We start from the raw sequence: 72089 nt of genomic DNA, 5'->3' as shown, positions 1-72089 counted from the left end.
GATAGTCATGGCAAATACACAGAGATCTTGAGAAACTAAAAAAAGAAAAAGAAATAAAAGAGCTAAAGTCATACACTGAGCCCTTACTCCCAGGACATTGTAGCCTTGGGGTTTTGACAGAACAAAAAGCCATTCTTGGGTCTCTTTAGCCACTCCACCCTGTGGGGTCCATGAAGTGCTGCTACAAGACCTGGGAGAAAAAGAGAGAGAACCTGTTTCTCGGGCATCATTGGGATCACACTATAAGACATTTACCTATGGGTCCTGGTAAGGAGAGAAAGTTGTTCCCTATAGATAAATTGGCCCTGATACAGGTTATACTCAAAAGTGAAAAACAACACTTCATAGGCTCCATGATGCTGAAACCCAGCTGTCAAACTGATGAGGTCTGTGTCCTCTGGGCATGCCCTTGGGGTTTATCTTGATTAGATTAAGTTAGATGAGAAGAGCTGTTCCCTATGGGTACGAGCATTCCCTTCGATGGGATTCTGGGCAGTATAAAAGTAAGAAAAGTCAGGAGAGTACATTCATTCATTTTTCTTTGCTTCTGGGCTCTGGTTGCAAGGTCAGTCTCCCTCAAGTTTCTGCCTCTACTGCTTCCCAATTATGGACTCCAAACTCAAACTATATGGCAAACTAAACCTTTCTTTGCCCACTGCCTCTGGGAAAGTAATCCTAACAAAATTTCCAAGGAGAGGTATAACAACATTCCAACGCTTGTGCATTGGGAGTGGCAGAGGAAGAACAGTCTATGTGTTCTTGGAAATACAGTCTTTAAATAACAGAACCAGGAGCAAAGCACCCTTAACCCTACCAGTGTTAACTATTATGCATTGGAAAGAGGAAAAGCACACAGGTTTCTGTGTCCTTGCTGATCTTTCCCACTCCCTTGGCCTCCCAAGTACAAGGTCTAAGATGACCATGCCTAGGGCTCTCTCCCAATGGACCTGACTAGAAATGCCTTTATCTAATTCAAATTTCATCCTCATTCTTGAGATTCTGGACATTAAACAGATCACTCTTGAGACTTTCCACATCTGCATCATCCATGTCTGGGACAAAGTGACTGAGAGGGTGGCTCAGTCATTCATGCCTACCCCAGGTGAAGCCATACTCATTCATAGGAAAGTCTCAGGTTTCCTATGGTTTACCACTACTTAATGAAAGGCAAAGGTTACCTTTAACCTTTAAACCTATTTATCCTATTTAAATTCTGTGGTTGTATTTCTACAGATAAGCTAGATAAATTAACAGTATCTACACACTAAAAACTACAGCAAAACGTCTCTATAGATTTATAAATAGTGCATAGTATAAAGGGCATCTATTATACATAACTGAACATAATTCCCTCAGTACCTTCTGTTTTAATGTATGTTTCTTTGGAGGTACCGGAGATGATTTGTGGTCCATCTGTATCAAGTGGGATCACGGTTGTTTTGATGGTCCTTTTCTTTAGTACTGCAGAAACAGGGAATGCAGTCACAACAGGGAAAGTTATGTCAGCTTCACAGCAGACAAACAGAGGAAACTTAGAATAGTTGAGTGTTTGTCACTTGATCTCCTTATTTATTTTCAGGTAAGTCACTGTAATTAGAATGGTGCTTCAGGAAGATCACTGTGTCAGTGTCCAATTAATTATGCATCACATGATGATGTAGATAAAGACTATTATGGTCACATGATGTAGGTAAAGTCTAAATTAGTACAGATGTGACAATAGAGAAGGAAGAGCAATGTGACTATGTTACGTTGGTGTGGTGACTGATACGCAGCGTTCAAATCCCAGTTAGAGCATCATGACACAGTGAAATCTATGCAATCCCGCTGTGATCACATCTTTGCACCAGTGAACTAAAAATTCATAAGGACCCCCAGGAGTCTTATCGGTGTAAAAGATATGTTAAACCCTAAGGAAAAGCACATGGATTGTACAAGTGTTCTATGATGTTTGTGAAATGTAAAAACAATTCAATTAGACAAGAATGACTGAATCCTGAGCAAGTGTTTAGTGTGCTACACAACAGTGACCAGTGGTTGTTTAATTTCATTCTTTTCTTATCCGGGATATTTCACAGCTCATGCAGGACATATGGTATCACTTTAAGTAGGTTCAGAAGGTAAGCAGCTGTGTATTCCTCTAACTTTTTAACCTTGGGTACCATGTTAGGCATATCCATGATGCTCTGATCAAAGTCCCTGCCAGATATAAGCAAAGAGATAGATGCTGTGCCTTTGATCCCTGACTCCAATTATGTATTTCTTCCAAAATAAGTTGTAGAAGGTCTCTGAATTAGTAAACACAGCCTTTCTCCAACATCTTCATCCTACCAGGTACCTCTCAGCAAGTGACTCTGATCATCAAGGACCCACACTGAGAGGTGACTTATGCTTGTGCCTTCTGTGATGACTCAGAGTCTAAGTTATTCTAAATGAAATTGTCACATGAACGTTAGACCAAAAAAAAAAAAAAAACAGTTCCTTTAAATTGGCCAACCCTGTATAAACCCTCAACATGAACCGACAAGAAAAGGGGTCTAGTGCTTCATGGTGTAACTACTCTCGAGGTGCCAAGAGATAAGAGGAAGGCAGTGGCTGCACAAGGCATGGCAGTGCGTCTTATCTGCTCACTGTTCCCTCATCGTTTTTAATAAAATATGTGATTCTTTGAGAATTCCATAAAATGTATTTTGATCATATTCATCTCCACTCATCACCCTAACTCTCTTGATTCCATTCATATCTCTCCACTCCTTACCAGCTCTGTGCTCTTTTAGTCTCCCTAAGTAATTCACCAAGTTCAATTTGTGCTAATCACATACATATATATGGGCATGTGGCCAACCTCTGCAATTCAGTCAACCTGTTACTGGCAGAGTCAGCTTCTATACACTCTCCTTCCATCAACAGATCTTCTATTTCAGTTTATTATTTTTGTTTTTTCATTGATTATTTGTTATGTTTTGTTGATGAAAAAGGCCTCTAACCCAGGCTGGCCTAAAATTCACTATTTAGAAAAGGCTGGTCTTGAACTTATGACTTTCTTGAATCTACCACTCTAAATCAAAGATTACAGACTGTGTAATCCTGGGTACATTACATTGAGTACTTGGGATGAAACTCGGGTTTTTAGACACGATAGGCATGTACTAAGCCAATCACCATAAGAGCGCCACTTAACACATCAGCTCACTGGTGAGAGCCCGAGCATGTAGACACCACCAATGTGGATAGAATGATGCCCAGTGGCACTCTTCCCTGCTGCCTGTGTAAATGCACCAAGAGCAAAAATGGAATAGGCAACATGGAGTCTAACTACCCATGACAGGAAGTAGCCTTACTGCTCACTGTCCAGCTCTCCTTTACAAGTATATTGTTGGTTGCTCGCATAGGACCCATATAAGATCAAAGAGGTCAACACTGTGGTTTGTAGGGAAGAGAGGTTCAAAAACCTTTCTCACCCCTAACTAAGAAGCTATTGGTAATTTATGGCTTCTGTGTGAGGGAGGGAGAGATTAATTAAAGGTGTTGTCCCTGTAGCATTATCCCAGGTTCAGTGGATGCCCCTACATGTTTGCATATATGTTTAACATAAAATGGACTAGCAAGTTATTTTTTAAGGATAAAATTTGGAAAAATGTAAAAAGGGAGAGGATCTATGAACAGTAAGAGTTATAAGGGATGAATAAGATGAAATACGGTGCATAAATATATCAAAATTAATAAAATTATAATAATTAAAAAAATAAAATTTAAATGAATTGCTGGATTGATGATGCAGCACAGATCATTAAATGAATGATGACTGGAAATCTTAGTGCACACTGTCCTTAAATTTTGTGGCTCTTTGTGCCCATGCCAATATTGTCTAATCTGTTAATGCTTTTCTCCAAAACTTACAGGAATACATCAGATCTAAGATAAATCGACTTTGAACTATTCATCCCACTCTCCCCTGTACTTTAATTGTGGGCTTTGTCATCTTAAAAGGAGCACTGTGCTCCTCTACCATTCAAAGCAGTGACTGTCTGCTGCATGCCGAGTGACAGTTCTCTGTAGGCAGAGGAGGTGAAGCTCTGTGATTTCTAGGCCAGTATGGTACATAAGTAGGTAGTTCCAGTATAGATAAGGACAAACTGTGAGTCCCTGAAACCCGCCCCCAAAAGCAATATATTCTCAGAGAATGAGGTAGAACACATCAACCTCCAGGTGGTGACTGCAGTTCTCAGTGCACATGTACTTAAATTGTGTTCCTCTTTGGGCCTATGCTTCTGTTGTCTACTCTGTTCATGCTATTCTCCAGATCCCAGAGAAACCCATTTTAGAAATATCCATCCTACTCCTCTGTATATTTTATTTAATTGTGAGACTCTGTCATCTTAAAAGGAGCACTGTGCTCCTCTACCATTCAAAGCAGTGACTGTCTGTTGCATGCTGAGTGACATTTCCTAGGACTTCCAACCACCACAGCCGTCACTGCAGTGTTTGGGATCCCGATCGATCTGCCTTACTGCAGACAGATGTAAGAGTACAGAGCTCTCCACGGGGATTACTGTGCCCTTGATGAGGTAAGAAGTGGCTCTTAAGATGCACAGCTAAGGAGCCTCATCACTACCTCTTGAGTTCTAGTTAACTCATTTATGAAGGAACACAAGCATGTAACTGACCCTGCATATCTGAGATGAGGTTTGAATACATTTTTGTAGTTACCTTGTATTCTGATTTTCAATGTACACATCTGTAACTGGAAATTGGGTTGTGAAAAAGGCATCCTACTTTTGGGGGGAAAACAGATTTAAACAAGAATCGAAGTACAATACCCTCAAATAACAAAGGATTACTATTGAACACAAGAACCATAGAAATATCCATGATTACTTACTTGTTGTGGCCCTTGCCTTCAAAAGAAACTAAGAAAAAAAATTTAACACAACAATTCTCACATCATTAATATGTTACATCACAGTGGTGTATCACACAAAATACAACCAGTGTTTTCACAATTCCTACCTCAGGTGTGTCTTAGGAAAATGATCCCACAATACATACCACATTTATGTCTTATAGTCATCACCTGCAATCAATAGGAAAGAAAATATTTAATGTCATGATCATGCTGAGCAATGTCTACAAAGCTGTTTTGCCCACTAACATCATGTGACTGAAATCAGGACAGAGAAGAGTAGTAACAAAGAGACTATATTAATGGGTACATTATTCGATGATGTCACAGAGATCTGGGACTCTGTCCTTTGTGATACAAACTAGTACTGGGCATATTCAGTGGCAGATCAGGTAAACCTATCTGGCCTATAGAGGGTTGCAAAACTTACATCACATACCATCTATAAAAACTTTTATGTTTCACTAAGGTATTTTTTGTTTCTAGACTATGGTTTACAAATAACTTGAGTATATGGTTGGAAGCTTAGTGTGTCCAGCTTGAGGATGTTCAGAGGATCTTTCAACCATGAGGACTGGTGTAAACTAGAGGCCCACACCTTGGTGGGATCACTCATACAGCAGGACACAAAGTTGTGCCACATTGTGATGTATGCTGTCTTGATCAGGACCAAGTTGGTACAGTTCCATTCCCTCCTCTTCCTAAATAAGCTCTCTAATATCCGTGATGACTCAGATCAGTTTAATGAATGAAATGTGATACCCACTGAAGCACAAGGGGACCACCGAGGTAACCTTTCTACCTCAGAGAAATGAAAGTCCCTCTTACCCTCACAGTCGTCACTGGTCGGTGTTGCTTGTAGTGGGGTGAGGCCGCACTGGTGGTAGGTTCAGGGGACACTAGGGGAAAGGAAGCGACTCTCAGCTCACGGGACTTAGTATTATTACAGGGCATCTTTGCTTGATGTGAGTAAAAGCAACTGGACCTGGAACATCTTATTAAACCTAATGAACAATATGGTTGGGTTGTTGCAGGACTGTCTTCCAGGAAGAGAAATAAAGGCAGAGAGTAGCTCTGGAGAGAAATGAGGAGCAGATTTTTTTTGTTTGTAGGGAATGGTAATCTCAATCAGTGAAAAAGCATCTATTATGTGGTGTAATGATGAAATGAATCATTCAAAAATTTCTTTTTATGCGTATTCTGTTTGAGAGGCTCAACAGCTGGCAGTGCATCCAGCAGAAGTGACCCTTCTGTACCTGGTTCTCTCAGTCAACCATGTAGGTTCCAGGCTCAAAGTATTGATCTCAGTCTTTACAGCAAGTGCCTTTACTGCTAAGATCTCACTGGTCCCCTATAACAAATCTTATGATAAAAACCACAGAGTACAATCAGTCCCTGAGATGACTTTCAGGGTAGGGCAATGGCTACTCTCTTCAGCTTCAGGTGAAGTTTTTACCTATGTACCTGTAGTACAGGTCTGATCCACACTTTTATTAGAGACTCAACTGCCTTTCCAGGCATGTTTTTCTGAAAAGGGTCTTTTCTGCTCTCTACCAGTGATCTTTTCAGTCTCATGAGCTTTGTGAGAAACTGACATTTAGTGATTACAGAAAGACCTAGAACACCCGGGACTGAGAATAAGGACATGTCTGGGACTTAGGACCCATTGCATGGACAATGTGTTGCAGTACGGAGAACCCACAATAAGGTAACACAAAGAAGGAACCACATAAGCTTCTGTGGCGATTAAAAAAGAGAAGTGGCTGGGGAAGGAGAGGGGCAGGAAATCATAAGAAGAGCGACAGAAAGGGAGTGACTAGAAGAGGAATCCTGTTTCTCTGTCACACACAGCTCAGAAGCAGGCACTACACACTGAATCCACAGTTATAGTCTATGATAGAGAGCAAAAAAAAAATCTGTAGAATGAGAGAATCCTAGAGGAGCAGACATAGTTCTGATTAGCCTGGGCTGTGAGTCTACTGAAGAAGTGACAGGGAAGCCACTTAGAGAAGAGAGACTCCTTAGAGCATAATCTCATGTCCCCAGGAAAGAAGAGACAGGTCAGACCACGCCAAAGTGGGAGACTCAAGTACTGACAGCGTAAGAAACAGACACACATTATGGTGCATAGAGAACTGATCCTCTCCTGTCCATACAATTTATTCTGAGAAACATGGGCAGTATTTTAGGGAAGCTCACAAACTCAGTCTCTGCATATTGGAGGCTGAGGCAAGGATGCCTCTAAGAGCACCAAAGATCATCCAGAGGGCAGATCCTTTCTCCCTATGTCATCCATTAATTTAAAGGATCAAAGAAGGATATCACCCTATAACCCTCCTTGACTCAAATTACACAGAATGCCAGTTAAAGTTAAGGAACATAGACTGCTTAGAGCTAATGACACACATGAGGCTTCTATTTATCAGGACATCGCTAAGGTAAGAATGAGGCTAGTGTTGCTAGAGAAGCCTGCTAACTACTTAGCAGTCTGCGATGTCCTACAAGGAGGGACTAAATGGTCCACAGAGGACCTAGTAGGCTCAGCTCGCGCGTCTGCACAGGCGCACTTGTGCTCCTGGTGCCTGTCTGGCTTCCCAGGGCAGGGGGCGGAGCCTGTGGATAGCCCCGGAGCTTCTAAGGGAGGTTGGACCCGGGCACGTTTGGAGTTATTTTGTTATTGTGAGGAAAGGCCTTGCTGCGAGCTTAAGAAGATGCGGAGAGTGTCGATCCACGCCCTCACCTCCCGGTTTAAATTTAATTTAATTCATTCCCATGTGTTTATCACCTAGTAGCAAACCGTTTTGCTGTGTATTGGGTTACAGAGATGAAAAAGATGATAACGTAAGAATTAGCATGCAGGTAGAAGTAATTTCCAATGAAAATGTAATATAATTATAGATTTCAAGTTGTTAAAATATTGTTACAGTGCGCTACAGTTTGTTGGGATTTTGGCGTGTGCGTGCATGCGTGCGTGCGTGCGTGCGTGTTCTGGGGCTTGAATCTAGGAATTCAATGTCCTAGACAGGCATTTCTATCAGTCTGGATTTTCCTAAAAAAAAAAAAAGTCCAGGTTCAAAAATAATTATAGTGGAAATAATCAGTATTTTCTTAGACTACATTTACTATTATTTTCTCCAGTTCCCTCTACCAGTCTGAAGTGCAAAGCTGGACTCATAAATGCCTGGCAGAAGATTTAATGTGATTTTTTCAGCTATCGTGAGCATTTGGGAGGAAAAGATAGTTCCTAAAGCCACTAGAGCACATTTTAGTAGCTAGTGTCTGTAGTCTCAGCTACATAGAAGCAAAGGATAGAGGAACATTGCGCATCTCTGTATCCTTAATGCTTAGTATAGGGCCTACTGCACACAAGGTACCTGACACACAGCTACAGATCTCAGGAACCGACACTGACATCTGAGGCCTGAACTCCAAATTTCCCTGCTTATTAGAGGCATGACTTAGGTTAAGTTACCTAGGAGGCACTCCAAGATTCATGTTTCCCATGTAATATGTATAACAACACAATATAGCATAATGTAATAATAATTATATTATGTCATGTAATAATATAGCATAAACAATAAAAATGAAGACAACAATACCTATATGCAAAGAACCAGAAAGCTTTCTGATAAAAGTACTTTGTGAGTATGTAAATAGAATTATTCAAGTATGGGGATTACATGGGAAATTCCAAGAAATTTATAGTTTTAAAAACTACTCTAAATACAAAAAGAAACTCCCTTTAGAAGTGGGGATACACTGAATTGGTCGCTTCCAAGTAACTAGAATAGGAAGAGTTAAGCTAAGAGGTCCTCTCCTCTTCTCCTCCCCTGCCTCCCCTCCCGCCTTCTTTCCTCTTACTCTAATGGCGTGGGTTAATTTGGTGATGAAGCAAATCAGCAGAGTGGATACACAGATATGTAAAGATGACTGATTGACCATTCATCTCAGTAAAGGCATTTCCAAAGGTATAAATAGCCAAGACCTGTAAATGCTAAGCACATGCTCCACCATCGAGCTATAGCCCAACTACCAAAACAGCTCTCCCATGAATCTCTAGAGGAGTGACCTTGGTATCCACTTATATCTTTAAAAAAAATCAGAGCTTTTAATTCTCTTTGGGTTATTGGCACAGTATGTGTCAGCCTGCTTTGTAATGCTATAATGGAATATTGCACAGAAAATGATAATAGAAAAGAAGTTGCTAAGGGACTCTGAGAGGGCCAGCATCTAAGGGCACCAGCACTGAAGGGCACCAGTATTGAAGGACTGCATCTGGTAAGAGCCTTTTTGCTGCAGGAAGTGAGGTAGGAAGACAGGGATGGAGGGAGGGAAGTGAGGAGGGAGGGAAGATGACTAGAGGACTGAGTACATCTTTTAATAACAAATCCACCCCTTAGGTAATAGTCTCGATCTAGTAGTCATGGAGGGGATGCTCCCATGTGGAATCATCAGCAAAACAGGCAGCCACCAGTCAGGGGAAAGTGTCTGCATGTGGTATACAGAGTCAGCTGTGAGGCACGTGAGGTCATGTCCCAATAGAAAAAAAGACATTGCTCATTTCCCTTTATCCTCTTCTTAAAGATTCCAACTCTTAATAATATCAAAATACAATTAAGACTCAACATGAGTTTTAGAAAATATAAACACAACATGCCACCTTGGTATATTATTTATGCTTTAGCCATTCTCAAAACCAGAGTAGCCCAATTTAGCAAATTTTCACTGCTCCCAGAAGTAATCAGACGTTGGCATTTCCTGTTTATTACCACATTACTGATGTGATAATGAATCCTTATTTGTATATTTATTTTATATATTAGCCTTAAGATTCAAATTGCACCACTAAAGGAAGTAGTTTTGAAAGAATCTGCTTGAAAAAGTATTTTTATAGGTACAAAAAACTATGATTGTATTATAATATAAAGCTCTTTAATTGATGGTAATGTAAAGTGTTTTCCTATATATTATTAGCGATTTATGTCTCAGCGAATTTCTCTTTTTAGCTATTAAGGCCTGATTATTTTTTCTTACATTGGAATGAACTCTTTCCTGATAAATATATTTTCCTGGTTTGTGGTTCTTTAAATTTTAGGTTCTTTTTTTTATAGATTTATGACTATTTCATACCTTCATTTAGCTTTTTCTTTTACTTTCTTTGCCTTAGAAGTTGAAAATATTAGAAGTTAGCATGCTGCCCAGAAATGACTAGTTGTTCTATTAATAAAGGATCATTTTAGAGGCTATCACTGTACCTATCCGCCTCACAGCTGACTCTGCATACCACATGCAGACATTTTCCCCTGACTGATGGCTGCCTGGTTTGCTGATGATTCCACAACTATTAATTTCAAGATCTGCAGAGATTTCCAAAGTCTTCTGACTCTCGAGAAGCTAAACCTGATTCCCATTTTCTGGATTAGTCCTATTATGGCATACCCATTTGGAGACATTGTAATGCTGGAACCTACAAGATGTTGAGCAAATGTTTACTAGATGGATATAAAAAATATCAGGGGTGGTGGTACAGAGAGGATGCAAGCACAGTCTGGGGACATAGCTCAGTCGGTAGGGTGCTTGCTTGGCATGCACAAGGTCCTAGTGTCTGTCCTCAGCACTTCCTGAACCAGGCATGATGGGGTATGGCTCTAATCCCAGGGCCAGGAGATACAAACAGAAGATTCAAAAGTTCAAGGGCATTTCTGGCTACTTGGTAAGTTCTAGAAAATAAAATGAGTATAAATAAATAAATAACAATAAATGAAATAAATGTTTTGAACAATTTTATAGTCTTTTTTTGTACTTGTTTTGGAATACATGGAGTGAAAAGGAGTGTAAAGCTTGCATCCCAACCCAGGTCCAGGCAAAAAATTATATTATCTTTTATTTATTTATTTTTGGCACAGCATCTTGCTGTGTAGCCCAGGCTGGCTTGGAACTCACTGTGTAGTCAAGGCTTGCTTACAGAAATCCCCATCTCCATCTTCTAAGTATTGAGAACATGGTGTGTGCCAATACACACTGTGAGTTGTATTATCTTAGGTAACTTTCCCCCCTCATTCTCAGTATCCTCAATAGATAACGTAAGAATTAGCATGCAGGTAGAAGTAATTTCCAATGAAAATGTAATATAATTATAGATTTCAAGTTGTTAAAATATTGTTACAGTGCGCTACAGTTTGTTGGGATTTTGGCGTGTGCGTGCATGCGTGCGTGCGTGCGTGCGTGTTCTGGGGCTTGAATCTAGGAATTCAATGTCCTAGACAGGCATTTCTATCAGTCTGGATTTTCCTAATTAAAAAAAAAAAGTCCAGGTTCAAAAATAATTATAGTGGAAATAATCAGTATTTTCTTAGGCTCAAGGACATTAGTTGAATTTGGATTTACTATGAGTTCTTATAATTCTCAGTGTAGCCGGGCAGTGGTACTTTAACTCCAGCACTTGGGAGGCAGGGGCAGGTGGATCTCTGTGAATTTAAGGCCAGCCTGGTCTAGAAAGCAAGTTCTAGGGCAGCCACAGCTGTTAGAAACCCTGTCTCGAAAAACAAACAAATAATAACAATAATTCTCAGTATAATACAATTCATAAATATAAATTTAATTTTCAGTGCTAGGCAACTGAAAGAAAAAGACAGGAAAACAAAACAACACAAAAAACTGGAGAATTCCTTTCCCTGGAGCTTATGGGGAGTGAGCAACAGAAGCAGGGCTAGTTTGAATGAAGATGAAAGTACTAGTCTTTGGATTTCAGAATATAACATCTCAATAATGACTCCATACTGTCTACACTACGAAAGAATACTCATATACTAAATCCACATTGAGTTAGATAAGTTTTCAAATTCTTTTTACTTTCTTACTTCTTGTAGTGGTTTGAATAGGAATGACTCCATAGGCTTAGTCATCAGGGAGTGGCACTCTCTGAAAGGATTAAAAGGATTAGGAGGCGTGGCCTTGTTGGAGGAAGTATGTCATGCCAACCCCAGAGTCTGTCTCTCTCTCTCTCTCTCTGCTTATGGATCAGATCAGAATGTAGCTCTTAGCAGCTACTGCATGCCATCTTAGTTCTTACCTGCCTGCGTGCCCCATGCTTCCTGCCATGATGATAATGGACTAAGCCTCTGAAACTATAAGCTAGCCCCCAGTTAAATTAAGAACTACCTTGGTCATGGTGTCTCTTCACAGCAGTAGAAGACTGACAAAGACACTTCTTAATATATGGCTGCAAAATCCCTTGAAGCTAACATATGTAGCTCAGCTGTGTTTCTACTGGGTGGCTATATTCTAAAGGGATTTGGCTTTGGAGTAGAGAACAATGGGGAGAATGAAATGACTACTGGGGGTGAGAGAATAGAGAGGATTATCTCACTGAGTCTTCAGTCTGCACTTTCTTCTCACAGGAAGATGGCTTCATGAAGAAGTTTGAACCCAAACCTAGCTGGCTGACTTTCCTGGAAATGACAGGGCAGATCTGGAAAATGCTCTTTTTCTCCTCAAGCAGCACTACTGACAAGGGCTCCTGTGACAATGGTGACCAGCACTTAGTACGTCCATTTGCAAACAACTGAGATGGCAGGACTTGACTTCCCGGAGTTGCGGATGTTTTGTTCCCTCTTGAAGGAATAAATGACTGATATCTGTTCCTGGATGTGTTTCATGTTTTAAGTTTTCGAGTCCGCCTGGAACTCCAACAATACTCCACACAGGGATAGGTACTGAAGTAAAGGCTGATGATGACCTGGAGGTAGAGACTCTTCCATAAGGGTGTGCCTATTATCCAACGGCATTCTGTGTCACTAGGCTAAACCATATGGGGCTAAAATCTGCCCCCTGACTCTTTCCTGAGTCCACACTTTCTACATCTCAGAGTCCCCGGCTGTTCACAGTTTCTCACTGATGCTCTCCCCTCAACCTGTACTCTCTGGCCTTTCATTTGGGCTTCATGGGTAGGACATTCAGATGTACAGTGCTGGGGTCAGAAATGATACCCTAAAAGGAAGGACTCAAACCACTTTTCTCTCCGACCTTCTCTTGCCTTCTTCCCCTGCCACCATTTTCTCCCTAGGCAAGATACAAAAGGTAGAATTCACTTCCCCCACGTCAAGTCATAATCAATAGTCAGACTATATGTGATCAGTCTGCCCTTCTAGCAGTCAGGAAGGGATCACTTCTCTTTGTGCTCCTACAGCAGGAAACTGGAGTGGTTTGAAGAAAAACAGTTAAGTGAATGAATATCAAGTCATTTTTAAACTTGATTTTTGGGTGTGTGACAAAACTGTCAGTCTTTTGTTAGACCATCTTCCAATGTTTAGGTCAAGTGTGATGGCCATATAGAAATCCTCTATTTTGATCTAGATCACTTGCATTACATTTCCATTCAGACTATTAATAGAGTCAATAAAGACAGAGCCCCTTTTTCCAAGGCCAGGCACATCTTGACAAGGGATCTCTGTAGACGAAATTCTAAACAGTCTTAGTAAATAAGAAACACAGAACCAAATACAGAGGTAAATAGCTAAAGAGATCAGAGAGTCATGACGACTTTATCTTACCTCTCACCTTGTTGCTTCCCAGAGGAGAGAGTTTCTTCCGATCTGACTTGTCTTTTTATTACCTTTCTGTTCTGCCTTCTCATTGGCTCTAAACCCAACCACATGACTTCCTTGTCACTGCCTGTCTACACAGACCTCTAGGTATCTATGGTTGGTACTGGGATTAAAGGTGTGTGTCACCATGCTTGGCTGTGTCCTTGACCAACCACACAGAGACTCTGCCTGCCATGTGATCAGATTAAGGATGTGTGCTACCACCACTGGACTTATGCTTAATGGCTTTCTTTTACCTCTGATCTCCAGGCAACTTTATTTATTAACATACAAATAAAATCACATTTCAGCACAAATAAAATATCACCACAGATCTCAGTTATCAACACTACCTCTGCGGTGTGATTCCTAACTGAGGGAATGGAGATATTGGGCCAAGTCAGTATGGACCTTAACACCTGATCCTTCTGTTTCCACAGCTGAGGGTTAGGATTACAGCTACATTATCACCACCAGCCTCTGTGCATACAAGGCAAGCACTCTAACAATGGTGCTTCCTAAACAGCATGGACTTTCATTTTTTTTTTTTTTACCACCTTTAAACCGGAGAAGGGAAAAGGAATAAGCAAGAAGACCAGGTGGGAAGTTACTTAAAATCCTATTGAGGCAAATCAGAACAAGATAGCACCTGTGACCTTTGCTGCCCACAGTGATCCACTTATTAGAAATGTTCCAAAGCACCCCAAAATAGTGCCACCAGATAGGGACTAAGTGTTCAGACACACGAGGCTGTGGGTGGGGGAATTTCACATTCAAACCATGAAACTGTGTTTGATTTAAGACACAGTCTCTGTTGTGTAGCTTAGGATGATCCTCCTGCCTCAGTCTTCTGAATGCTGAGATTAGAGGTGTGTGCCACCAATTCAAGATATCCTGTGTGAGATTTCTTTGGTTTGGCTTGGTTTTGAGTCAGGGTCTTCCTATGGACCTATGTAGCTCAGAATGGCCTAGAACCTTCAAGGTTCAGACATTAGCCTGTAAGATCTTTAACAACCTGTTTTCTATATGAACACTTGATCTCTTCTTTTGTTTCAGCTACTCTACAGTGTCAGCTACTGCTGTGGGACGGTCTGTATGTCCAATTGCTCTGATTGGTCAATAAATAAAACACTGATTGGCCAGGCAGGAAGTAGGTGGGACAAGGAGAGAGGAGAATTCTGGGAAGCGGAAGGCTGAGGAGAGAGACGGCAGCCACCGCCAGGACAAGCAGCATGTGAAGACGCTGGTAAGCCACCAGCTACGTGGCAAGGTATAGATTTATAAAAATAGGTTAATTTAAGATATAAGAACAGTTAGCAAGAAGCCTGCCATGGCCATACAGTTTATAAGTGATATAAGCGTCTGAGTGATTATTTTATATGTGGATTGTGGGACTGCGGGGCTTGGGGAACCTGGAGAGAAGCCCTCCAGCAACAAACTACAACATCTTTCCTTAGTGTCTGACAGCATTTTGTTATTGAGTCTTCCTATGATTTTGATTTCTGCTGAAAATAATAGCTCCAGATGGTTGAAAACATTGGGGAAATGGAGATATCAGTGATTCTGTCATGAAGCCTTACCTGTGAGAGGACATACAGAACCCTCTGAAAATTCATAACCCCAAAGAGCTTTACACCTAAGGTTGCATGTATTTACTGGTGCAACTGTATCCTTGATGAAAATGTACATGTGGAACTAAAGTATTTTTGTCAAAGATTGGGATTAAGTTAAAAAATTGTTTTCTCCCATGCCAAACTGGACAAAGTTATCATTATTTTTGCTGCACTGGCAATCAAACCAATTGCCTTGTGTATGCTAGGCTTACCCCTCGGTTATACTGACAAACTACGTGTTTATTGCTGAAGGGATGTGCCCATGATATGAAGCCACATAAAATAGCCATGGATATCTAGAAAAAGCCTGCCTCCAAAATTCAACAGCAGCAATTCATGTACAACTTATTTGTGTGTGTGTGTGTGTGTGTGTGTGTGTGTGTGTGTGTGTGGTGTTGGTGATAAAACCTAGGACCACATGCACGATAAGTTTTAAATTTCTTCTGCAGATTAATACTTGCAGCATACATTGATTTATGGTAGTGATTCTCAAACATTAATACGGCCAGAGACCACCTGAGGACCATTTGGACTGCCTAGGTCTGGGACTGGCTCAGGATTCTCCATACTTGGCATGCTTTTGGGGACGCTGATCCATAGACCACACTCATGTTCAAGTATTGGTAAGTGGATATTACGTGGCCACACTGACCTGAATTGTTAGGTCTCTAAGCGTAAAGATGAGACCACAGATGTTGGTGAATTCACTGCTTGTTTTACGGTCCATGGTAAGAATTCTCTTCTTCTCTGTTCTCCCTCTTCCGCCTTGCTTTGTCTTCAGGCAGAAATGAACTATATACCTTTTTACATGGGTGCTGGAGATCTGAACTCGGCTCCTCATGCCTGTGTGGCAAGTATTTTACCAACTAAACCATCTTCCCAGCTCTGAAAAATTAACTCTTTAAAAGCCAGTCCTCAGCTATTGAATGGTAACATGGGGGTGATGGTGGTATAAATCCGAGTCAGCCCTCCTCCTCACATCCACTTACTATAATCTCCTCTCTCCACTCAAACATCTGCTAGAGAAAGGCATTATCTGTCTCTGAACAGCAGGTTCCGACAGCAGCAAGACTCTTCGATAATAATGAACAGCGTGTCTGAGTCCTGAGTTTCCCAGAGACGGGACATCCATCTCCAGAAAGGGCCTGCCACTTGCTGTAACAGCGGCCCCCAAGTCCATCAGTAACGAGCCAACTGGCTGAAACAGGCACTTGGTGGTAAAGCAGAATGTTCTGTCCTTTGGCCAGGAGAAGCCAAGTGTCCACCGGCGATGATGTAAGCGCATCTGGCTTGCTCTGCCTGTGATACCTCAGTAAAACCCCCCACTCTATCCCCTACAGACAAAGAGAAGCTTAAACCAGGATTCCTAAGTGTAGATAAGAACTTAGACCCCTTTTCCCCAGGTGGCTGTATCTGCTACAGGGACTTTGGAAAAGTCAGGATATTCGACCAAAAGACTAAAAAGGGATGTGGGTTAAAATAAATTATATGGTCTGTGCCTTTAAGATCTAGCCTCATAAAGAAAGGGGAGGCTCCTTCTCCCCACCTCCCTGCTGTGAGTGAGAGGTTTGGAAGAGCCTCCCTGGAGACTTAGAAAACACCTTACTTTTGCATTCTGTACCTAAAGTATTCAGTGGCAGCTTTGGGGACTGTGATTTAGGCCAGGCCAGTTTCAAGTCCCCAGAAATGATGGCGCCAGCCCCAGGAACAAAAGAACAGAGTCAGGATGTCTGATGGTAACCAATTAGCCACGAGATGCCCCTCTCCAGAGATAACAAGACCAGACCCCGGAGATGAGTTGTAAAACTCCTGACAGGGCAAACAGATAAGATAAAATAAGATCGAGTCCAGGCCCGAGAAAAACTTGACCAATCAAGGATGGACCCGTACTAACCCCATCCCCTCTAAGAAATTTTATGGGTTTTGCCTATAAAAACTAACTTCCCCAAGAAAGAGCACTCCTCCCTGCCTCACTGTATTGGGTGTAGGAATGAGTCCCTGTCTAGACTTGTATCTGCAGAATAAACCTTGCTGTTGCATTCTGGACATCCAAAGGTCTACGGTGGATTCTTTGGGGGGTCACAATCTGGGCATAACACTGCCCTTCTTCTGATGCCTCTTCAGCCCCGCACTGCACACCGTTAAGGTAACTAGACGAGTACCGAGTCCGCAAGTATAGTCCTTTGCTGGACCTTCTGCAGAAGCATGGCTACCTCCGCAGGCTGTGAGGGAGGGTAAATGTCCTGGGCTTGGTGCACAGTCCCCCCAGCTACCGTGCAGGAAAGGCCAAGGACGCCCCAGCACGCTGCCCTTCGCTGCCACCAGACACGGGGCCGGCTCCGACGCCTAAGAGGCCGGTGCACCGTCGGTCCACAGAGGCCACGCCCCCTCGGCAGAAGGTGGTGGGTGTGGCCTGGGCGGTGCTTGCCACGTGACGGCAGCGGCCGCTGTAAGCAGCGCCCAGAGCCCGGAGCCTGCGGGCGGAGCTGAAGCAGCGTTTGCGGGCGGAAGTGCGGAGGAGCGGCTGCGCCAGTCCCACTCCTCACGCCGAAGGTGCAAGAACCGACTTAAACGCCTGGAAGCTTGGGCTCGGCTCGCGCGTCTGCGCAGGCGCACTTATGCTCCTGGCGCCTGTCTGGCTTCCCAGGGCAGGGGGCGGAGCCTGTGGATAGCCCCGGAGCTTCTAAGGGAGGTTGGACCCGGGCACGTTTGGAGTTATTTTGTTATTGTGAGGAAAGGCCTTGCTGCGAGCTTAAGAAGATGCGGAGAGTGTCGATCCACACCCTCACCTCCCGGTTTAAATTTAATTCATTCCCATGTGTTTATCACCTAGTAGCAAACCGTTTTGCTGTGTATTGGGTTACAGAGATGAAAAAGATGATCGTTGCCCCCGAAGGATCAGAAGATCTAGCAGAGGAAGCAGGTGAATGAAAAATTGGAGGGCTGCAGATAAGGCTCAGTGGTACAGCTGTTCAAAAATGTGCTACATTTTATTTCTCCATACTTAGAACACTGAATTTGGGTCTGTTTTTCTAGTTTTAAATTGTGTCGTTGTAATAATCTGTGTTCATCTAGGGGTAGATTAATTTTCACGTTGTGAGGCAACTGCATCCGCACAGTCCGGTTTCTGCTTCTGAGTTAGGGTTGTATCTGGAACTCGTTGCCTTCTTTCTTATGTATTTTTTCTTCTCAACTTTTTTAGATTATATCCTTAAATTATTTTTAAAGAAAATACCAATGTGATTGGCAACCTTTATTTATTTTTAGTTCATATGTATGAATGTTTTTCCTGCATGTGTGTAAGTGCATTGTGTGTGTGTGCACGCGTACAAGTGCACCTGATGCCTTTGGAGGTCAGAAGTGGGTGCTAGATCCCCTGGAAATAGTTAAGGGTGGTTGTAAGCCCCCATGTAGGTGCTGTAATCTGTTTTTGGTTTGTTTTGGGTTTTTTGGTGCTTTTTGTTTTCTTTTGTTGTTTGGTTTGGGTTTGGGTTTTTCAAGACAGGGTTTCTCTGTGTAGTCCTGGCTGTCCTGAACTCCCTTTGTAGACCAGGTTGGCCTCAAACTCACAGAGATCAGCCACCCTCTGCCTCCAGAGTACTATGATTAAAGGCATGCGCCGCCACCACCCAGTGTAGCTGCTATAATTTGAATCCAGGTTGTCTGCAAGAGCATTAAGTGCTCTTAAACTGCTGAACCGTCTCTCTAGACCCAACAACTCCCATTTGACTGCTCAATTGATTTCAAGTTTTTGATTATTTTTTTCCTCATTCTGTTCGAGATCTATGACTTCCAATCTAGAGACTGATGTTTTTGATTTATGTATTATATCTTGTGGCTTAGTTACTGTTCTGTTGCTGTGAAGAGGCACCATAACCAAGGCGACTTATAAAAAGAAGCATTTAATTTGGGGCTTGCTTATAGTTTCAGAGGACTAGCCTGTAATCATGGTGGGAAGCATGGAGGCAGGCAGGCAGGCAGGCATGGTGCTGGAGAAGTAGCTGAGAGCTTACATCTTATCCACAAAATGAAGTAGGGGAAGGAGGGAGGGAGGGAGGGAGGGAGGGAGGGAGGGAGAGGGAGAAGGAGGGAGGGAGGGAGGAAGAGAGGGAGAGAGAGGGAGAGAGGGGAGAGAGAGAGAGAGAGAGAGAGAGAGAGAGAGAGAGAGAGAGAGAGAGAGACTGACTGACTGACTGACTGGATGTCATGGGCTGTGGGATTTTGAAACCTCAAAACCCACTCCAGTGATCTCTGTAATCACAGAGGCCAGAAGGGTATCATCAGTGTGAAGCAAGAAGTAAGCCTTCCTCAACACAACTCAGTGGCTGTTGTTGGTTCAAACTTCTAGAGGCTAACAAAGGACAGTTTATGTTAGGCATATTTAAGCACAGCACATTTTGAGAAAAAGTTTTCTGGTGATAATTAATTCAATCCTGTGTGTACAACAAAGCTTAAGACATGGTTACATTGAAACTCTTTCCAAGGTACATGTGTCCTCTCTCATTAAGATGGATTGTATAGATTGACTACATGTGGCATGTTAAAGGTCTGGGGGAAGAGCTGGTGTGGTGTTGGTCATACAGATAGTGCAAAGGTTATTAACCACCTCTGCTCTCATTTGTAAAGTACGTGTGACATCTCCCATAAAGATGGGCTCTACTGGCTGAGAAACAATGCTCAAGATAAGGGTCTGGGGAGGATGACTGAGACAAACACCATGTGTGGTCTGGCAATAGAAATAGTTCAGAGGTCACCAGGCTATTAACCAAATCATTCCCAGCGTTATGGGCAGAGAAGAGATGATACATCTCTTCCTTTGAAGAGACAAGCCTTAGTGTTTAACGTTCCTGGTTTCCCTAGTGCTTATCTGTGAGCACAAGGACTTTGTGCCCTCTACAGCCCACCCTGAGTGACACACCTTCCACAAGAAGTACACGTCTCCTAATCCTTCTAAATAGTTCATCAACTGAGAACACATTCAAATGGATGAGCCTATGGTGTCCATTCTCATTCAAACCACCACATCTTGATAACTAGTTTTCCTCTGGATCTTTTAGGAATTCTTGTTAATTAGATAGTAAAAAGTTTAGATTGATCTTCTGTGTCTCTTAACATTTTTTTTTATTTTTTTCCTAATTTGTCTTCCCACGCAGGATTTCTTCCTAGATTGTTTTCATTTTGTTAATCGTGGTTTTAATTTCCAATAATTATTTCTTATTGCTTCCTTTCCATAGCAACCTATTGATGTTTTATAGATTCAGTTATTGTTTTCAGCTTGTCTGAGAAAACTAGAAATCAAAAATAATCTTTTTTTTTTGAATTATCTGTTTAACACTGAATCATTTTTTTCCTTCCATTTTTCATTTTAGAAATCTTTCTATTTTGTACTTTGGCTTTTCAAAATGGTTGAAAATCATTTATTGGCTATGCATATTTATGTCCTTTGGGGGTACTCGGCATCAACTGGGAACCTTGAACATGGTAGTGAAGCCCTTCTACCACTGAATGAAACTCCTGGCCCTTCTTGTCTGTGTATACTTATGAATGAAAGTGTGTTAGCTACAAGAAGCCCCATTTTTGTAGACACTGGTCGGAATTGTCAGGGAAGAATGGATTCTGCCTGCCTCCTGTGTCCATGTTTTAGCGCTGCGTTGTCTGTAAATGCTGTCTCGTTCTCCCTCTGTCTTACAGGAATCAATCAAATTTCTGCTTTGTTGTCTTCTTTGTTATGATGGGTCTCCTTTTTTCCTCCCTTCTTAACAAATAGCATGTAAGTGGGCTTGAGGCAGGAAGGCAAATGCGTGTGCATAGTCTCACACAGAATTGTAGCTGTGTGCCTTACTGCCTATTCAGCTCTTGGGTTTCTATCCTCAGCTTTAAAGAGATTGAGAAAAGTACTTTCTCATATAATAAGTGGTGTCAAAGTCTTGGGCCTCCTCCAAATCTGGGTTCCCCCTTTCCATTTTCTTCACTTATGCCAAGCCTTCCAACAGCTTTACAGCTTTTCAGAAACCGGGAGTTGACTTTCTTCCTCAGCCCTGGTTTGGTATGCTTTGCTTCACTTCTCTCTTCCCTTTGTATTATTGTGCCCAGATCGCGACCCCCAGAGAGACCACCAAAGACCAGTATGCCAGAATGCAAAAGCAAGGTTTAATCCGGGATATCTGAAAGCAATACAAGCCTAGGCAGGGACTTTGTCCAATACATCCAATGCAATGGAGGCTGAAGAAAGTGCCCACCTGTCTGCAAGCTCAGTTTTTAAAGGCAAAACCCACAAGGTTACATCATTTAGGGGTGCTAGTACAGGTACAATTCTGATTGGCTCGCTTCTAGGGACTTCTAGAAATCATGGTTTAATCTTACTTCTAAGGGGTTGCCCGTCACCATTTCTCATTGGCTGCCCTCAGGTGGGGACATTTCTGTGGTCATTTACCCTGGAAACCAGGGTTGGAACATTCGTTGGTTAAATAGTCATCACCGAATGAATACCTTGTGACTCTGTATTTGCACTTTCTAATTTCTGGGTTGACTGGTTCCAGTAACTCAAGGCCTATACCTAAAATGCAGAAAGCCTTATTTCTAAGATGGAGGCATTTTGTTCTCATTTTGGTCACACTATTACATGTAACTTGGCTTTCTTTACTGTATCTTTCTGCCAGTCATATTTGTAAGCTGTGTTTGCATTATCCTTCTCTTCTTAGCTTAGAGGACAGGAGAGAAAAAAAAAGGAATAGAGTCGGGCGGTGGTGGCGCACGCCTTTAATCCCAGCACTCGGGAGGCAGAGCCAGGCGGATCTCTTGTGAGTTTGAGGCCAGCCTGGTCTACAAAGTGAGTTCCAGGAAAGGCACAAAGCTACACAGAGAAACCCTGTCTCAAAAAGAAAGAAAGAAAGAAAGAAAGAAAGAAAGAAAGAAAGAAAGAAAGAAAGAAAGAAAGAAAGAAAGAAAGAAAGAAAGACAGGAAGGAAGGAAGGAAGGAAGGAAGGAAGGAAGGAAGGAAGGAAGGAAGGAAGAAAGGAAGAAAGAAAGAAAAGGAATAGAGAAAAAAGGGAGTTAAGGGCCAACTTCTGAGTCGGGTAAGTTCCTAGGGTTTTGAGCAAAACTTAGCTCCCTTTGCCTGATGAGTGATTCTACTAAATAAGGATTCTTATACGAGGAGCCCCTTGGCCCCATTTTAATGAACTTTCTGAACACCCAGTTGAACAGAATAGCATTGGTAGAGACTGTTATAGGGCGTGTTCTCTGGGAGCTTGTGGACTGGTTTAGGACACATAAGCAGTGATTGACTCATGACTTAGCCTCCTACAGACTGAAGTGCTGAGTTGTGTATCATTCTAAATGTAGTAAAGCTTCTGCAGAGGTCAGGAAGGTTAGGTCTTGGCTGGGCCAAAAGGGCTAAAATTGGTGGGAGAAATGCCAAACAACCCAAGGACTGGAAAATTGGTGAGATCCAAATTTCAAAGAGAAAATAAACCAAAATCCTCTAGTAAGTCTCTGACATGTACTGGAAACTGGGATCACATCTGGAACTCTGAAGATAGACAGCTTTTCCACTTCATGTCTTCTTAATGAGTTTCCATACAGACTACAGGCCTACCAGAGAGATAAAGGGACCATTGAATATGCAAATCTTGAGTATGGAAATAAAAGCCAGGTATCAAGACATAGCATTAACTCACTGTACCACTTTTACTTAGAAAAGGCTGCGACAAAAGAGAGAAATTAGTAAGAGAAGTTACTAGTTTATAAAAACTATAGTCTTAAAAATTATAATTGCCATCATTTTCCACTTAAGTGATTGCCCACAGTCAGTATCAGAATTCCAAAAGAATTTCCATCTTTTTGAGCATGCAAGATGAAATTGACATGGAAGAGATCATCAAGGACATTTTCAGACAAGGTGAAATCTGCTTCATCCCTCGGTACCAATTCCAGAGCAATCACATGGACATGGACATGAGATTAGCATCACCTGAAGAGATCTCTTTACTTCCCCAAACATCCTGGAATATTCATCAGCCTCGTGAGGGAGATGTTTGGGAGGAGGCCTTATCCACAGGTAAGTGTAGGTGTAACCGTCTTACTAAATAAGAAACACAGAGCCAATGCAAAGATGAAAGCCCAAGAGGTCAGAGCAATAGCTAAGAGCTAAAAACCTTATCCTTCACTGCCGCTTCTGTCCTCAGCAAGAGAGCTACTTCCTGTCTGTTTATCTTTTTTATAGACTTTCTATCCTGTCTTCTCATTGGTTATAAACCCAACCACATGACCGCCTCGTCACTGCCTGTCTGTACAGACCTCCAGGTCTTCTATGGTTGGTATTGAGATTAAAGGCATGTGTCTCCAATGAACACACAGAGATCTGCCTAGCTCTGCCTCCCAAGAGCTGGGATTAAAGGCGTGCACCACCACTGCCCAGTTTCTGCTATGGCTTGTTATTAGCTCTGACCCCCAGGCAACTTTATTTATTAACATACAAATAAAATCACATTTCAGTACAAATAAAATAAAATATCACCATAGGTAAGGCATCATTTCTCACATTAAAATACTGACCTAGATGTGTCCTATATCATCTGATCTTGGATGCTAAGCGTTGTCAGGCTTGGCTAATTTACAAGAATTGATGTCTTTGAATATTTAGGTAATGTCATCAGAATTTTCCTTCTAAAAATCTTCTCTCTCTCTCTCTCTCTCTCTCTCTCTCTCTCTCTCTCTCTCTCCCTCCCTCCCTCTCTCTCTCCCTCCCTGCCTCCCTCCCTTTCCCTCTCCCTCTCCCTCCCTTCCTCCCTCTTTGTCTGTCTCTGTCTCTGTCTCTTGTAACATGAATCTTAAAGAGTTTTATTAATATAATCAAACCTGAGCCAGGTATTGGGGTGAACACTGAATGATCTGAGAAACAGAACAAGCCACAGCTTCCTCACCTCTCCAGTTCCTCAGGTGATCCTGTGTCCTCATCCAAATGGCTCTCAGCTGAACTGTTGCTCAAAAGCCTAAAAGGTTAACCATGCCAAAAGCTTCTAGTTTCTAGTCCTCACGCCTTATATACCTTTCTGCTTCCTGACATCACTCCCTGGGATTAAAGGCTCACTTTCTGAGATTAAAGGCATGAGTCACCATGCTTGGCTGTATCCAATGTGGCCTTGAACTCACAGAGATCCAGAGGGATTTCTGCCTCTGGAATGCTAGGATTAAAGGCATGTGCTACCACTGCCTATCCTCTCTGCTCTATGTTTAATATTGTGGCTGTTCTCTGACCCCAGATAAGTTTATTAGCATGCACAATATTTTGGGGAACACCATACCACCACAGTCTCTGTCTCTGTCTCTCTCTGTCTCTCTCTCTGTCTCTCTCTCTTTCTCTCTCTCTCTCTCTCTCTCTCTCTCTCTCTCTCTCTCTCTCGCTTCTACCAGATATTTTCATCTATTTTATGTCAGATCTATTGTATGTATAGGAAGATAAGGTCCTGTGCCTGAAGGAATTCACACTGTCGCTGGGGAGACAGAAATTTTATAATAATAAAGTATCCCAACTTGTACTATACATCAAATATAAGTATCAAATAAAAAGATACTGAATATTGAAAACATTGAAGCTCAGGGGTGGGTCTTGAAAATGTGTGTTCCCAACACTGGCTTATTCATTTTCATCCTCTGCTCTTTATCAATGCTGTGTTTGTGGCATTGGTGGCATCATTGCTCCCATGATACTTGCAACCCAAGTTGCAGTGGAATGGAGAATGATACTTAAGAGTCGGTTGCAGTCTGAGGCAGAGATCCCTGCTATTTGTAGAAATGTCTAAGCAGGCAGGCTCTCTGTTACCTTCCAACATCACGTTCTCAGTGTGCAGTTTTGCTTGCATCAGCAGTTTAGACTCTGGCAAGTTCAGTGCTAAAGCGTAAATCCAGCTTCACAGTGTTTGAGAGGAGCTGATTGGAGCTCAGATCGTCTCTGCGGTAGCCTTTGTGGTCTGCTCATCTTCCTGGTTTGCCTCTGTTGTCTCAGTTTAGAAGGTGGTAAGCTTGTGTGCCCTCAGTTGCAATGATAACTTTTCAAGCAAAAATTTCACATAAGGCATTCTAGTTTTAGGTTTACAACATAATAACCCAGCTGGTAAATGAAATAGAGGGACTGTATCTTTACTGAATTTAAAGTGAGAGCTGCCTAGACAATTTGATCAGCCTGGAGTCCCTCCACTGAGAATTTATAGTCTGATTCAACCTTAATCAACTTGGCTTAAGTACAACTGGGATAATATTGGTACAGAAATGGAAGACTATACAGAACAGCCTTAAAGGTCTCTGGATTAGTGTCCTTAGGAGTCAATCTGTCTTTGTTGTGACTCTGTATCTGTGATGGCCCATGGCACCTTGGACTTGGGCATCACCTTTGCAGCTAGAATTCCCAGCAGAAAAAAATAGCAAGTCTAGTTTTCTAACAGTCTCAATAAAACCCTGGTCCTAACTTTCATTGCCCCAAGTGGTCATCCCCAGATTAATCACTGTGACTAGACACGGAATTGCTTTGGTGACTCAGACCTGGGTTGTCATTGACCATTTCTGTTTTTCTGTGATCAGGGAAAAGGACCTATAGCCACCTCTCCAGCCCTCCTCAACTACTGAGCTGAATTGTGGGGCTGAGGTGAGAGTGACATGTGGTGTTATAGAACAAATAGTGATTAAGAAAAAAGACATCTTGATATCAACCTCTACCCTCCATATATGCCCACATGGATGAGTGCATCTGTATACATTATACACACACACACACACACACACACACACACACACACACACACACACACACTAATAGAAATACAAAACACTCTTAGTTTACATAATTAAAAGTGTTCTCTGTAGCCTTTATTTTTATACTAACAAAATTTTGCTGAATACAAGCAGAACACACATATCAAGTGTACAGTTATTAAATCTGAACAAACATATAAACTGACATGATCATGATATGATACACATCAAGACTGAAACATTTCCACCCTCCCACAGAGGTTCCTTGTGATACTCTGTCTTAAGCTCTGTACTTTCCAGCCCTTCACAGATTTCCTTCTCATATACATGAAATCCCCAGGAGCCCCAGTGCCTGGGTCCAGAGCACAGCCCTGGCAGAGCAGCACGTGGTAGCCCTTCACATTTACTCTTTACGTTCATCAGGCCCAGGAGAAGACTCCCCGTGGATCTTTTAAGATGGCATAGAAGGACGAGGCAGTTGTCAGGATTCTATGATGGTTTACAGTCTGCACCACGATTGACATCAGGAGCTCGTCCAGCTTCAGAGAGCAGGAAGGAATTGATCACTGGAAGCACTTAGGCAAGAGAAAAGACAAATTAATCAGTTTGTCAAATGCTTTTTACACAGTATAAACCCTATATGTTCCTACATAATTAAGTATTATGTCCAGTAATACCAGGTATCAATCATCTTCCTTTTATTTTTCTTCAGATTCATAATGCAAATATACTCAGATTTTGACCTCATTTAAACACACTACATTCCACTTAAATCATAGCTACTTTAGATCACTGCTATCAACAGAGATCAAATTGTGTTGAAATTTCAATTATAACTATATAGTGATTTTCTGCTAACATGAAGGGAAGAAAAAGTAATTCTTGGGGTACATCTATACCTATTATCCACTCAAGTATAACTGACCCAGCAACAGAACTGCAATGTGGATGTTCAATTTAGTTATTATCAATAGTTTATGATTCTCGGTTCTATAAAAATGATCTTTTTTTTTAAACTAATATTACGTTCATTTATTTGGGGTGTGGCACACATGCCACGCACAAGTGTGGCGGTCAGAGGACAGCTTGCAGGAGTCAGTTCTCTCACTCCACCACATTGTCACCCTTGGCAGCAAGAGCCCTGCTCACTGAACCATCTTTCTGGCCCCAAACCATGACTTTATACGTGTTCAATTCTGTGACAGGTTATAGTAGTCAAAGTAGGAAAACGGGAAGATGCTCAAATATGCAAATAAGTATGAAAATATAAAACGAAATACACTGGGTGTGTTATTTAACAGGGCATGGGGACCTTCATTGTTACCTTTTGCACCAGGCTTCTCAACTCTTAAAGGAGACCCTGCTAAAAAGTGGTTTGAAAAAAAATGTGGTTTGAGGGGCCACAGAGATAATTCAGTGGGTAGAGTGCTTCCTGCCCAAGCGTGAAGCCCTAAGTTTGGGTCCTAGCAGCCACGAGACAGCCCACAATGAAGGCATACCTGTCTACAACCCTAGAACTTGAGTGTAGACAGACAGATTCCTCAGAACTCTGGCTTTTCTATCTTGTTGCATCTGGCCACAAGGTGAAAAACTTACTCCACTGTGTGCTCCCTATAAAACCGTGTGCTCCCTATAAATGGCCTGTCTATGGCACACTGTCACGGAGCCGACTAACACACTCTGCAGAGATCGCTCAGCAACAGAAACTGGAAGTGGCATTCTGACCCTTGCTGTAGCCTTCTATAACTCTTATATTGGGGGCCAGGAGCCATCACCAGGGTAATTCCAAATGAAAAACATCAAAGACTTAGAGAATATTAAGAAAATCCATGAAACACCCAATCTTTCCAGAAAGGTTTTTCTGTTTTTGTAGTAACTTTTGGGGTGCTCCACCTGCATGTTTACAAATTCTCCCCAACAGCTTCTGAAATCACTAGAACTTTTTAATTTTTTTTAAAGACTTACTTTATTTGAGAGAGAGTGTGGGTGTCCACAGAAGCCAGGGGTGTTGGGGTTCCCTGGCACATGAGTTACAGGCATTGGCTGTGGCTCCAGCTCCTATCCCAGATCAGTGTGCACTCTTAACCCTGAACCATTTCTTCACCTGAACTTGAAAATGAAGACACAGGTGACTCCATTTAAATGTCTGTCATGTCTGTATATGCCTTAAGAAGGTTATACAGTAGTAGGTTTCCATGTGGTTTTTCAAAAGGACTTTAGTTAGTTGTCCCTCCCCATGTTTCCTCCTGTACCCTGCTCTTCCATTGCCTTGCATATTTAATCCTCCTATTCCAGTTTCCCCCTATCACTGCACTCTATTTCCCCTTCCTCGGGAGGTCCTCTTCTTTCCCCCTGTCCTTTACTAGTGCCTGTCCCAGCAAGTTTTATGTCAACTTGACTCAAGCTAACGTCATCTAAGAGGAGGGAAGCTCAACTGGAAAACAAATGCTTGAGATTGGGCCGTAGGCAGGCAGGCTTGTAGGGCATTTTCTTAATTACTGACTGATGAGAGAGGCCCTAGGCTGGTGGTCCTGGGTTCTATCAGAAAGCAGGACGAGCAAGCCATGAGGAGCAAGCCAGTAAGCAGTACCCCTCCATGGCTTCTGCATCAGCTTCTAGGTTCCTGCCTGGTTTGAGGTTCTGCCTTGGCTTTCCTCAGTGTATGTGATTCAGGATATGCAAACCAAACAAACCCTTTCCTCCCCAGGTTGGTTCTGGTCATGGTGTTTCATCACAGCAGTGGTAACCTAACTACGGTAATACCTATCCTCTGTGGGTCTTCAGATTGTAGCATACACACTGAAAGCTTAAAAGCTAACAACCACATATAAGAGAAAACATATAAGAGTTGTTTCTGGGAGTCTGGGTTAACTAACCCAAAATGTTTTCCCCCCTAGCTTCATCCATTTGCCTGCAATTTTCAGATTTCTTAACATCTGAAAAATATTCCATGGTGCAAATGTACCACACTTTCATTATCTATTCATCAGTTGATCAACATCCAGGATGGTTCCATTTTCTGAATATTATGAATAGAGCAGCAATGAATATGAATAAGAAAGTATCTCTACAGTAAGATGTAGAGTCCTTTGCATATATGCCCAACTAAATATCTTGTGCCACTAAGTAAAAATCTCCAGTACTAGGAATGGGTTACATCTTGTTAAATCACTGGCCAAAGGGGTCCCATGGAGTACCCCTTTCAAGCATTACAGGCAATTGCCAAGTTTATTGGTTATTCTCCAAAACCTCTGCTAACACTTCTCTCTAAAAAGTTCCTGTTGTTCTTTCAAATGTAATACTTTCCGCACAGTTAACAAACTGTAGAGTTCTTAGTACAGGTTAGTTTGGCAAACTTAGGGCAATGATTGATATTTTAATTCAAGGCCTTTGAAAATTTTGTGGGGTGTATAGTTGAGCACATGTGTACTAAAGTATGAAAGCAAAGTCTGATGAAGTAGCAAATATATTATAACGCTTGCCTTTGAAAATGTCCTCATACAAGTATATGTATAAAATACAGCATCTGTGGGAAAGTACCCTTTTTTAACTTCAGGAGGGAAGATACAGGGCACAGCCACAATCTACATAATGCAAAACCAAGCTCCAAGAGTGCAAACAAATTCAAAGTTCAGTACCTGGGATTCATTCACAATCCTTTGGGCTTCCCTGAGGGGTTAGATCACCTCTTTGTTCCAGCTCTCAGCAGCATATACACGGCCTGCCCTCTAGATCCTAGCCAGCTCCATTTCATTGTGGCTGATGCTTCTGGTGACTGTCACATGGCACCGGCATTTCCAAAACTGCTAGGGTCCACCATTGCAACTGGGCTCTCTCTAGGAACTGTAGCCCGGCCACACTGTTGCAAGCCTCAGCTGCTCCCCTTGACCCCTTCATGTCTTTGATGAAACCGTCACCAGCTGGGTGACTCTATGTTACCAAGTTTGGCTACCAGCACAAGGTACATTCTGGCATATGAAGGCATGGAGGTGCAGTTTAATTACCTTATTAAACAAACATTGTTTTTAAATCCCATCTTTCACAAACCTTGTTTTTAGGACAGGACAGAATAGGACAAGACAAGACAAAACATGAATTATCCAAAATTCCATCCTAATCCAAAATACCTTGGAGACCTGTTGTTACCTCCTTGGTAGACCTGTACCATGTGGTCACCTTTAATCAAGATGGTAGTAAAGTCACATGACATCCATCTTCCCCCAGCCCTAACAAAGATGGCTGCCAGCCATGTGGCTGCCTAAATGGTGGCAGTACATGAGTTGCTTATATTGCAAAATGGAATCATGCCACATGGTTCCTTTAAGATTACCTATGCAGGGTTGGGGATTTAGCTCAGTGGTAGAGTGCTTGCCTAGCAAGGGCAAGGCCCTGGGTTCGGTCCTCAGCTCAGGGGGGATTACCTGTGCATAGAGTTTTAACTCTCAACCCCCACTGTTAGTAGTTTTAAGTTAACTTTTTTCATAGATTCCATAGACTTTTAGCCATATCCAGTAAAATAAACGTATAAATACTGAGGTACAGAATGCTCACATAAACCAAATCTAATTTTTTGGACTGATCCGCTTTCTTTTCCCTGTCATGGTCTAAGGTGAGTCAGCTGACACAGGACACAGAGGAAACTTTTAAATAGAGAAGGAAGAGCCATAAGCCAACTCTAGCTCCAGCTTTCCAATAAAATAAAACAGCATAAAACAACTTTACTGTTATTCACGCCCAAAGGACATCTGAACGCCTGATGACCTGTGGGCAGAGAGCCCAGGGATAGATTCTGAGCCCTGGCCGTAGGAGCAGCCATGGTGGCTGTGGCAGCTGGAGACTACTGGCAGCAGAGACAGCAAAAATGTCTGACCTATTTCTGTCTCAGACCTATGCTTGCAATAAAACTTACAGATACCCAGAAAAACAGAGAGAGATAAAACTTCCCAACAAAGCAGGCAGACACAACTTTCCAACAGACAGACAAAGCCTTCCCTGGGACACAGACAAAAGTTTCCAACCAAAACCAGAACCAGGTATGTGTGTGACATCTCGCTATTTGTCCTGGATGGGAGAATGTTGGGGTCCTGTTGAAGCCCCTCCACTTCCCAGGCATCCCACAAAACAGAACCCGACTATGACTCACCAGGAGGCCTCCTCAGATGCTTGCTGCTTTTCTCAGCGTGGGAGTTCACCCTGAAAATCCACATACCAAAGGCGGCTCTGAGCCTTGGACCATCTCAAGGCACATGCCCCCTGAAGCAGCCCCCCAGCCCCAGAGTTCCAGAGGGAAAGTCTAGCTTTAGAATTTTCGATAGATGGTCTGAATCTCTCTGGGGGGATCCAGGAAATGTTAATAATAAGATGGTCAATAATAAGATGACTACCACAATTTAAAGCCAAATTTGAAGCAAACTTTAATTAAATAGTGGCCAGGTGCATGGGCTCTGCCCAGGTCCACACCTAGGTTCCCCGAAAATGGCCCCAAGTCACGTTTGCAAGGGCTTAAGAAGGAAAATTCACAATTCACTGCGTTTCCCCTCAGGTCCAATCAGAGGCAACATACACCCTGACTTCCTTCCTGCACGCCTCCCGCCAGCATCTAGTCCGGGCCAGGGTACATCCGGTCACACTTCCTGCCATGGAACCTCAGGGCATGTGGGCTCAAGCACATTGGGTACAGATGAGTCAAACAGATGTGTTTGGGGAAGTGAAAACATGTGGCTTGTTATCTCGCTAAAGAGCAGCCCTCGGTGTTTCAAGAAATACTAGTCCCTGGACAAGGGTCTTGCAGATAAGGGGCATTTTTGTTTCATTGTTCTCTTAAGTAAAATGTAAAACTTAACATGGGCTGTCTCGGCAGCAGAGACACTTCTGATCTCATGAAGAGCCTACAAGCTCTTCTGGGCCTCTGCCGTTCCTATGACAGCCTCACTTATGGGCTTCCATTGTTTCTTATGGGAGGCTAAGAAACAGCAGAAGCCCGGGAGCTGGGCCTCCCATTAGAAACAGCAGAAGCCCAGGATCTGGGCCTCCCATTAGAAACAGCAGAAGCCCAGGATCTGGGCCTCCCATTAGAAACAGCAGAAGCCCAGGATCTGGGCCTCCCATTAGAAACAGCAGAAGCCCAGGATCTGGGCCTCCCATTAGAAACAGCAGAAGCCCAGGATCTGGGCCTCCCATTAGAAACAGCAGAAGCCCAGGATCTGGGCTTCCCATTAGAAACAGCAGAAGCCCAGGATCTGGGCCTCCCATTAGAAACAGCAGAAGCCCAGGATCTGGGCCTCCCATTAGAAACAGCAGAAGCCCATGAGCTGGGCCTCTCATAAGAAAAATGCAGAAGCCCAGGAGCTGGGCCTCCCATTAGAAACAGCAGAGACCCGGGAACTGGGCCTCCCATTAGAAACAGCAGAAGCCCGGGAGCTGGGCCTCCCATTAGAAACAGCAGAGGCCCAGGAGCTGGGCCTCCCATTAGAAACAGCAGAGGCCCAGGAGCTGGGCCTCCCATTAGAAACAGCAGAGGCCCAGGAGCTGGGCCTCCCATACGAAAAATATGGTTGGGGGAGAAGATCACAACATTGGGTAGTTTGAGAACTACTGACTTAGAGAATGTTACTCCTTACCCAGGGTCTATTCATGCTTAAGAATGTACATCTAGCCTCCTTGTCTTTCCTAACTTTGTTAAGCTTAAGCTATTTTTGATAAACTGAATCATATTAAAAAAAAAACTGTTATATTCTGTAACAGTGCACTATCAAAGGATCAGAAACATTCCCAGTCTCTCTGTGGATTGTGTTTATGAGTTCAAAGTTTTATTTGATACTAAAAAGAGCTTCAATTCAGGAATTGTCATTATTTAAGGCTGGCTTGTAAACTGTGAAACATGATTAAGACATGCAAGTAAATAGCCACCTCATAAAGGATCAAATTCTTTAATATGTTCAGAACTATAATTGTAGTCATGCCAAGCACTAATGTAATTAATTATAGGAAAGAGCTTTATTTAGCCTCCTATATGTGTTTTATAAGGTTAAGCCTAGGTTTGTTTACCTCAGATATACTTAATAGATAATGGTCCTCAAACTTGTCAGAGATCTGATGAATATGGTATTAAAATGTTTAATGGAAAAAACTTAGCATGACAGAGACCCACAGCTCCCACCAGTGACCCCGAGATCTGCAAAGAAGATGATAGGGCACCATGAAAACTCCACCTGGATCATGGTAATGCTAACCACTTGGAAAGACTGCCCCAAGGCTGCGTCAGCCACCAGAACCCAGCCCAAACTGTGGACAAGCAGGACAGTGAGAGTTCATTGCCCCCCTTTGCCTAGACAAAGTAAGGTCAGTCCCCACCATATTTCTCCTCCACAGGAAAAGCCTCTCATCTATTGGGTCTGGTGGCTGAAGACTGATGCTGTCCTGGTACTTCTGCCCCTAATGCCAATGAGACCAGGAGCCTGATATGACCATCTGGGTAATGGACTAGTCTCTGTTATTTTAATTGATACACAGGACATTTGGATTATACTTTCTACTGTCATTTATCCTCCTTGATCTCTGGTGGTATTGACAGCTAGGCTGACTATGTCTTTGTCAGCTTAGCAGCAGCAGGCAACCAAGTTCTTCTCCAAGGCTACTGCCACCTTGTTAGCTGATTTCATATATAAAAACCAAGCCTTGATTTTTCTAGAACTACTAGGTCTCCTGTTAAGAAAGGCTAGACAGGTTTGCCTTGCCAACAGGCTTCATATTAAAAGATAAACATGCTTCAGATGTAACTTTCCACTAGAGGAATGTGATTGGCAGCGACTGTGTCTCCGGTAAATTATTAGATGGAAAGAAAAGGGTTAAAAGTCTATGCAAGTTTTGAGGGTCTAAGAAAATGTCCTAAAGTATATAAGGTCTGAGGATATGAGAGTCTATGTAAATTCTGATTGCCTAAGAAAATGATTTCAGGGGTTGGGGATTTAGCTCAGTGGTAGAGCGCTTGCCTAGCAAGTACAAGGCCCTGGGTTTGGTCCTCAGCTCTGGAAAAAAAAGAAAGAAAATGATTTCAGATGTGTAAATGCAAGTTGTAAAGGTGAAAGAAAGTGATTTAATGCATGAGAAAAATGGGGAATGGTTCTGATTTGTTTCCCCCTTCTAAACTATTGTTATACTAGGATTTCAAAAGTTCAGAGTTTTAACACTGATCAACAGCATTCTCATGAACTTACCAGGATCTACTTAGTGTTTAGGCACAAGTTCAAGATTTTAAATTTCTTCTAATTGTCTTCTAAGTACAGACTTAAGGTGTTTCTCATCAAGCTATATTTGGCTCTCTAGACAGGAAAAAAAATGTTCATACTTTTTAAGCCAATCTACAGCTTTTCTAGGGCTCAAAGGTGTGAGTTATACTCCAGTTGTTTTGTAGACACTTATTACTGACTTTTCTACAATATGGATTTCAGATTGGTAATGCTAATATATCTAAAACCTTTAGGACTTTTTGTAAACTAAAAAAAGGAAAAGAAAAAAGCTGATATAACCTTCAGAGAATCAAAGGACTCACAAGACTTGGATCCACTTCTTACAGATCAAAAGGAATTCAGATAAATACAGCCTACATTTCCTGACTTTTCTAGTCCTGGGGATGGGATCTCTCTCTCTCTCTCTCTCTCTCTCTCTCTCTCTCTCTCTCTCTCTCTCTCTCTCTCTCTCTCAGCTTGATACTCCTCCCTTCCCTTAACTACTAGGACTATGGTCCTGAAAGTTCCCAATGTAAGACTGTGCTGGTTTGAAAATAAATGCCTCCCAAGGGAGTGGCACTATTAGGAAGTGTGGCCTAGTTGGAGAAATTGTGTCACTGTGGAGTGTAGGGAGCCGCTATCCAAAGATGGCGCTGGCTTCCTGGGAGCCTAGCTGTAAACAACTCCATATTTGGCTATGATGCACCAGTATGGTAATTGGCCTTATGTCCTCAGCCTATCCCGTGGCTCCCCGTGCTAGCATTCTGGCGGGACCCAATCACAGTACGGCACGTTTGCCTGATTCCCTTTATAAGCAGCTGCAGTTTAGTTCTCGGGGCCCCTCACCTCCCGCTCTCCCTTAATCAAGAGGCGCTCCAATAAAGTGTGTTCTGAGACGGATCCTCGCATGGTGGTCGTTCTTCCTCGCTGACCGAGGAGCGCGCCGCAGTGGAGGTGGGCTGTAAGGTCTCATATATGTTCAAGCCATGTCCAGTCTCTCAATTTACTTCCTATTGCCTGTGAGATCAAGACATAGCTCCTTCTCCAATCTCAGCTCCTTCTCCAGTACCGAGTCTGCCTGCATGCCACCATGTTGCACCATGATGATAATGGACTAAACCTCTGAGAATGTAAACTGCCTCCATTAAATGTTTTTCCTTTATACGAGTTGCCGTGGTTATGGTGTCTCTCTTCACAGCAATAGAAACCCTAAGACAAAAATGTTTCTTTATATTCCTGAATTTTAACTTCTGCCCCTACTCTATATCTGTCTTAGCAGATTTCCACTCGGCTGACAGACACCATCCAAGCATCAGCTACTAACTACAACCTGCTCCAAACAACTGTGGATCAATCCAACCAATCTGATCGCTCCCTGTCTTGAGCTGGATCAGCAAACCAGATGCTTCTGATGAATGCTCCATTGCCTGAATTCCTTCCTCCATTTGAGTATCATTCCAGCCCTCCTGGGCCCTGACAACAATGTCCTAGTTTCAGCAGGAAGGAGTTATAGAAGAGACTACATCATCCCTTGTCCTCCGATGGGCTGGAATGTTAGATCAAAAGAATACTACCTGGCACAGGAGACAAAATAGCTACCTACAGTGCCTATTGGCATGTTGGGAAAGTATAGTGGGTAGCCATTCCAGCTTGGATCTGGTCACTGGCCATCAGTTTTTTATTTATATAGAACGATATCCACAGCAGGAAAGGCACCTATTAAAACCAAATAGACCCAGATCTGGTAACAGGTAAATTCATTAGCTGAAACATTTCTACAATATTATAGGGTACTCAACCTGCTCTATGTAAAACAGAGGCTATTGTGTGGCTTCAAGAGAAAATTGTTGTTTCTATATAAACCACTCAGGGATTATTAGAGATAACCTGGGTATGTTCAATGAAAGCATTGCAAAAAAGGAGACCTGAAATGAAATAAATAATTGGTCCCCATTCTCATTTCTAGGCTCCTTCTAGATAGTGACTCTGATGTCAGCCATCACAGGGCCTTTGGATCTTCTGTTTCTGCTAATCACTGTTGACTCTTACATCACTGATGCTTTAACTAAGTGATAAGTCCTGTCTGGGTACCATTAAGCTTATGGTTATTAGATCCTAATATATACAGGTCCCTCTCACAGAGTCCAGGATTTGATACAGTGTATATAACTCAAGGTAGAAGGAAGGAAAGCCTGAGTTAAATTTTAAGTTTAAATTACTATGCCTAAGAGATCCATGAAACCAAAATGCCCCTGATCTGCAGTCACCTTGCCCAAAGACAGATAGTTCCTGAAATGCTAGAGGCTATTATTTATGAGAAATAATAAGCCACATGTATCCACTCCCTAAAGACGTTGTTTGACCCATCCACAACCGATGTGCTTGATCACATGTGAGCGGGACATAGGTGGGTAGGAAATGTATCAGGATGCCCTTGATTGGTTATAGGCAGGAAGTACGCAGGCAAAATAGGGTAGGATGTATGCCTCTACCTGATTGGACCTGATGAGAAATGTAGTAAACTGTAGGTTTGGCCTTTTTAAGCCCATGTAAAATGTGATCTGGGGGCATTTCCTGGGAACTGGGTATGGACATGGGCAGAGTGTATCCTCCTGGGCACTATAAAATGAAAGCTTGCTTCAAATCTGCCTTGAAACTGTGATGATGGCTTTATACTCAACCAATGGGGTTAACACAATGAGGCCCTATATGGGAAGAGCAGAGGCCCATAAGGGAGGTCATCCTTAGGAGCAGTACAGGTCCATCAGTGAGGTCCTCCATAGAAGTATGAGAGACCCATAAGTGTGGCCTTCCTTGGGAACAGCACAGGCCCCTATGTGAGATCTCATAAGGAACAGCAGAGGCCAATACATGTAGCCTCCTTAGGAACATCACAGTCCCATAACTGAGGCCTCCATAGGAACAAGAGAGGCCATCAGTGAGGCCTATACTGCAACAGCAGATTACCATAAGTGAGTCCTCCATAAGAACAGCAGGGACCCATAATGAGGCCTCCATAGCAACAGCAGTGTCCTATATGTAAGGCCTCCATAGGCACAGCACAGGCCTATTGGTGAGGCCTCCAACAGCGTGGGCCTATAAATGAGGCCCTTCTTGTGAACAGTAGGGGACCATAATTGAGGCCCTCCATGGGAACAGCAGATGCTCATAGGTGAGCCCCCGCAGCAAAAGCAGAGGCCCATAATGGAGTCCCTCCTTGGGACTAGCAGAGATTTATAAGTGAGACCCTCAATTACAGCAGCAGGTGTCTATAAGTAAGGATCTCCTTGAGAACAGTAGTGGCCCACAGAGAGGCCCTCCACGAGAACAGCAAAGGCCCAGCAGCAAGGCCCTCCATGGTAGAAGCAGCCTAAGAAACAAGTGTTTCAGGTAAGAGTATTTGCATTGCTGGCTTCCAAGTCCATGGCAGACACACTGAGAGAAGGCCCTCCTTAATTCTTAATTTCATTATATAAAAGCAATACGATTCAGTTCCTTTTAAAATAGAAAATACAACTGAACAAAAAAACTTTAAAATAACCATCCCTTTACCTATGATGAACCAATTATCTATCACATTGGTAGATGATATTTATACCACATATAGATATAAAACACTTATAGATACACACGCTTGTCTGGGCTTTGAAAGTAAGCCCTCCTGAACCTTGCAACCCGGTTCTGATCGTCTACTTTTATTGTGACCCTATCTCAATAAATGACTATTTACAGCATTAGAATAGCTAATCGGTACTCCTTTAAGACTCCTTTCTAAACTCCTTAACGAGAAACATGATTATAAAATAACTCTTTTAATGTGAAACTTCTCAGGTAAGCCATACTCTACTGGCAAAGAGGACAAATAACAGCAAATGCACAGCCACCATTACCTTCTTTTGCCCCACATTCCAGGCTGATGCAGCTTCCTAAGAAACGGTGATAGGCCCTCATCTCCGCCTCTGTTATCCGCACCACGGTGTAAGGTGGGTATCTGGGGTCTGGTTCTTCAAACTGCCTGCACTGCACAGCTGTGGAGTTCCAGGACACAAGACCACCCCCCTCCTCTCCATGCCGCTCTGGGCACTGCATTCACACTATGGTTAAACCTCCTCTGCCTAATCTCTCTGAAGATCACACAAGGTCTCTCCCCCCCCCCCCCCCCCCCCCCCCCCGCTGAGAGTTGATCCTGAGGATTAGCGGGTGCGGACAGGGTCACTGCTTCAACAGACTACCAGAACTCCTGATCCAGAAACAACAGAAGGGGAGCTGAGGGGCAAAGACTTTAGGAACAAAGGAAAACACTTGAGCTGCTGATACTAAGAATGTTTCCCTAAAAGCATCACATCGTGAAATATCGGGCCATTGGTGAAATAACAATTAAAATTATTAAATTTTAAAACATTTTTTGAAAAGATAATCTTTGGGAGATTATTTCTGCGAGGTCAGCTTCACTCGCCTTCTTTTCCAAGCTCTCCAGGGTGCCAAAGCATAAGCCCAACACTTTAGCATTGCTGCCAGGGGCTTCACCGTCTAAGGAAGCACCAGGCTGACACAGAAAGTGATAAAGATTCCCAAGCTCCAACTGCTTCCGAGGAACAGTTGCAGCACATCACAATTCCCAAGTGAAGGATGCTCCTTCCTGCTGATATCCAAGAGCCCCCCTAGAAACAGAAGAAAAAAAATGACTTCATATGGCAGAGCTAGGCTGTATACAAAGACACAGGGAGAAGCTGCCTTTTCCTAACACGTTTTTACGTGATTAATGTCGCTGCTTAATAGTGTTGTGCTCTATAATTTAAAGAAGAATACACCATTAAACAGCCAATAGTTAAGTGAAAAGTATATGAATGTCTAAAGGCTCTGTCTATGTGAGCATCTGCGGTGGTCTCCAGGCTCTGTCTATGTGAGCATCTACGGTGGTCTCTAGGCTCTGTCTATGTGAGCATCTACGGTGGTCTCCAGGCTCTGTCTATGTGAGCATCTGCGGTGGTCTCCAGGCTCTGTCTATGTGAGCATCTACAGTGGTCTCTAGGCTCTGTCTATGTGAGCATCTACGGTGGTCTCTAGGCTCTGTCTATGTGAGCATCTACAGTGGTCTCTAGGCTCTGTCTATGTGAGCATCTACAGTGGTCTCTAGGCTCTGTGATCTCTGAAGGGAAGTTTGTATTGCACCTTAAGCATATTTACAGACCCAGATATGTATAGCTGTTAGGTCATTTTTCTTCAGTAACATGTTGTTTTACAATTTAACTGGATAACTTGGCAACTATTTCTTAGGATAGCTTTGTAAATGTTTGCTTTTTCAAGACAAGCTGATGGGGATTCAGCTCAAACAGGCAGGAGGAAAACTCAGTAAAACTTTAACCCATCCTGTCTCCGTCTCACACAGATATTATGAAACTGTAACGGTGCAAGGCAGCAGCTAGACTACATCTGTTCATATTAAAATAATGCATGTTTTGTGATGTTTTTATTTTTTACAAGTTTTAATAATAAAGTTTATAAAATAAAATAAAAAAATGCTAAATGTAGAATATATATTTTTCTTTCCTTCTTCATTATGAAGCCTGTTTATTTTATATAAGGCCTCGACCATAGAGCTGTGTTTCATGGTAAGGTTGGTATTCAGGCTCTTCTCACTCTATTGCCTGATATGCAGGTCTAGGTTAATTTGCCTGCAAGTTTGTGAATCTTGTTGATTTTCTCAAAGAACCAACTCTTCACTTCTTTGAGGCTGTATTTTGCCTTTTCAGTTGTTGTTTCTATTTAGCTGACTTCAGCCCTGAGTTTGATTATTTCTTTCTGCCTATTCTTTTTGGGTCTTACTGCTTCTTGTCTTTCTACAGCTTTGAAGTATATCACTAATCGATTAATATGAGATGTCCCTGGTTTTTTATGTAGGCACTTAGCGTTTCCCATAGGTTTTGGCAAGTCGTATTTCATCTCCATTAAATTCTAAAAAGGTTGTAATTCCCTTTTTGATATCTGTCTTGACCCAGTTTTCATTCAGTGGTGAGTTGCTTTGCTTCATGGAGTTTGTGTGCTTTCTATCATTACTGTTCTTGATGCCCACCTTAAGACATGGTGGTCAGATAGGAGGCAGGGCATTCTTTCAAAGACTTGCTTTGTGTCTCAATATGTGGTCAGTTTTGGAGATGTCTTACTTAGGATTTCCATTGCTGTGAAGAGACACCATGACCATATAAGTCTTCTAAAGGAAAACATTTAATTGGGGTTGGCTTACAGTTTCAGAGGTTTTATCATCATGGTGGGACATGGCAGCATGCAGGCAGACATGGTGCTGGAGAAGGAGCTGAGTTCTACATCTTGATCCATGGGCAACAGGAAGTAAACTGTGTCACTGGGCATAGCTTGAGCATAGGAGACTTCAAAGCCCACCCCCACAGTGACACACTCTCTCCAACAAGGCCACATCTACTCCACTACCTCCTAACAGTGCCACTCCCTATGGGGGCCATTTTCTTTCAAAGTACCACTGGAGAGTTTAATGGGCCACTTGAGAATAATGTGTTTTCTTTAGTATTTGGGTGGAATGTTCTGTAGCTGTTTCTCTGTTTAGTTTTTGTTTGGATGATCTGTCTGCTGGTGAGAATGGGGTACTGAAATCACCAACTAACACTTTGTGAGAGTCAGTATGTGATTTTAGCTGTAGTGTTTCTCTTTTGAAATTCAGTGCCCTTGTGTTTGTTACATAAATGTTTAGAATTATCCATTTATGGACATTTTTTTCTTTTTGAGTATGCAGTGTCCTTCCATATTAACCAAATTTAATCTTAAAATTAATAAGATTCATTGTGGTTTGAAGTCTATTTTGTCAGATATTAAAATAACTACACTCCCTTGCTTCTTAGATCCATTTGTTTCAAATACCCTTTCCCATCATTTTACCCTCATGATGTCTTTCCTTAGGGGTGAGAGGTTTCTTGGATGCAGCAAAAATATGGACCCTGTTTCCTAATCTTGTAGCAATAACGCCCGCACTACCACCACCGGTTCACCATGTCCAAGCAAGGGGCTGTGGATCGAAAAACAGAGACAAAAGACAGCAGGTCATTCACCTCAGCAGAATGCCAAATGCCGTTTATTTAAAGAGGGAGGAAACCTTAAATACAGTCTTACAGCACAATGGGAGAACCCCAGAGGGCAAAAATTCACTACTGATGTTTACAATCTTGTATCTAAGCTGTTAATGCCCAATATGCAGGATACACAAACAAAGAACTTCCCTTAAGCATTCAGGAGGGTGGAAACCATCAGGGAATTAGCATAGGGAGGATATCAAGGTCAAGGTCCACAAGCAAGGCAACAGTTACCCAAAACAGGAGCCAGGGACCTACAGGTCCCCCTTTTATTAAAAAATGAGCTTCTGCTTAGGTTGCATGTGACGTCAGCAGGTCACCTTACCCATCATGGAGATGCCTGCCCAGGCCACACAGGTGCTCTGTCTTAGGTTGATGAGTGCCCCCCAGGCATTACCCATCTCTGAATACTCATTATCATATAGGCTCAACCATGTGAGCTGTAGAGTTAACTGCTGCCAAAGATCTCAAAGTGGCGCTGGGCTTGCAATCTGTGCATTTGAAACAAAAGACCAACAGAAGTCCTAACCCACCCATAGCCAGTAGGCTAAAGGCAACTGAGCCATTCCCTTCCTTAAGGAGCCTTACTGCAAATTGGAGTCCTTGCAAGATGGTATCCCAAAAGCAAATGGAACTTGAGTTTTATAAATTTCAAAGCCAATCGAAATGTATATAACTACTGAATAAAATTTATCATGCCCAATAGAATGAAAGAGTAATTAACTGTGGTAGCTACTTTTGCTGCCAGGGTCTTCACTGTGCTAGCTATAGTAACCAATTATGAAATAGCAATCCCAGAAACAGTAGCAGCAGTGGCCACCACCGCTATAGCAGCAACAAGGCAGCAGCGATGTCAAGTTCTCTTTTGGAGCGTGCAGGCATCCACTGGCATGGACACAACTCCAGGAACACGACCCACCAAGGCCCATATTTCTTGATCCCAGCATGACTTAAGCTGGCAGCTCTGCAAAAGAACAGCTAAGAACCATAAAGAAAAAACAGACAGCACACAAGGAGCAGAACTAATGGTCTCATAATGGCTACATTCAGGCTCACAAATTTTAAAGGTATCTTCAAAGGAGGCTAGATGAATTTCAGGAGGCCAATAAAAGTTGCATAGAGCCACTCCTGAAAAGTAGGTACTACACCAGCTTGAAGAGGATTGTGAAAATGAAAAGGCTTAGCTGGCATGGTACTGTGAACAAATGGAAATCAGTGACCTTCAGGGTTATCCTTAATCTCCAAGATGTCTGGGTGACACATTCTCAAACATACTTGAAAGAGCAGTTACCATACATTACCTTCTGAAGAATCCAACTGCATGGCTACAGTTCCTAGTCTTACATTAATGCTTGCCAAGGCTGGCCATATTGAGCTCTCAATCCCCATTGGCATCAGAAGGGGAGAGTTCTTCACAAAGGCCCAATAGGTCTCTGCCATGTTGGGATTCAGCAGCAGCCACAGGGCGCACGCAGCGCTCAGGAACCCAAAGAGGGAATCTCATTGTCCTGTGGAAAGACACAAACAGATCCCCGGGCCCACACCAATACCAGATCAGGTCCCCTCCAAGTGCCTGTAGAAAGATCCTTCCATTGCACCAGAGGATGATTTGCAACAGGAGCCCTCCAGTGCTTATCTGCAGCAGATACTCCAGCAGAATCCACCAATAAAAAAATTTAAAATATATAAAATAAGGGAAAGAAAAGAATGTGGAGAGGAGAAATGAGCCCCTAGCTCCCCCTTTTTACTTTAGCAATATATGTTTTTGAGGTACAATGGCAGCGTTCTACTATAGCCTGTCCTTGAGGATTATAAGGAATGCCAGTCTTATTAATGATAGAAAAATCTTGGCAGAATTTTGAAAATCCCATAGTGCTGTAGGCAGGACCATTATCAGTCTTTATGCATTTTGGCACTCCCATGTAAGCAAAAGCATGAAAACAATGATTCTTTACATCTTTAACCTTTTTCCCCTGAATGGGCAGAAGCAAAAATTAGAGAGGAGTATGTATCAATAAATACATGGACATATTGTAATTTTCCAAAGGAAGGCACGTGTGTGACGTCCATTTGCCACACATGATTAGGTAAAAGTCCTCAGGGATTAACTCCCAAATGAGGAACGGATAAAAATTCAGCACAAATAGGACATGATTTAACTATCTGGATGGCTTGTTCCCAGGTTATGCCCGTATGATGACGAAGAGATCCAGCATTAAGATGATAATGTTGATGCAACTGAGTAGCCTTTTCAAAGGCAGAACAAACTAATGTGACAGCCATACGAGTAATGGCATCAACCCTCTTATTACCTTCACTTAGAGGTCCAGGCAACTGAATATGAGCTCTAATATGGCCCACATAAAGGTTATATGCATGGGACCATATGAGTCCTTGCACTTGCAATAAATATTCATGAATGGGAGAAATGGATGGCTTGTAGGCTGCTGTCTCCAAAGGCATAACTGCATGTGCCACATATTGGCTATCAGTATAAATGTTTAGAAGCTCATCAGAAAACATCTGTAAAGCAAGCAACAGTGCCCGTACCTCCACCATCTGGGCAGAAGTGCCTTGGACTTTCATTCTCTTCACTATGTTACCAGAAACTACCACAGCAAAACCACGTGAAATGCCATCAGTAAATACCACACAGGCCTGAGGAATAGGAATCATCTGTACTATCTTGGGAAATATAACGGAATGCAATTTAAAAAATTTACACACATCATTGGAGGGGTAGTGAGTATCAAATTGACCCTGCATGGAGCATGTCAATATGGCCCAATCATTATCATTAGCTTGCAACCATGCTATTTGAGACTGGGTGTATTGGGTCACCACAATATCTGGCTCCTTACCAAAAGTTTGAACACTGATAATCTGAGCAGTAGCCTGAGGATAAGGAGTAATGGTTTTTGCTGGAGAAGCTGGGGAATGTACTTATAGAATAGGACCTGTTTGCCAAAACACTCCAGTAGGTGAATGAGAAAAACAAAATATCAAATATAATAAGGGAGAAGAAAGATCTATATACTGCACGTGAGCCTGCTCCAGGGCCTCTGGCACTCATTGTAGGGCTATATGCCCTTCAGCTGTTAATTCACAGGGACATAAAGGGTCAGGGTTGCCCTTTAAGACATCATACAAAGGATGAAGTTGACCTGTTGGAATCTTTAAAGTGGACTGAAGCCATTGAGTATCTCCCAGAAAGGTTTGCAAATCATTAAGTGTGCATAGCTGATCCATACGCAGAGTAATCTTTTGTGGATGTATGCCTGTGTGTAACAATTCATGACCTAAATAATGATAGGGAAAGGATGCCTGTAACTGGGGCTATTTGTAAATTAGCCAGGCTAAGAACCTCTTGTAATTTAGAAAAGGCATCAAAAACAAGTATTTTATCTTTAGCAGCCAGTAAAATATCTTCCTTATAAGTCAGTCACAATTAAATGCCAATAGTTAGGAATTGCCACGGGGCAGGCAAACAAGGCTGTGTTGTTCCTATGAGAAGCATGATTGTATTCACAGCTCTAAGATCTTGTAATAGCCACTACTTTCCTGACTTCTTTTAGATGCCAGTTGGGATCTCAGGATTCTTGTGAAATTATAGATATATCCAGCACCAGAATCCAATAATCTTTGAATCTCAATCACATATAATTTTATTTTTAATTTAGGCTGCTTGTCATTGATAACTGTTTGTCAAAATACCTTTTCTCCTGTACTTTTAAAGCCTCCAGTTCTACATATAGTCACCATTTTGCATTTAAAATATGAAAGCAATAATAATTGAGCAATTCTATCCCCAGCTTCTGTTTCCATGGTCCTTTTTACATATACCAATTATAAAATCATTAAATACAATCTCTATAGGATTTGAAGAGGTAACTTTAGGTAATACTCTTGAGTATTTTTATAAAATCTTAAAAAGCAGATCCTTTTTTATAGATTTCAAGTATTTTATTCACTGGAAAAATAATTTTGTAACCTCTTTATCAGTAAGAGATTATTTTTATGGGTTTATCTTAGCAACAACATTATTTAATAAGCTAATAACCCAATCCATTTCAGGTGTTATATTTCTATAGAATTTCCAAGAATTTCTAGAAAGCAACTTAAAGAGCAGAGCCAATTTCCAGTAATGATCAACAGACAAGAACATACCTAATACATAGTTCAAAATTATGAATTCTGTTCCTTTAGTTTATCTACCATGAAAATCCAAACATTTATTAAGAAAATCAAAAGAACAGAATATCCTTTATATAATGAATATTAATATCCCTGGAAATTCAAACAGCATTGACTTAGCATTCCATGTCCTGACCGAAATCATTTTTCACCAGAAGTTGGGCCCGTTTAAACTTTTAGTGCTAGTCCCTCTCCTGGCCTCTGCTCACTTGCCCGCCCATGAGCCTGTTCCCCTCATGGGCCTTGTGGCTATGCCTCCTGCCTGTGTGTACCTGCCCGCCTGCTGCTCTGGGCTATCTCGCACACGCCTTCGCCTCCATGCTGGACGTGTGCCCCACACACGAGCACTCACGTTTAAACTTTCTCTTACTCCCATGAAGGGACTACCTAATAATGAGTTATTCCCACCATAAGGAAAAACAGAAAAACATTTCCCATGAAGGGATCCTAAATATTGAATTATTCCCACTCTGAGGGAAAATGAACTTTTAAACCAAAATTAAGCAAACAGACAACGAAACTTCTATGACTCTTTGTAATTCAGATGCTGCGGCTCTGTGCTGGCAGGCAGAAAGAGCTCAGAGTTTCAGCTATCCTGAAAATTCTAAAATTGGAAAGAGCCTTTTCTTCCTCCATTACCACTGGGAAGAGGCTTTTCTCTTTTCTTCATCCTTCCTCTACAGGGCCCTAAAAATCTTTAGGCCTACTTTCAAAAATTTCCCCCTTTTTACCGGGAAAATCCTTTTTTCTTGATTAAATTTTTTCTACCTTTTCTAATGGGAAATTTCTTTTCCCTCCCTCTTCTCTGTTGGGAAGATTTCCTTTTTTATTTAAAATCTTTAGCTGTCTTGCCCTATCTTAACTTCAGTGCCCTCCTGCTTCAACAGTCCAGTTAATTGACTCTGAGCTAGCTGCACCCATTTCAATTCACCCTTATCTTTTCTTTTTTTTTCTTTAAATTGCTGGCCAGGCTTACCTGGGTGTCCATCAGCAATGTCCCTTCTTTCTTGGATCTCGGTGGGACCTCCATTTGTAGCAATAACACCTGCGCTACCACCACCTGTTCACCATGTCTGAGTGAGGGGCTGTGGACTGAAAAACAGAGACAAAAGACAGCGGATCATTCACCTCAGCAGAATGCTGAATGCTGTTTATTGAAAGAGGGAAGAAACCTTAAATACAGTCTTACAGCACAATGGGAGAACCCTAGAGGGCAGAAGTTTGCTACTGATGTTTACAATCTTGCATCTAAGCTGTTAATGCCCAATATGCAGGATACACCAACAAGGAACTTCCCTTAAGCATTCAGGAGGGTGGAAACCATCAGGGAATTAGCATAGGGAGGACATCTGGTCAAGGTTGGCAAGCAGGCAAAAGCTACCCTAATTGGGAGGAGGCCAGGGCTCTACACCTGAATAAAAGGACCCTTATGTGCTTGCACTGGAAAAAGACTTCTTGGTGGTCTCTGGGGGTTTTGTGAAATGGGTACAATGGAAGCAACAGACTATGGAACAATGGGTCCTGGAACTAAATGACAGTGAAAACAATGTCTCAGAACCTCTGGGACACAATGAAAGTAGTCCTACAGGGACCTTTACAGCTCTACATGTTGATGAAGAAATCAGAGACATTGCAAATACTATGAATGATACACCTTAAAGGATTTTCGTAAAAAGGAAAAAAAAAAAAGAATAAGCCAAACCTCAAGTAAGTAAATGAAAAGAAATCTTTATGATCAGTCCAGAAATTAATGAAATAGAAATGAAAAGAAAAACATAATCATTGAAACTAAGAGTGGGTTCTTTGAAAAGATAAATAAGATTGACAAACCAAACTAATCAAAAGAAAGAAGACACCAACTTAAACAATTACAGGTGAAAAGGGAACCATCACACCAGATACCAGTGAAATGAAAAACATCAGGTCTGGAGGTTAGAGACAGCTCACTGGGTAAAAGCACTGGTTGCTTTTCCAGAGGACCTGGGTTCAATTCCCAGCACCCACATGGTAGCTCACAGCTGGTCTATAAGTTTAGTCCCAGGGATCTGATGGCCTCTTCTGGCCTCCTTGGGCACTGGAAAATATGATGCACAGACATACATTCAGACAAAACACCCATACACATCAAACTAAAACATATAAACAAAAACATAACTTACACAAAACATCACGTCTCATGTTGAAAATACATATTCCACTAAGTCAGAAAATCAAAAAGAAATGGATGAATTTCTAGACAATGTGACTTACTAAAATTGAACCAAGATGAGATGAATAGTTTTAAAAGATATATAACATGCAATGGATTTAAGCAGTAATGAAAGCTCTCCCAACAAAAAGCAGTCCAGGCCCAGATGGAGTCATGGTGATGTTTCTGAAGCCCTCCAACTTTCCTCCCATGCTTCTCAAGCCACTCCATAGAAATGGAAGAAACACTTCCAAACCAAAGGCAGATAAAGACATGGAGTGAGAGAATCAACAAACTAATTCCCATGATGACCTTAAACTAAATAATTGCAAATACATCAAAAAGATCATTCACCATGATGAAGCTGGTGGTGTAACTTGATCAGAGATACAGGAACGCAACAGATGTGAGCCAATAAATGTTCTAAGTCACACAAATGGAGCCGAGGACAGAAACCCCATGGACATCTGGACAGATGTAGAAAAAACACTGACAAAACCTACCATTCCTTCATGGTAAAGGTTCTAACTTGGATTAGGAAAAAAAATCGTAATATAATAAAGCCTACATATGACAGCCTACAGCCAACATGATATTTAATGGGGAAAACCCTCAAAGCACTTGCACTAAAATAAGGAACGAGACAAAGGTGTCCAACTTTTCCACTCTTCTTCAGTATAGTCCTGGAAGCCTTAGCTAGAGCAAGACAAGGGGAGCATATGAAAGGATACAAACAGCAAAGGAAAGAAGCAAAAGGCCCCTATCTGCATCTGCTATGATTTTATACATAAATCATAAAACTATGATTTATTTATAAAGACTAACTAGAAAACTTTTAGAACTGATACACACGTTCAGTGGCAGGACACAAAAGCAATACACAAATCCTTCCTATATATCAATGACAAAGAAACTGAAATCTTGGAAGTAATCCAATTTTTTTTTTTTTTTTGGTTTTTCAAGACAGGGTTTCTCTGTGTAACAGCCTTGGCTGTCTTGGAACTCACTCTGTAGACCTGGCTGGAGTCAAACTCACAGAGATCTGCCTGCCTCTGCCTCCTGAGTGCTGGGATTAAAGGTGTGTGCCACCACCGCCTGACAGTGATTCAATTTTTAACAGCCTCAAAGAAGAAAAAAGTACCTTGGAAAAACCTAACCAAGGATATGAAAGATCTCTAAAATGAAAAATTCAAAATACTCAAGAAAAAAAATCAAGTAAGACACTAGAAGATGTAAAACATGTTCATGGATTTGAAGGATCAATAATTGTGAAATATGGTGGTATTCTATTTGTACTGAAATGTGATTTTAATTGTATGTTAATAAATAAAGTTGCCCAGGGGTCAGAGCTATTAGAGCCATAGAAAGAGCACGGCAGTGGTGGCGCACACCTTTGATCCCTTAGATCTCTGTGTGTTCAGGGATACAGCCAGCATTGGAGACATACGCCTTTAAGACCTAGAGAGCTGTACTTACAGGCAATGACGAGGCAGTCATGTGTCTGGGTTTACAGCCAATGAGAAGGCAGAACAGAAAGACTATTTAAAGACATACACCCAGGAAATAGCTCTCTTTCGGGGAGCTAGGAGCACCGCAGGAGGAAGGGTAAGATTTTAGCTCTGAGCTCTGAGCTCTCGCCTTTCTCTTTTACATTGGTTCTGTGTTTCTTATTTAATAAGACGGTTGGTTACATCTACAGTGAAAACAGTATCTTACAAAATCCAATATAGAGTCAATACTGAGCAATCTCAACCAGACATCCAGTGACATTCTTTACAGAAACAGAAAAGCAATCTTAAGTGAGGTATGGTGGCTCACAATTTTTAATTCCAGCACTTAGGGGGCAGAGGCCAGTCTGCTCCACAGAGTGAGTTCCAGAACATCCAGGACCATTACACAAAGAAATCCTGTCTTGAAAAAAACCAAAACAGACACACTCCCCTCCACACACAAAAAAGCAATTTTAAAGTCCATATGGAAACACAAGAGACTCTGGAGAGGCAAAACAATCCTAAGCAAAAACCAAATCACTGAAGTTATCACCATACCTGATTTGAAGTTATATTACAGATCCATATTAATAAAAAGGGCATGGTACTGATGTAAAAACATATTCAATTGTAGGGATAATTCATCTGTGCCCCCACAATAGAGTTTATCTGAGGTCAGAGGAAAAAGCCAGCCACTATATTTGACGTAGAAGTCAGACAATGGTAGCACATGCCTTTAATTCTATCACTGAGGAGGCAGGGATCTGTCTGGATCTCTGTGAGTTCAAGGCCACACTAAGAACAGAGCCAGGTGTGGTGGCACATGACTTAAATTCCAACACTAGTTAACCATAAAGGTCTGGAGGTCTGTATAGACAGACAGGAGGTGACAGAACTGGACAGGAAGAGGAAGTGATATAGCTGGGCAGTGAGAGGAAATGAGTTAGCAGAACAGAAAGGAATGAATATAGGTGTGGGTATACAGGAAGTAGGTCTCTTTGGAGACTGAAGGTCAGTGAGGTGAGGTTGGCTTGTGGCTTGTCCTATTCCTCTGATCTCTCAGCTTTAACCCCAATTTCTGGCTCCATGTTTTTTATTTTATAAGACCTTTTAAGATTCATTTTACAATTGGTGCTCCGAGGATTGTGGCAAGAATTGCCTGAAAAGCTGCTTGTGGCCTTACAGCTCAGGCTGGAACTGCACGAAGCTGGATCTCTACCTCACATGGGCCAAAGTCTCTTTGGCTTTTTCTCTCCTGGTGGGTGGTGGACTCTCTCTGGATTCTCATCTCAGACTGCTACCACATTAGGTAGCTGCTTTGAAATTCCCTTGGACTTCTACTGTTCTACACAGTTAACAGACTTGGTAAGTCAATTAAGATATCTTAAAAGGAGAAATTAGTTAAAAGGGAATTTTTTCCCACATTAAAAAGTGGGAAACATTTTTACAATGGAAGGAATTTGGTCTCTGTTTGATAACACATTAGGCAGTCTGAAAATGGAACAATTAAATGAGAGGATAATTAATGTTGATGAGGTGTACATAACATTAATTATGAATATTATTTGCTTGATCATTTTTATTTTAGCATTAAAAAGGTTGACCAATTTGAGTGCCAAGATAAAAGCTTTAGAAAAACCTGTTAAAATGAATTATAGAGAAATTCAGACCCAGACAGAAGAATTTAAAGGTGAATGTATCTCAGGATTGAATCATGTGGTTACAGAGAAACAGCCTCAGGTTAACAGACAGCAAACATTAATCTACCTGCTAACCTTACAGGAACTGCCACATGCTCAAGGGTGTGTATGAGCTAACTGGACTCCAGTGGAAATGTTAGATCTGAGGAGATTTAAAGAAGCTATAGTATCATATGGAATGCATTCTCTATTTGTAAAGTAACACTAACAATAACAGGTCCAGCCTATATTGTTTGCTCCCAGGGTCCGTGGAAGAGTCCAAAAAGCAGCTGAGGACTCTAATCTGAGGGATATCCAATGAATATAAGCACAATGAGTTCCTTAGTCCATTCACTATATCCTTCTAAGTCAATTCTATCTACACAGTTTCTTTTCCGTTCTCATATTTAGCTTTTCTCAGTCCCTTCTGGTCTCAGTCCTTTCTGCTCTTCTCTCATGTCTATCTAGTTCTTTCTGTCTCTGTCCTCATCTTTGTTCTTCTCAATAAATTCTCTTCAGTGCTCTCAGAGAACCAGTATATATACCCAAACAGTAATTCTTTGGCAAAACAATGCAAGGTTTGAAGTTTTCAGGGTCGCAGAGAGAGGGGATAAGGATCCACACATAAAGCAATAATTGTCAGCTTCCAATTACAACCAAAAGGGGAGTGACTAAAGGGGAGTTCTCTGGTAGTGTCAATTAAAGACTAAGATCAATTAGGAAATTTATGTGCTCAAACTATAATCTAGAAATGGCTAGATAAAATGTTAGGGTTCAATAAGTCACAATAAAGTAAACTGTCTTTGGTGCTATTTTTCCTGCTCATCCTGGCTGCAGCTGCTTTCTGATAGGAAGGGGGCATATGCTAGGTGGCTAAGCAACCTATGTCAGAGCATGTAGCATTTGGTTAGAAAAAGCACTTTCACTCAGAGTAATTGCTGAGCAGAAAATCTAGGAATAGCACCTGACTGAGGAGGAATTAAAACTTAATTTGCACAAGAAAGAAGCTTGGCACCTATGCCTGCCTGGCCTTGAAGGCAATCTCCTTGGGTCAGTGGGAAGTAATTGCCTTAACTCAGTAACTAGCAAATAGCTAAAACATCATCCCTGGAATGTGAGCAGTAAATCTCTTAAGTTAGGGTCTTGTATAAATAACCCGGGGTGAAGATAAGGAGTTGAGGATTTAATTGTTAGTGGTTCTTTTCTCTATCTGTGGGTGAGATGAGCTAATGTTTATTTCTCTGCATTTGTCCTTGGAAAAAGGTATCTTTGCTGAAATACTTTTGTCCAGAGAATGGCCCTGGCCAGATATATGTTAATGAAAAATAGACACAGCTAGGGACAGTTATCCAATTACCCCAAATGTATAGGGAAAGTTGTGCCCAAGATTGAGATACAATCGTGAGATTATATGTACATACAACATGGAGATGCACGGTAAATAGGGAGAATCATAGCTGTTATTGCACAAGAAGTTTACAACAAGAGACAGCCAGTTCATTCAAAAGGCAGTAATTCCACAATGCCTTGCATGATGGTTTCCTCTAACAGACCCCTTAGTTCTGATAGGTTGACCTTCTGAACTCTAGTTGTCACTGCTGTATACTCCATGGACTTTTGCTACCAGTGGCTCTCAATAGAAAAGCAAATGTTAAACTCATGACCAACTTGTAATAGAATTATTCCTCAGGACTGGAAAGAATTGGTTACAGCTGTCCTAGAGGTCAGTCCACAGTTATAGTGGAGAATGTGGTGGATAGAGGAGGCCAAAACTATAGAACAATAATGTAGGACTAGAGGTGTGGAAATTTCCCAGGATCTGCTTCTTGGAGAAGGTGATTATGCTGATATACAAAGACAATGTTTATATGATAACCTAACCCTAATCCTATGCCACATGGAAGCCATGAATTCATGGGACAGAATTCAGGAAGCAGAAAAAAAAATGAGTCATTTAAGAAAGTTAAACAGGGCCTGAAAGAACCTTCATAGATTTCTTACAAAGGCCGTCTTCAGCAGAAAATAGAATGATACCAAATTCAGAAGCTAGACAGATAATAATTGAATCTTTGGCTTTTGAGAACATGAATGCAGCATGCAAAAGAAAAATCAGGCCATTAAAGATCAGACCAGCACCCTTGGAGGATCAGATCAGGGACACAATTAACACTGAGTCTCATGACCATGATATGTGGATAGGAGAGGTGATTTTAAGAGCTTTGAAGAAAAATAATAATGTTAGATGCTTTAATTGCAGTAAACCAGGTCACCTATAAAGAGACTATAAACAGGGTATTTCTAGAAACAATGTTTCTTCAAGGAACAATGGCAACATAATTAGGCCGGGCGGTGGTGGCACACACCTTTAATCCCAGCAATTGGGAGGCAGAGCCAGGCGGATCTCTGTGAGTTTGAGGCCAGCCTGGGCTACCAAGTGAGTCCCAGGAAAGGCGCAAAGCTACACAGAGAAACCCTGTCTTGAAAAACCAAAAAAAAAAAAAAAAAAGAATGTTTGATAAAGTAAAGAAAATTTTGCCTTGTTGGTGATTACAAATTGCTCCTGAAAAGATGCAAAGAGGAGATTCTATTAATTACTTAGGCTATAAAATAGGTTTACAAAAAAATAGACCCCAAAAGGTACAAATTAGGAGAGATTGATTACAGACTTTTACTGACTTTCAAAAATTATTTGGAGACATTTCTTATCTATGGTCTGTTGTTGGGGTAAAAAATGATGAACTGAGCAATTTGTTTAAAACCTTAGAAGGTGACCAGGACTTATATAGTTCAAGAAAATTATCAGCTGAATCTGAGAGAGAATTGGCCTTGATGGAAAAGAAAATACAGGATGCATGTGTGGATCATGTAGATCCAAAACTTGATTACATATTGCTTATTTTACCTTCTAAGCATTCTCCTATAGGAATTTTAATGCATAGGGAAGATATTATATTGGAATGGATATTTCTACCAAATAAACAGAGTAAAAAATTTAAATCTTCTGTGGAAAAGATCTGAGTTGATTTTAAAAGGAAAATTGAGACTTCATCAATTAGCAGGAATAGGCCCAGCAGAAACTGTAGTACCTTTAACTAAGGATGACATTGACAAATTATGGGTAGAAAGTGAACCTTGGCAAAGAGCTTACAGTAATTTTTTTGGTAGAGATTAACAACAAATATCCCCAAAGTGATAGAATTGAACTTATAAAGAGAGCTGATTGGATTCTGCCTCATATTGTATGGGAAACACCCATGCCTAACAGCAAATTTGAAGTCTCCAGAAAGATGATGGGGGTTCCACAATGATGATTCCACATGGACAATAATAATACCACTAAGCTGACAAATGTCACCCAAAGATCAGCTCAGGACAATTTCAAGATGGTTAGCTGAGATGATCCAGCCTCACAGACTACTAGAACAAGGACTTGAGATAAGCCCTGCACTTTTGCATTATGCAGAGACTGGACAACAAATGATACAGCTACCTCTCCCAGAACTTGACAATTAACACAAGATTTTTCTTTTCAGGATCCCCTAAAGATGCCTTTACCCCCAAACAGCAGGAAGTAAATTTAAGAATATGATGCCCTCATTCCCAAGAGGTAGGGTGGGTAGTTTTTGGTTTTTCAATGGGTTTTGGATAATTGTCATTGTTTAGGTTGGTTGGTTACAAGTTGTTATTATTAATGGTCAGGAAAAAGGCTAAACAAAGGAGATTAGATTTAAGGTTCTTATTTGAAAAAAAGAAAGAAAAAAAGAAAAAGGAGGATATAGATAAGAGGTAGATTATTGAATATACTCTGAAAAAAGATATAGAGATGATAGAATAAAGGGCAGATTATTGAATCTACTCTGAAAAGAAAAAAAAGCAGATATAGATATGATATAGATAAAAAGGTAGATTATTGAATCTACTTTTAAAAGGCAACTACTACTTTTAAATATTTTACATTGGATTAGATTTTTATATATTGTATAAAAATTATATATTGCTACAAATTTGAGACTGATTTATATAGATATGATAAGATAAAAAGGTAGAGTATTTAATGTACTTTTAGAAAGCAACTACTAGTTTTAAATATTTTACATTGGATTGGATTTTTATATATTGTATACAAATTATGTATATTGATACCAATTTGAGATCGATTTTGTTAGACTATTTTGTATATATATTTCTAATCCTGTTCAAGTTATTGTACCTATACATTTTATTTAACAGTGTAATGCAGTCTGCTAATCCTTGAAAGTTATTATTACCAACTAATTAGGATATAAAGGAATGTAAGTTAGTAGTCATTACAATCAAACTTGTAGTCATATTAGGTATGTTTTCAAGGTCAAGCAGAGATATATTTAGATAGACAGGTCATCTTCAAATCCTTCAGAGGTCTATAGAATATGGCATTTAAGATGTTTTAATAACATAGTTTTTTCTTCTTTTTTTTTTTTTATGACTATGAGACATGTCTGCTCCTGGCACCACCAATCTACTTCAGAGAAGATGGGCATTGAAGAACCTCTATATGGAGTCTATTTTAACTGTGGCAAAAGTTAGCCACTAGGCAAGAAAGTCCCCTTGCATCAAGTATTGACAGTATGCTATCCAAATTGGACAAGCAGGACACAAAACAAAGGACTGCCAATCCTTGCCAAGACAAGGTAGGAAGGCTCTTTAGAAAACCCTGCTACACAGATGCATCTGTCAGATATGCTAAGCCTGTTGGCCAAAGATGATGCCCCAATGTTACAGAGAAACCTTGGGTGACTGTCCAGGTAGCTGGCTGTTTCTGTCATAACTCACATATTTTGGAAGTAACTTGTTTGCACTTACTAGGTAATATTATTTCCTTCTCAGATCTCTGAGGGAGTTGAAGATTAGATAGTTATAGTTATAGTTTTACTTATTAACAATTTCAGAAAAGAAACTCACTAAGAGGTGTAAAGTGTATAATTTTGAAAGACATAGAAGATAGCTTTTGGTTGGTAATACAAGTTAGGATAGAAAGTGAATTAGGTACATTTTGGATTTACCAAAATAGGATAGATAACGTAATATTTTCTCTGAATTTGTCAAATGCAAATGGACTAGACATCATTAATGTATTTATTGCTTGTATATATTGTATATAGTTATTGTATTATTGTATGTAATTTTTCTTATATTAATTATAATTGTTTATTTTTATTAGACAAAAAGGGGAAATGTGGTGATATTTTATCTGTGTCCCCCCAATAAAGTTTATCTGAGGATCAGAGGAAAAGGCTAGCCACTATGTTAAACATAGAAGTCAGGCACATGCCTTTAATCCTATCACTCAGGAGACAGGGATCTGTCTGGATCTCTGTGAGTTCAAGGCTACACTGGGAACAGAGCCAAGCATGATGACACATGCCTTGAATTCCAACACTAGTTAACCATAAAGGTCTGGACAGACAGACAGGAAGTGACAGAGCTTGGCAGAAAGAGGAAGTGATGTAGCTGGGTGAAGAGAGGAAGTGAAATGCAGAACAGAAAAGCAAATAGGTGTGGGTATACAGGAAGTAGGTCTCTTTGACTGGGGATCTCCAAGTGGTGAGAACGTGGCTGGCTTCTTTCTGCTTTTCTGATCTCTCAGTTTTAACCTAAATATCTGGCTCCAGGTTTTTTATTAATAAGACTGTTTAGCACTTCATCCTACATATGTTGTTTTCTAGTTAAGGCGTAGTGAACCCTCTAGTACAAGTTGTCTTCAACTTTGGATGTAGAAGAGTGAAGGAAAAATTAAGAGCACTTTCCTCATAGATCCTTCCTTCTAATAAAAAGCAAAAAAATCTTATATTGCATCTTCTTACTTTTTAGCATTATATGGTTGCTTTTCTTGCTTGTTTCTTGAGACAAGATCTTTGTATGTAGCCCTGGCTGTCCTAGAACTCACTATTTAGATCAGGCTGGCCTTGAACTCATAGAAATCTGCCTGCCTCTGCCTCCTGAGTACTGGGATTAAAGTGTGAGGCACCATGCCTGACAGCTAAAGTTACATTTTTAATAAAAGCGACTCTCAAAAGAATAGTTATGATTAATTCATAATTAATTAGTTCATAACACATCATTTTTTTCCACACTAGAATCAAACTAAGTTTGAAAATATCTTACACTTGAAACAACATAATATGGAACAGTGGTTCTCAACCTTCCTAATGCTGTGATCTTTAATACAGTTCCTCATGCTGTGGTGACCCCCAATCATAAAATCATTTTTGATGTTACTTTATAACTGTAATTTTGTTGCTGTTATGAATTGTGATGTACATATTTTGCCAAAGGAGTCACAGCCCACAGATTGAGAACCACTGATACAGAATGATGTGAATTCTTCTTTCTCTGACTAAAATCTTTAGTGGTTTTGTCAAACCTGGAAGAGTATTTTGTCCTTTCAGCTCCAGGATTAGAAAATGTTTATCTCCCTAAACAGCACAGTCATTGGTTATTTGGTCATGTTTCAGCACATATTCAATTGTTTCATTTTAATAATTCTGGGATGTGGCTGAGTAGTTGATTGTGAGATCAAAACAGGGACTTGGCTGAAAAACTCCACTGCAGAGGACATTGTCAATTTTTTTTTGTCCAAAAATTTTGGACAAAGCAATAGCCTACAGAATGTGAAACAGTTTTTACCAAGTACATGCTTGATAGAAGGCTAATAAAACATAAATAACTACAAAAATCTAGATATCAAGAAATCAAATAACCCAACTAAAAACTGGGGTACAGATCTAAACAGAATTCTCAACAGAGGAAACTCAAATGGCTGAAAAACATTTAAAAAATGTTCATCATCCTTAGCCCTCAGGGAATTGCAAGTCAAAATTACCTTGAGATTTCATCTTATGCCTGTATGAATGGCTAAGATCAATAAAGTAAGTGTTAGCTCATGCTGGGAGAATACAGATTATGGGCAATGCTCATCCATTGCTGGTAGGAGTGCAAACTTGTACAGCCACTATAGAAATCAACGTGGTAGTTCCTTGGGAAAATAGGAATTGAGCTGCCTCAAGATCCAGCTATTGTGGGGGTATCTTTGTGGATTTCTGTGGGCCTCTTTAGCACTTTGTTTCTTCCTTTTCTCATGTGGTCTTCATTTACCATGGTCTCCTATTCCTTGTACTTCCTCTCTGTTCTTGATCCAGCTGGGATCTCCCGCTCTCTTTCCCTCGACCCTCGCCCTTCATTGCTCCCACTCATGTCCAGGTTGTTCATGTAGATCTCAGCCATTTCTCTGTCATTGGGCGATCCTCGTGTCTTTCTTGTGGTCCTGTTTTCCAGGTAGCCTCACTGGTGATGTAAGTAGCAGTCCAGTCATCCTTGTTCCACATCTAGTATCCTCCTATGAGTGAGTACATACCATATTTGTCTTTCTGAGTCTGGGTTACCTCACTCAGGATGATTTTTTCTAGATCCATCCATTTGCCTGCAAACCTCATGATGTCATTGTTTTTCTCTGCTGAGTAGTATTCCATTGTGTATATGTGCCACAATTTATTTATCCATTCTTCAGTCGAAGGGCATCTAGGTTGTTTCCAGGTTTTGGCTATTACAAACAATGCTGCTATGAACATAGCTGAGCAAGTGCTCTTGTGGTATGATTGAGCATTTCTTGGGTATATGCCCAGGAGTGGTATAGCTGGATCTTGGGGGAGATTGTTTCCCAATTTTCTAAGAAAGCGCCATATTGATTTCCAAAGTGGTTGTACAAGCTTGCATTCCCACCAGCAGTGGAGGAGAGTTCCCCTAGTTCCACATCCTCTCCAAAATAAAGTGTCTTCAGTGTTTTTGATCTTAGCCATTCTGACAGGCATTAAGGTGGTATCTCCGAGTTGTTTTGATTTGCATTTCCCTGATGATTAGGGATGTTGAGCAATTCCTTAGATGTCTTTCAGCCATTTGAGTTTCCTCTGTTGAGAATTCTCTGTTTAGTTCTAAAGCCCATTTCTCAATTGGACTGTTGTTCGTTTTGATGTCTAATTTCTTGAGTTCTTTATATATTCTGGATATCAGTCCTCTGTCACATGTGGGGTTGGTGAAGATCTTTTCCCATTCTGTAGGCTGTCGCTTTGCCTTGTTGACTGTATCCTTTGCTCTACAAAAGCTTCTGAGTTTCAAGAGGTCCCATTGATTGATTGTTTGTCTCAGTGTCTGTGCTACTGGTGTTATATTTAGGAAGTGATCTCCTATGCCAATGCATTCAAGACTACTTCCTACTTTCTCTTCTAGCAGGTTCAGAGTAGCTGGATTTATGTTGAGGTCTTTGATCCACTTGGACTTAAGTTTTGTGCACGGTGCCAGATCTGGATCTATTTGCAGCCCTCTACACGTTGATATCCAGTTATGCCAGCACCATTTGTTGAAGATGCTTTCTTTTTTCCATTGTACACTTTTGGCTTCTTTGTCAAAAATTATATGTTCATAGGTGTGTGGGTTAATGTCAGGGTCTTCAATTCGATTCCATTGGTCCACATGTCGGTTTTTATGCCAATACCAAGCTGTTTTTATTACTGTAGCTCTATAGTAGAGCTTGAAGTCAGGGATTGTGATGCCTCCAGAGGTTGTTTTATTGTACAGGATTCTTTTGACTATCCTGGTTTTTTTTGTTTTTCCATATGAAGTTGAGTATTATTCTTTCCAGGTCTGTGAAGAATTGTGTTGGTATTTTGATGGGGATTGCATTGAATCTGTAGATTGCTTTTGGTAAGATTGCCATTTTTACTATGTTAACCCTGCCTATCCATGAGCATGGGAGATCTTTCCATTTTCTGACATCTTCTTCAATTTCTTTTTTCAGGGACTTAAAGTTCTTGTCATATAGATCCTTCACTTGCTTGGTTAGTGTTACCCCAAGGTATTTTATGTCATTTGTGGCTATTGTAAAGGGTGATGCATCTCTAATTGCCTTCTCAGCTTCTTTGTCCATTGTATATATGAGGGCTACTGTTTTTTTTTTTTTTTGAGTTGATCTTGTATCCTGCTGTGTTGCTGAAGGTGTTTATAAGCTTTATCAATTCCTGGGTGGAATCTTTGGGGTCACTCAAGTATACTATCATGTCATCTGCAAATAGGGAAAGCTTGACTTCTTCCTTTCCAATTTGAATCCCCTTAATCTCCTTATGTTGTCTTATTGCTCTGGCTAGAACTTCAAGTACTATATTGAATAAGTATGGGGAGAGTGGACAGCCTTGCCTCGTTCCTGATTTTAGTGGAATTGCTTTGAGTTTCTCTCCATTTAATTTGATGTTGTCTGTTGGCTTGCTGTAAATTGCCTTTATTATGTTTAGGTATGTTCCCTGTATTCCTGATCACTCCAAGACTTTTATCATGAAGGGGTGTTGGATTTTGTCAAATGCCTTTTCTGCATCTAGTGAGATGATCATGTGGTTTTTTTCTTTGAGTTTGTTTATATGGTGTATTACATTGATGGACTTTCGTATGTTGAACCACCCTTGCATCCCTGGAATGAAGCCTACTTGATTATGGTGGATAATTGTTCTGATGTGTTCTTGGAGTCTGTTTGCCAGTATTTTATTGAGTATTTTTGCATCAATGTTCATGAGGGAGATCGGTCTGTAGTTCTTTCTTTGTTGCATCCTTGTTTGGTTTAGGAATCAGGGTAATTGTAGCCTCATAGAAGGAGTTTGGTAATGTTCCTTCTGTTTCTATTATGTGGAACAGTTTAGAGAGTATTGGTATTAACTCTTCTTTGAAGATCTGGTAGAATTCTGTGCTGAAACCATCTGGTCCTGGGCTTTTTTTTGTTGGGAGACTTAATGACTGTTTCTATTTCCTTAGGGGTTATTGGACTATTTAAATAGTTTATCTGGTCTTGATTTAACTTAGGTATGTGGTACCTATCCAGAAAAATGTCCATTTCTTTTAGGTTTTCCAGTTTTGTGGAGTAGAGGTTTCTGAAATATGACCTGATAATTCTCTTGATTTCCTCAATGTCTGTTGTTATGTCCCCCTTTTCATTTCTGATTTTGTTGATTTGGATTCTCTCTCTCTCTGTCTTTTGGTTAGTTTGGATAAGGGCTTGTCTATCTTGTTGATTTTCTCAAAGAACCAACTCTTTGTTTCATTATTTTTTTTTTGTATTATTCTCTTAGTTTCTAATTTATTAATTTCACCTCTCACTTTGATAATTTCCTGGCATCTATTCTTCCTGGGAGACTTTGTTTCTTCTTGTTCTAGAGCTTTCAGGTGTGCTGTTAAATCACTAGTGTGAGATTTCTCCAACTTCTTTATGTGAGCATTTAGTGCTATGAATTTCCCTCTTAGCACTGCTTTCATAGTGTCCCATAAGTTTGGGTATGTGGTGTCTTCATTTTCATTGATCTCTAGGAAGTCTTTAATTTCTTTCTTTATTTCTTCCTTAACCCATTGGTGATTCAGTTGAGCATTATTCAGTTTCCATGAGATTGTAGGTTTTCTGTAGTTTTTGTTGTTGTTGAAATCTAACTTTAAACCATAGTGGTCTGATAGAACACAGGAGGTTATTCTAATTGTTTTGTATCTGTTGAGATTTGCTTTGTGGCCAAGTATGTGGTCGATTTTAGAGAAAGTTCCATGGGGTGCTGAGAAGAAGGTATATTCTTTCTTGTTAGGATGGGGTGTTCTGTAGATATCTATTAGGTCCAATTGGGTCATGACATCAGTTAAGTCCTTTATTTCTCTGTTAAGTTTCGATTTGGGAGGTCTGTCCAGTGGTGAAAGTGGGGTGTTGAGATCTCCCATTATTAATGTGTGGGGTTTTATATGTGGTTTAAGCTTTAGTAATGTTTCTTTTACATATGTGGGTGCCCTTGTGCTTGGGGCATAAATGTTCAGAATTGAGACTTCATCTTGGTGCATCATTCCAGTGATGAGGATGTAATGCCCTTCTTGATCTCTTTTGATTGATTTTAGTTTGAAGTCTATTTTGTTGGATATCAGGATGGTTTCACCCACTTGTTTCTTAAGACCATTTGATTGGAAAGTCTTTTCCCAGCCTTTTATTCTTAGGTAGTGGCTGTCTTTGAATTTGAGATGTGTTTCTTGTATGCAGCAGAAAGATGGGTCCTGCTTTCGTATCCATTCTGTCCCGCAGTCCCACAATCCACTTATAAAATAATCACTCAGACGCTTATATCACTTATAAACTGTATGGCCGTGGCAGGCTTCTTGCTAACTGTTCTTTTATCTTAAATTAACCCATTTTTATAAATCTATACCTTGCCACGTGGCTGGTGGCTTACCGGCGTCTTTACATGCTGCTTGTCCTGGCGGTGGCTGCAGTGTCTCTCTCTCCTTCTTCCTGTTTCCCCAATTCTCCTCTCTCCTTGCCCGCCTACACTTCCTGTCTGGTCACTGGCCATCAGTGTTTTATTTATATAGAACGATATCCACAGCAAAGTCTATGTCTTTTTATAGGTGAATTAAGTCCGTTGATATTAAGGGATATTAATGACCAGTGATTGTTCATCCCTGTTATTTTTGGTGGTAGTGTGTGTGTACTTCTCTTCTTTGGGGTTTACTGTTGTGGCTTTATCTATTGCCTGTGTTTTCGAGTGTGTATCTGACTTCCTTCGGTTGGAATTTTCCTTCTAGTGCTTTCTGTAGGGCTAGGTTTGTGGATAGGTATTGTTTAAATCTGGCTTTGTCTTGGAATGTCTTGTTCCTTCCGTCTATGATGATTGAAAGTTTTGCTGGGTATTAGTCTGGGCTGACATTCATGGTCTCTTAGTGTCTGCATTACATCTGTCCAGGTCCTTCTGGCTTTCAAAGTCTCCATTGAGAAATCGGGTGTTATTCTGATGGGTTTACCTTTATAGGTCACTTGGCCTTTTTCCTTGGCTGCTCTTAATATTCTTTCTTTATTCTGTACATTTAGTTGTTTAATTATTATGTGTCGAGGGGACTTTTTTGGGGGTCTAGTCTGTTTGGTGTTCTATAGGCTTCTTGTATCTTCATAGGCATTTCCTTCTTTAAGTTGGGAAAGTTTTCTTCTATAATTTTGTTGAATATATTTTCTGTGCCTTTGAGTTGGTATTCTTCACCTTCTTCTATCCCTATAATTCGTAGGTTTGGTCTTTTCATGGTGTCCCAAATTTCTTGGACATTTTGGTTCATGACTTTGTTGGCTTTAGTGTTTCCTTCGACTGATGAAACTATTTCTTCTACTGTATCTTCAATGCCAGAGATCCTCTCTTCCATCTCTTGCATTCTGTTTGTTATACTTGCATCTGAAGTTCCCGATCTTTTACTCATGTTTTCTATTTCCAGCATTCCCTCTGTTTGTGTCTTCTTTATTTTTTCATTTTCCCTTTTCAGGTCTCGGACTGTTTCCTTTGTCTGTTTCATTGCTTTTTCATGATTTTCTTTCAGTACTTTATTGTTTTCTTCCAGTACTTTATTGTTTTCTTCTAGGACTTTATTGCTTTCTTGCAGGACTTTATTGTTTTCTTCTAATTTGTTTGCCCTTTCCTCTAGTTGTTTACAGCATTCTTCCAATTTTCTTGTCTTTTCCTCTACACAAGCCTCTACCTTCTTCATGATGTTACTCATAAGGCTACTTTCTTCTGCTTCTTCAAATTTTTGATGTTCAGGTCTAGATGTTGGAGGCGGGCTAGGTTCTGGTGATGCTGTATTGCTCTTCATTTTGTTGTATGTACTTCTGCCTTGACGTCTGCCCATCTCCTTGTGGTTTCTTCTTGGTCGTATCAGTGTACTTGGTTCAGAAAGAGCTGACAGATTCAGGAAGTCTCTCTCTCTTGTCCAGATGGGAGTTCTCTTGTCCAAATGGGAACTCCGGGGCAGGATGGAAGCTCTTATCTGGACCGGAAGTCTCTGGTCCAGAAGGGAAGTTGGGAGCAGGATGGGAGCTGGGGGCCGGTCTCTAAGTCTCAGGAGGTGGCTGGGGTCTTGGGCAGATGGGCGTGGGGGCAGGACGTGGAGATTACAGGGGCTGCTGGGGGGCTTGGAGAAGGGGATCCCTCCCGGTGGGGCTAGAAGGGAACCTGCCCAGTGGCCAGAATCTGGGGCCAAGTTGGGCAGGTCTTCCCAGAGTGGCTGGTTCCCAGGGATGGGGTCCGGGTTGGGCCCGGATACTCACCTCTGGTCCAGAAGGAAGTCGGGGACAGGATGGGAGCTGGGGGTCAGTCTCTAAGTCTCAGGAAGTGGCTGGGGTCTCGGGCAGTTGGGCGTGGGGGCAGGACGTGGAGATTGCAGGGGCTGCCGGGGGGCTTGGAAAAGGGGATCCCTCCTGGTGGGGCTAGAAGGGCACCTGCCCGGTGGCCAGAATCTGGGGCCAAGTTGGGCATGTCTTCCCGGAGTGGCTGGTGCCCAGGGATGGGGTCCGGGTTGGGCCTGGATACTCACCTCTGGTCCAGAAGGGAAGTTGGGGGCAGACATTTTCAAATCTTGAACTGTTTCCTTCACCTGTTTTTTTCTTAGCATTCATGAAGCGGTTTATTGATTTCTTCCAACTGTTTTGTTTGTCTTTTCCCCCATTTCTTAAGGAAATTTTTCATTTCCTCTTTAAGGGCCTTTATCATCTTTATAAAGTTATTTTTTAGGTTGTTTTTTTCTGCTTCTTCTACATTGGGGTGTTCAGGTCTTGCTGTTGTAGAACCACCAGTTTCCGGTGGTGCCATATTGTTCTTTATGTTGTTGAATGTATTCTTACACTGTTGTCTACCCATCTCTTCCTCCAATTGGTGCAGGTGGGACCTGTGGCTTACATAGTTGCTCTTCTTCTGGTGCAGTTGGGGCCTGTGGCTCTGATGATCTCTGATGCCTCAGGTGATGTTTGTGGGTATTTGGAGGCAGCTGCCAGGTCACTGGGGCTTTGATGTCTGAGGGTGAGGGAGAGGCAAGAGAAGTACCCCTGGGGGCTAGAGTCTAGGCAACAGGGCTATCCACCAGGGTGCCCAGACACTCACATCCTCCTCCAGGTGCAGGTGGGGCCCTAGTGGTCACTGATGAGGCTGGGATGGCTGGAGGTGGGTAGATGCCGCTGTAGTATCTCTGGGGCTTAGGTGTCAGTGTATAGGGTAGAGACAGGAGATGTGCCCCTGGAGGCTAGGTCCTAGGGAGCAGGGCTATCCAGCTAATGTTATTTTTAAGATGTTATTTTTTAACAGCTGAGTAATAACCCATTATGTAAATGTAGCACATTTACTTTCTATTCTATTTCTATTCTTCTGTTGAGGGACATCTAGGTTGTTTCCAATTTCTGGCTACCATGAAGAGCAGCAATGAACATAACTGAACATGTTTACTTGTGGTAGGATGAAGTGTCATTTGAGTTATTTGCCCAAGAGTGGTAAAGCCTTTTGTGTTTTCTCTATGGAGAATTCTGTTTAGATCTGTAACCCATTTTTAATTGGGTTGTTTGGTTAGTCTTGAGATTTTTATATAATTTGGGTATTAATCTTCTACTAGATATGGAGTTGTTATAAACTTTTTCCATTCTGTAGGCTGTCACTACTATTTGTAGGAATGATGGTGTCCTTTGTCTTACAGAAGCTTCTCAGTTTCATGAGGCCCCATTTATCAATTGTTTAATTTTATGTCCACACTAACAGTGTTCTGTTCAGAAAGTCATCTCCTGTGTCTACAAGTCAAGACTATTTCCTACTTGCTCTTCAGTAAGGTGCAGTGTATCTGGTCTTATGTTGAGGTCTTTGATCTATTGGGAGTTGTTCTGTGAAGGGTTGTAAGTATAGATCTATTTTCATTCTTCTACATGTGGTCATCCTATTTTACCAGAACCATTTGTTGAAGTTGTTCTTTTTTTCCAAAGTGTATTTCTGGCTTCTTTATAAAAATCAGGTGCCAAAAGAGTGTGGATTTATGTCTGGTTCTTCAATTCTATTCCATGCATCAACATGTCTTTGTTTTTTATGCCAATAAAAACAAATATGGTTTTTGTTAATATAACTTTGTAGTACAACTTAAAATCAGGAATAATGAGATCTCCAGCAGTTCTTTTATTGTTCAAATTGTTTTAGCTATCCTAGATTTTTGTTTTTCGATATGAAGTTGAAAATTGTCCTTTGAAGTTCTGTGAAGAATTGTGTTGGGAATTTTGATGGGCATTACACTGAATCAGTAGATTGCTTTTGGTAGGATGGCCATTTTTAGTATGTTAATCTTACTGATCCATGAGCATGGGAGATCTTTCCATCTTCTAATATTTTCTTCAGTTTCTTTTTTCAAAGACTTTAAGTTTTCATCATATAAATCTTTTACTTTCTTGAGTAGAGTTACCCCAAGATATTTTATATTATTAGTGGCTATGGGGATAGGTGTTGTTTCTCTGAGTGTTTTCTCAGTTCATTTGTCATTTGTATATGGGAGGGCTACTGATTTTTTGTGAGTTTATTTTGTATCCAATTACTTTGCTGAAAGGTTTATCAGGTTTATGAGATCCCTGGTAGAATTTTTGGGTTCACTTATGTATAATATCATATCATCTGCAAATAAAGATTCATTGACTTCTCTCTTTACAGTTTGTATCCTTTTGATTTCCTTCAGTTGTCTTATTGCTGTAGTTAAGAGTTCAAGTAGTATGTTGAATAGATATGGAGAGAGTGGACAGCCTTGTCTTGCTTGTGATTTTAGTGGAGTTGTCTTGAGTTTTTCTCCATTTGTTAATGTTGGCTACAGGTGTACTGTAAGCTGCCTTTATTATTTTGAGTATGTCCCCTGTATCCTTAAACTCTCCAGGATTTTAATAATGAAAAGGTGTTGGATTTTTTTCAAAGGTCTTTTCTCCATCTACTGAGATGACCATGTGTAGTTTTTTCTTTCAGTTTGTTTATATGGTAGATTTCATCTATTGATTTTCACATGTTATCCCATCTCTGCATCTCTCAGATGAAGCCTCCTTGATCATGGTGGATGATCTTTTCGATATATTCTTGGATTTTGTTTTCAAGTATTTTATTGAGTATTTTTGTACCTAAGTTCATAAGGGAAAGTGGTCTGTAATTCTCTTTCTCTGTTGGGTATTCATATGGTTTGGGTATCAGGAAAACTGTGTCCTCATAAAATTAATTGGGCTATGTTCCTTTTGTTTCTATTTTGTGGAATAATTTACAGAGTATTAGCATTAACTCTTCTTTGAATGTCTGGTGAATTCTGCACTCAAAATACCTGGCCCTAGGCTATTTTTAGTTGGGAGACTTTTAATAACTGTTTCTATTTCAGTAGGAGTTATGGGTCAGTTTAAATTGCTTGCATGATCTTAATTTAACTTTTGTAAGTGGTACCTATTCAGAAAATTATCCATTTCTTTTAGATTTTCAATTTAGTGGAATACAAGTTTTTAAACTACACCCTCACAATTCTATGGGTTTCCTCTGTCTGTTTTTATGTCCTCCTTTTCATTTCTGATTTTGTAACTCTGGACATTCTCTTTCTGACTTTTAGTTAATTTCGATGAGGGTTTATCTATCATACTGGATTTCTCAAAGAACCAATCTTTAATTGATTCTTTGTATTGTTCTCTTTGTTTCTCTTTTAATTGATTTCAATCTTGGCTTTGATTATTCCTTGCCATCTACTCCTTTGTGTGTGATTTCTTCTTTTTGTTCTAGCGTTTCAGGTGTTCTGTTATATCTTGCTATCATGAGAACTCTTCTGTGGAGTCCTGCCCCACCAGGAACCTAGGTCCCCTGAGAAGAGAGACCTGGAACTGAGGAAAGGTAAGTGCACTGCTCGCCAGCCTCCCTTTTACCCGGGATCAGACGCAGCAAGGAGCCAAGTCAGGTAGGGACTCATTTATTTAAAAACAACAAGCTCCTTTTAAAGCATAAAGAATGAGACTGGGGCAGGGGAGGGGCAAATGCCCCATTGTGCAGATCAGCTTAAAGGTTACCCAATAACACACCTGCAGAGTCTACAGAATTTACAGTGTTGTCTATGAGGGAATTATGTACTGACATCACCTTTCTTGACCTGAAGCACCAATCATATTTTTTTTGTAAGCAACTTGGATTCCACCCTGTACACTCTCCCTTAGGGCCAGCTTTACTGGCACCTGGCTCCATAGCCCCACCCCCAACCCCCGGGCTTCAGTTGTTTTTTTTTTTTTAAATTAATTTTTTTATGTAGGTACTTGGTGCTATGTACTTGCCTCTTAAAACCTCTAGGTCTGCTCTTTTCTGAAGGGAAACAGATGAGCAGTGGATCTAGGGGAAAGAGGAGGTGAGGGGATTATGAGGAGGGGATGGAGTGGAAGATAAAGACAGGATTATTATATGAGAGAATAACTTTCATTGTATCCCATAATTTTGGGTATGTTGTATATTTATTTTCATTTAATTCTAGAAATTCTTTGTGGTGCTTTGAATGAAAATGGCCTACGTAGGCTCATAGTGAGTGACATTATATATTGATCTGGCCTGGTGGGAGTAGGTTTGGCTCTTTTGGAAGAAGTGTTCCAAAGAAGGCTTTGAGGTTTCAGAAGTACAAGCCAAGCCCAGGGTCTGTCTTTCTTCCTGCTGCCTGCCAAACCACATGTAGGACTCTCAGTCACCTCTCTAATACCATGTCTGCCTGTGTGCCACCATGCTTACTGCCATGATGATAATCAACTAAACCTCTGAACTGTAAACCACCCCCAATTAAATGTTTTTATTTAAAAGAGTTGCCATGGTCATGGTGTCTCTTTACAGCAATAGAAACTCTAATGTAGTCTTTAATTTCTTTATTTCTGTCTTGACCCATTTTTCATTTGGTAGAGAGTTGTTCAGTTTCCATGAGTTTGTAAGCTTTCTGTTGATATCAACCTCTATTCTGTGGTGGCTTAATAGGATGCAGTGAGTTATTTCAATTTTCGTGTATCTGTTGAGACTTGCGTTGTGTCCAAGCATGTGGTCAGTTTTGGAGAAAGTTCAATGAGGTGCAGAGAAAGTATATTCTTTTTAGTTTGGGTGAAGTATTCTATAAACATGTTTGGTCTATTTAGATTATAGCATTTGTTAGCTCAAATAATTCCCTGTTTTGTTTTTGTTTGAATGACCTGCATATTGGTGAGAGTGGGGTATTGAAGTTATACACTGTCACCACATGAGGGTCAATATGTGATATAAGCTGTAGTAGTGTTGCTTTTTACAAACTCTGGTGCCCTTGTGTTTGGGGCATAGTTGTTAAGAACTGAAATGTTATCTTGGTGGATTTTTCCTTTGATGAGTATGTAGTATCCCTTCCCATCTCTTCTGATTAGTTCTGGCTTGAAGTCTGTTTTGTTAGGTAGTAAAATGGCTGCACAACCTTGCTTCTTAGGTTCATTTGCTGGGAATACCTTTTTTCAAATCTTTACTCAGAGGGAATGCCTATTCTTGGTTTTGAGGTATGTTTCTTGAATGCAACAGAAGGATAGATCCTGTTTTCATATCCATTCTATTGATGTCTATGTCTTTCTGTTGGGTAGTTGAGATCATAGCTATTGAGATATCAATGACCAATGATTGTTGATTCCTGTTGTGTTGCTGTTGTTATTGTGTTTTTGTTGTTGTTGTTGGTGGTGTGTTTGTGTGTGTGTGTGTGTGTGTGTGTGTGTGTGTGTGTGTGTGTGTGTGTTTGTGTGTGTGTGTTTTACCTTCTTTTTGTCTTGCTGGTGTGAGATTATTCCCTGTGTCTTCATGGTTGTAGCTGACCTCCTTAGGTTGCTGTTTTCCTTCTAGCACCTTCTGTAGAGCTAAATTTGTAGATAAATACTGATTAAATTTGGCTTTTGTCTTATTTAGGGTTTCTATTGCTATGAGAAGATACCATGATTCAGAAACTCTTATAAAGGAAAACATTTGAGATGACTTGCTTACATTTTCAGAGGTCTAATTCATTATCATCATGGCAGAATGCAGGCAGGCATGGTACTGGAGAAGTAGCTGAGAATTTACGTCTTGCAAGCAACAGAAAGTGATCTGAAACACTGGGGTGATATCTTGAGCATATATGAGACCTCAAACCCTGCCTCTACAGTGACATGCTTCCTCCAACATGACCACACCTACTCTACCAAGGTCACATCTCCTTATAGTGCCAATCCCTTTGGGGCCATTCTCTTTCAAACCACCACAGCTTTATCATGGAATATCTTATTTTCTCCATCTATGGTGACTGAAAGTTTTGCTGGGTATAGTAGTCTGGGCTGGCATCTGTGGTCTCTCAGAGCCTATAGAATATCTGTCCAGGCTCTTCTGGCTTTTAGAGTGTCCATGGAAAAGTCAGGTATAATTCTAATTGGTCTGCCTTTATGTTACTTCGTCTTTTTCCCTTGTAGCTTTTAATTTTTTTTATTGTTCTATATATTTAGTATTCTATTATGTGCTGAGAGGGACTTTCTTTTCTTGGTCCCACCTATTTAGTGCTCTGTATGCTTCTTGTACCTTTTATTCACATCTCCTTTTTTAGGTTAGGAAAATTTTATTCTATGGTTTGGTTGAAAATATTTTCTGGGCATTTGAGCTAGATTTCTTCTCCTTCCTCTATTCCTATTATTCTTAGATTTAGTTTTTTCATAGTGTCCCATCTTTCCTGGATATTTTGTGTCAGTGGTTTTTTAGAATTACCATTTTCTTTGACTGATGTATCAATTTCTTCTATCATACCTTCAACACCTGATATTCTCTCATCCTCTCTTGTATTCTGTCAGTGAAGCCTGCCTCTGTGGTTCCTTTTAAAATTTCTAAGTTTTTCATTTACAGAATTCCCTGTTTGGTTTGTTGTTGTTGTTGATTCTATTTTCATTTTCAGGTCTTGAATTGCCTTATTCATCTTCTTCCTCCATTTGTCTTTTCCTGTATTTAAGGAACTTATTCATTTCCTCCCACTGTTTGCTTTCCTGGACTTCTTTAAGGGATTTATTAATTTCCTCTTTAAGGACCTCTATCATCTTCATACAGACTGTTTTAAGATCTTTTTTTTCTAGTGCTTTTAGCTAAACTGGAATATCCAGGGCCTGTTTTGGTATGCCGTGGAATAATCTTTCTACACTGTGAATATGTATTGCTCTCACTGTAAATAAAAAGCTGTTTGATCCATAGCGAGGCAGGATTTTCAGTGCAGAGAAAAATGTTGGGAAGGAGAGCAGGGTCTGAGAGGTCTCCAGGAAATACAGAGGGAAGGAGACATACTGGAGGACAGGTAAAGCCATGAGCCATGTGGAAATACATAGATTAATAAAAATGGGTATATTAAAGTTGTAAGAATTAGTTGGTAATAAGCCTGAGCTATCAACCAAGCATGTATAATTTATATTAAGTCTTCATGTCAGGTATTTGGGAACTGGTGGACAGGAAAGAAAAGTCTACCTACAGTGGTATGGTTGCAGGGCTGTTTCCTTGGACTGTTCACCTGGTGTTTTTCAAATGAATGCCTGCTGGTGGTATTGGAGCTTGAAATAATGGGATGAGTTGGGGGAAGGAAGGTTGTAGGAAAAGATCTTTGTGGTCCACTGGGGATGGGGTCAGAGAAGAAGGGGAGACTGCAGCAGGTGTTCTGCAACAGAGCTGGGGGTGAGACTGGGTGGATGAATCTGGTGGAGCAGAAGTGGTGAAGATGTGCTAATTCATACTTTTCAAACCACTTGACCAATATCCTCCCATCCACAGACCTTTCAGACAATGGATTGGGGAAGAGGGATTGAGTCTGCTCCTTATCGGGCTCTGAAGATGACAAATATGTCCATGCCAAACACTCTTGGCTCTCTTCTGTGTAATCCAGATTGCTGACCTAGTAAAAAGCTTTACCTCCAAGGCCACCTTCCCAGAGGTTGATGATCAGTGGCAAAGGCACCATGGTGTAGAAGATGCATGAGGAAAGTCTTACCTATGTCTCAAGTCTCTCACTTAGTGACATAGATGATGAGCTCAAAGTCATTCTGCACCTTGCCAGTCATGAGATCTATGCACAAATCATCCCAGCCTCCCTAGTGTCTGTTCATGGGCCTTTGGGCCTGCTCTCTTCTTCTGGCTCTGTGGACAAAGTACATCCTGATTTACCTTCTTACCTGAACAGGTGTGGACAATGGTGTGAACTTCCAGATCAGTCAGTATGTTGAGAGTTTTTGTGATCTCTTGGGGCCAGGCTGTAATCTTAAGTTGAGCTTCTATAAGAAAAGACTTTTGTGAAGAAGACAACTTGCCCTAGCAGCAGCATTTGACTATGCTGGAACTTGTAGTTTTCTAGGTATTATAAAACTGGGCTAAACCTCTTCCTGGGTGCATTCTGGATGTCCAAGTTCCAGGCCATGAACCTAAGCAGCCAGCTGTGTACTCAGAATCTGCTTCCTTTAGCACACTGTGTGATGATGTTTTGTGTATGCTCTAA

The 72089-nt window shown here is 41.1% G+C and overlaps 1 protein-coding gene across 7 annotated transcripts; it reads left to right on the top strand.

Moving 5' to 3' along the window:
- The first annotated feature begins 17579 nt into the window (after positions 1–17579).
- Positions 17580–67772, top strand: LOC143268073 (5-formyltetrahydrofolate cyclo-ligase-like). Of its 7 annotated transcripts, none has more exons than XR_013043653.1 (4): positions 17581–18027; positions 22900–23163; positions 33225–33327; positions 35361–38210. XR_013043653.1 is itself a non-coding variant. In XM_076548590.1 (3 exons), exons 1-3 carry the CDS (start codon positions 17865–17867, stop codon positions 67384–67386), a joined length of 462 nt encoding a protein of 153 aa, XP_076404705.1. In that variant the 5' UTR covers positions 17582–17864; the 3' UTR covers positions 67387–67772. The 7 variants fall into 7 exon arrangements, 4 of the variants coding, with proteins under 4 accessions (XP_076404705.1, XP_076404706.1, XP_076404703.1 ...); XR_013043654.1 differs by having other exon boundaries at positions 35358–38210; XM_076548590.1 differs by lacking the exons at positions 33225–33327; positions 35361–38210 and adding an exon at positions 67352–67772 and having other exon boundaries at positions 17582–18027.
- Positions 67773–72089: the final 4317 nt, after the last annotated feature.

Source organism: Peromyscus maniculatus, chromosome 12 (genome assembly GCF_049852395.1).
Source record: "Peromyscus maniculatus bairdii isolate BWxNUB_F1_BW_parent chromosome 12, HU_Pman_BW_mat_3.1, whole genome shotgun sequence".
In the NCBI taxonomy this organism is placed as follows: Eukaryota; Metazoa; Chordata; class Mammalia; order Rodentia; family Cricetidae; genus Peromyscus; species Peromyscus maniculatus.
The sequence above is the reverse complement of the archived record's forward strand: the minus strand, read 5'-3'. Positions and strand labels throughout refer to the sequence as shown.

Excerpts from the sequence above, each read along its gene's own strand:
- LOC143268073 (XM_076548588.1), top strand. The coding sequence starts at position 17,865 with ATGCGGAGAGTGTCGATCCACACCCTCACCTCCCGGTTTAAATTTAAT. Across the intron at positions 18,028-22,899 it reads AGATCTAGCAGAGGAAGCAG|TGATTGCCCACAGTCAGTAT; the intron begins GTGAATGAAAAA and ends TTTCCACTTAAG. Across the intron at positions 23,164-35,357 it reads GGAGGAGGCCTTATCCACAG|CAGATTTCCACTCGGCTGAC; the intron begins GTAAGTGTAGGT and ends TATCTGTCTTAG.